Source organism: Manacus vitellinus, unplaced genomic scaffold, assembly GCF_001715985.3.
Source record: "Manacus vitellinus isolate BGI_N305 unplaced genomic scaffold, ASM171598v3 scaffold_19_pilon, whole genome shotgun sequence".
NCBI classification, from domain to species: Eukaryota; Metazoa; Chordata; class Aves; order Passeriformes; family Pipridae; genus Manacus; species Manacus vitellinus.
The window spans coordinates 6,745,646-6,809,964 of NW_021939395.1; the positions used below are offsets into that span (position 1 = coordinate 6,745,646).

The window sequence follows — 64,319 nt, forward strand, 5'->3', positions numbered from 1 at the left end:
CTCAGGTTTGAGCATTTCCAGTCCACTTTGCATAGTTTAACAGCTGCCCCATGAGGATGAAACCACTGTAGTTATTTTGAAGACACCTTGGCATTCTCTGAGAGGCAGCTGTGCTACATTTCTGCTCTTCCTGACCCCCTGTTGTGAGCTCTTTCACTCTCCATAAATTAGAAGCAATTTCCATGCAGTCAAGGCTTGAGTTACAGTTAAGCATGTGCCAGTCTATTTTGCCAGACCAGCCCCAAAACATGCTGCCTGGGGCAGCACTGAGGCTTCTTTGGAGCTGTAGAAGAGCAGGGTACAACTCTTCATGGATTTAGCAGGGTTTGCCCATCTCCTGTTGCTCAGATACTGTGATTTCCGTGTCTGAAACATGGTGTTGTGTAATGCTAGCAAAACCAAAAGCGTGTGCAACTCTCGCTCCCTGGAACTGTGTCCCACCACCTACAGAAGAGCTGTTTCCTTCCAGCCAGCAGCTCTCCCTTGGCTAGAGAGGGAAATACTCCAACAGACCTGGGTATGAGTCCCCACCGTGGGTGCAGAAGAGGGGAGAGTTCCCAGACAGGGACAGTGCCTTTATGTTAAAACTTGACCAAAATAGGTGCAAATCCCTGTGTTGCTCTGCACCAGCATGTGAGCATGGCAGGAGGAGGGAAGATAGAAGTCTTGGAAAGGAATTGGGAAGGGATGTGCAGCAAGCAGGCAATATTCTTTGCTGCCTGCAGATCGGTAAGGAAAACTGGGAAATGTTTTAAGAAAAGGCACTGAGACCTTCACCTAGTTTTACCTCGAAGCAGCATTCAGCTTAGATCCTGTCACATCTTTCAGAAGTACCTGAGGCATTGTTGATGCTGGCAGAGGAGCCAGGGCTGATGGCACGGAACACAAGGGAGAGGCAGAAATGCCTGTGACAGTGTGGGGGTGAATTCAAAGCACCAATATATGTTTGCAGCTGGCTAGATAGCAAAAGGCAGATCTAATTCCCTCAGTGCCAAATGTGCAGAGTGACTGTTGTCCCTCAGCCAGACAATTGGAGAGGACAAATTATCCAAGCGCAGCCAACTGTGGTTTTTCCCCTGCTCCTGGCTTACTTCAGTTTTGCCTGTGAATTTTCACCCATTACTGCATGTCTGTTGATAAAACAATTCTTGAAAACTCCAGTTCATCCTTTCTTGGGGCAACTTTGGCAGATACACACACTACAGGACCAAATAACCGGTAACAACACTCTTTCATGGCCAAAAAAGGATTCGTCGCAAGGTAAAAATGCAGCAGTGCTTACATTTTTCCAGCAAGGAAAATTCAGGCCCGAATGTGAATTTCTCCAGGGACTGAAATCAATCACTGCTTCTGGATTTAGATCAAATCCATGACTTTGCAGAAACACCACCATTTTTCAGCTTCTTGGTTTTCCCACGTGTAGTAGTTGTTGAACTGTAGCTCTGCTCAGGCTCGTGGCCTCAGCTTCATTCCCTCACCCTGTGCTTGCTGATTCCCTACTCCTGGCTGTGTTAGGCTGGCTCTGCTGGGAGGAGCTGAGGGAGATGGGCTCCATTTCTCAGCCCACAGTTCCAGGATCTTTCTGGTGACTGTTTAATGTTGTCAGTATTTGCCAGGAACATGACTGATGGTGGTGCAGATTTTCCTCAGAAGCTGTTGTATCATTTTGCTGTTTCTTGAGGGGTCAGACCAGCTGCTCCTGCCAGTGCCAGTAACAGTGTCCTGTCACTGCATTGTAGCTTTGACCAGTGGTGCAGTGTGAGAAAGCGTAGGGATGGGTGGATGTCCCTGTGCCAAGGCCCTGGGTGTATGGAGGGGAGCTACAACCCTGCCTTCCAAATCTCTGACCTCTTGCTTTTATGTATCTGTCAGACAGTGGGTGTTTGGTTTCAATTGAATCCTTTAATTTGTCACAGTGCTTCTAAACCAATGGGTTAGATGAGGTATTCAGAGAACTTAATGGCAGTGGACGGGACTCTTCAGCCCAACAACCAAGGCCATAGAGAGATCTGTGAGAGAAACTAGACCAAAAGTGGTGGGGATTTTGAACTGAGCTGTAATAAATCAGTGGGGCAGTTACCCAAGGGTGAAATCTTAGAGCCAAGATAAATTGTCTCTTTGAATGACAAGCTCTACAGAGCACAAGCTAAGAGTGCTAAGGCATTGTCTGAATGGCCTTCTCTGCCCGGTGTTCTGCAGGGTAGACAGGGTGGTGGTAATGCTGCTTTCTTGAAGGACAGATGTTCAGACAGCGGTAACTTAACGCTTTGTTGTGGCTCCTTCCTTTGCAGGTCCATCACCAGAGCCTACTACAGGAACTCGGTGGGAGGACTCCTCCTCTTTGACATTACAAACCGCAGGTCCTTCCAGAACGTCCACGAGTGGCTGGAGGAGACCAAGGTGCACGTCCAGCCCTACCAGATTGTCTTTGTTTTGGTGGGCCACAAGTGTGACCTTGACACACAGCGGCAAGTGACCCGGCACGAGGCGGAGAAACTGGCTGCTGCTTATGGTATGAAGTACATTGAGACCTCAGCTCGGGATGCCATTAACGTGGAGAAGGCCTTCACTGACCTGACTCGGGATATATACGAGCTGGTTAAAAGGGGGGACATTTCAATCCAGGAGGGATGGGAAGGGGTAAAGAGCGGGTTTGTCCCAAACGTAGTGCACTCTTCAGAAGAAGTGGTGAAGTCAGATAGGCGGTGCTTGTGCTGAGCTCCTCTAGTGAGGCGAGTGGTGATGAACTCTACTAACCAAACGTACTTTACTAAGCGAACTCGGTGTGACAGAGGGGAGAGCAACACTCCCGTTGGGAACAGCCTCCCACATTGTTTTGGACACCAGAACAGAGCCCGGAAAGAAATGTTCTGTTCCAAATAACCTTTCAGAACTGGGGGCTATAAACCTGAAGCAGAGTGAGTGAGGGTGCATGTAGATGTTGTAAGGAGACAGGAAGCAGAAATGAGGGGCTGCACAAGACAGGAGAGAGTATACAGAGAGCTGAATGGGCTGGCACATGGCAGGGTACTGTACATGTCCTCTTTTAAGTAAATCCATAGCTCCCTGTTGGGTGTTGAAGCCACAGGATGGATACTTTACTAGTATGACAAGTAGGCAGAAAGAGACAAGGCAAGAGGACATCTTTGTTTGTGTCAGCTGTTTATTACCACCAGGAAGGTGTAAAGGCAGATACCATTTCCTCACAAGGTCAGTTCCACAGGCAGAGTTTACTGACATGGTATGCACACATCTGAGTTTCCTTTCTTATGTTCTTGAACCTAGTTCGATAGCAAAGAATATTCTGTGGGATTTAAAAGAGGAAAACAGTAGTTATGTGATTGGTTATTAAAATTTAAATTATCCCCCTCCTCAATAGTGCTTTTCTTGCTGTGCTGAACCAGGAGTCTAAGTGGCAACTCCTGCTGCTGTAGTGATTATTCAATGCATTTTTTTACGCATTTACTGTCTAGGTGAGTACCTTGAAAGTACCCCAGGTTCAGGGCTTTCCAGTAGAATTAAGTGATCAAGAGCATAAAGAGAGAACCATGTCCTCAGGTCTTGAATCTTAAGGCCAGGGTGCTGCAGCCTGGGGTGGGACACACCAGTGTTTCTGTCTCACTAACAGCTCTGTACTGACCAGGTCACAGGGAGGAATGGAAAGGAGGGAGGAAAGAAACAAACCCAACAAAATAAAAAACTTGAAAAGCTTAACTCAGGTGCATCAGACATTCTAAAAGGTGAGATTTGCTTTTAAAGAAGTTAAATAGCATGGAAAGCGACAGCTTCCATCTGCACTTTCTGCTGTTGAGGTGTCTCTTTCTTGGCCTCTGGGGAAGAGAACTGGCACTGGGAAGGTGGAGCACACAGCAGGAGTGTCTGAGCAGGTGGAAAAGAAAGCCACAAACATGCTCAAGAGTAAAATTTGTTTTCCTCCATGTTTTAGTTTGACAAAAGAGGATCCATCTCAGGTTGGCCATCATGGCATGGCAGCCGTGTTACAAAGGCAGGATGAAGGCGGATGTTTTCTGGGAATGCCATTCACCACTTAGAAGCTTTGCTTCTGCCAAGTTTTAACTCAAGCTTTTGAAGTGCAGCAGGGTGACTGTGCTCCTGTAGCAAACTAGGGAAGTTCAGCCTATTTAGCAAACAAACAAAACTAGAGTGACTTTTTTACTCGTGTTTGCAAGCTTTATACACCAAACTGCAGTGGCCAAGAGGAGGGGATTAGGTAAAAACCACAGGAAGCATCTAGTGTTTGATTTTAGGCCTCTGAGTAGAGAAGAATAAAATACTTTTTCCAGCTTTTTAATTTACCCCATCTGTAGAAGTGTGGGTCTTGATTGCTGTTGAGTTCAGACTGTTTCTGCCTTTGAACCTGTTCTCACAGTTTGCAGCAGCACATGGGTGGGTCTGCACTGAGAAAAACACCTGTGGTTTCTGTATTGAAGCTGAAAAAACCCAAACCCAACCCAACAACCCAAACCCTGAACACTTTTATTTTCAGTGTTCTAGGAACAATTTCGGTTCCTGGGCTCTGCAGGGGAGCAGCAACACTGCACCTTCTGGGAGGGCAATAGGGAGCAAATGCAAGGAGGGGAGGGGGCAGCAGTGGCCTGGTGCTTTTCAGTGAGCTTGTCACTGCTTGTATAGGCTGTGAAAGTATCAAACACCTCGTTTGGTACCCACTGAATGCCAGGCACAGTCACTTGTGGTTGAGTTCCTTGAAGATTAAAAAAAAATAATAATAAAAAAAATCCCATTACAAAATCTGTTTGTAGGTGAGCAGAGCTGGAGAGGATGGATACAGGGAGCGCTGCAGGAGCTTGGCTGATGCCCGGGCAGAGTGTGGGGTTTGCTCAGACCAGGTCAGTCAGTTGCATTTTCACAAAGGAAAGGACAGACACCTACCAAAGGGTCATTTTCTTCATGGAAAACCCACCAAGCAGCCACTTTGGCTTTTCAGGAGCCAGCTGGTCATGAGGTGTGTTATGGGGATGCAGCAGCCCCAGGGGCAGAGCGGGTGTGTGACATGAGGGGCAGTAAGGAGCTGGGTAAGTCAGGACTTGGATCAAATGACATTTTAGCAATAGTAAAATTCTGTAATTCCCTGCGCGAGAACCTGGCCAGAGGGGAAAGATCACCTTTCATGAGACAGCCAATATTTTATTTAATGGGTTTTGGATGTTCCCCTTTACTGCTCCCAGGGAGAAATTCCAGAAAGCCTAAGCCAGTAAGTACATTCAGGCCTTCAGAGTAAATCTTCAATTTAAAAACAGAAGTGTCACAATTCTAAAGAGGAACAGTACAGAAGAAAATGTACACAGTCTTAACTACTTAGAGGTAATAAATTGTTATATTAAATGATAGAGAAATCATTATCTACATCTTTTTCTAATTCCTTGCATTTTCTAGACAGCTTATTAAAATATAGGAAGTGTAGATTCATCTGTACAAAATTTGGAATGTTTTTTCTAAGATGAAGAACTTATAGGATATGCTAAGAATTCTTTTCTAACAACTGGTTTTAATGCTTTGACTTAGAGGGACTTCGAGATATCAGAAGGTGACACCTTTCACAGGATAAAGGTCAGGAGCTCTTATACTCTAGGACAAAAAGAGAAAAAAAAAAAGAAAAAGCTAACTTTCTGTGGTCTCTGCCACATGTTAAAAACAATCTGCATGTTAGACTGAACTTGCTCAGAACCTCCAGAATAAAAGCGTACTATCCACTGTCCTCGCTTTGTTATGCACTGTAACGAAATGTGAAAATAACGCTGTATTTAGCTGTCTGTCTGTGACTGAAAACATGCTTGTATTTAGCAAAATGGTTACTACGTGATAATGTGAAATTCAAAACTTGTAAAGAAACTTTGGTGGTTCTTTTTTTTCCTTCCCCCCCTCCCTTCCATTCTCTCTGAGTGAGCTGCTGCTCCCTGTCCCGCTCTGTGCCTCCAACCCAGGCAGTGCCTCACGGCTGCTGTTCACTGTTCTCTGCAGGCCCCTGCTTTGCTCTGCAGAACCAGCCCTCTGCCTTGCTGAGAAAAGACAGCCCAACTGTTCTGAAACAATCCCCAGACACCCCCTGCTCCCTGCAGCTGCAGCAGAACCGGCCTTGGCCCCTCTAGGAGGCCTGGCCAGTAGCAGGCAGGAGTGGGGGCACAGCAGCTCCAGCTCCTGCCTGACCTGCTGCTCCTACACAGAGCAGCAAAGACTCAACAGCACAGGCCAGAGCAGACCTGGAAAAGGGTTGTCATAGGGAACCTTGGGCGGGCTCTCATCTGTGATGTTTGGGGGTTTTTCTTTTACTTCATATCAAACACACAAACCCCAAAACCTGAGTTATGATGGCCAGAGCCATCTCCCATCCCCCTGCAGCCAAGACACCTTTGAACACAGCAGTAATTTCAGCTCCAAGGCTGTCACCCAGTCCCCCCTTACAGGCAGCAGTAGGTCCCTGGCAGTGGCACAGCTGATTTTGCTCACTGCTGCTTTTGCTGTGCAAAAATGCTGAACTGGTCGTTTTGTTGTGCACAACAAAGGCAGGCAATTGCTGCCTTAGGACCAGCCCGAGGCAGGGAACTCGCTTCAGCCTGTTGGGATCTCATTAATCCAAACTGAAAATTGTTAGAGAAATCAGGACGTGTTTGCAGCTGCCTTTCCATCATTGCTGATGCTCAAAAAGAAAAAAAAAAAAAGGGAAAGCAGCAGCCTGACCAGCCCCTCATCCTGCCTGCCATAGCAGATGCCTGTTGGAGAATCCATTAGAACTCCACATTTCTCTGCTGCAGCCACAGATACAGAAACAAACAGCATTGCCTGGGGGAAGGTACAGAGAAGCCCAGCCCAGGTACTTACTGGTGACAGTGCTAAGGGTTTACCTGCTCTCTGCCCTTCTCTGCAGCTCTCTGACAGGAAGAGTGCTGGTAAATCACTTGCTTTCAGTTACCAATTCAGATGTGCTGACTCACAGTCCCCCTTTCATTCACGCCAGGATCCAGCAGCCACACTTTTCACGTCTGCTGCTTACACGGAATTTTTCACCTCCCCCCTGCCCCAATTAAGGGAGGGAAACATTATAAAAGATCACACATCAGATTTATGACTCACACAAAGAAAGATGCACAAAAACAGCTGTTTGCCACAACTGTTTAGTTTTACTATTTTAATATCATGAAATAAAAGTACAAAAAATTTACAGGTATATTGTTTCTTACATGAAGATCGAACAGTTAACATTTGCATTTATTTTGCAGTGAAACCTGTACTCTCAGTCACAGAATGTGAATATTAGCCACTGACATCACCACTGAGCATTTTGTTTTAGAAAGAAACTGCAGAGGTAAAAGGCAACAATCTTGCAAGGCTTCGGAAGGACCAAGAAAATACTCCAAGAGTAACACCAGAGGTCACGTTCCAGTCAGCCCCCCCCATCTAATACAGGCTTCCAGCTGGGAGGCCGAGAGTGCTCAGACATTTGAACTGGACATCTGGGCTAAGGGGTTGGAAATGGGGGCCCTCACAGGCTCTCAGTGTTGGGGTGTCCTTGTTCAACGTGTTTGCCAGAACAAGCAACGTGTGCACAGGTATGAGGAAGAAGGGGGTGAGAGCTCCTGCAGGCTTGACATGGTTTGTGCTGCTCACTCCATTTACCACTGCTGAGGACAAATCACAAACTGCTGTGTGTAAAGTGCTGAGGGCTCAGTAACAGGCAGTTAGCTAACCCATAATTACTACAAACGAGTTTATCCAAAGTGGATATCCAGGAATGCTTTGCAGACTGATGCTGCCCACCAACTGACTGAAACAAAATCCAAGACTCCACTCTATTTGTTCAGTTTCCCAGAACATTACAGCTGCACATCTTCCCAGCCCAAGTCAAAGTTAACTCCATCAGCTGTACACAGAGATGAAAACCCTGCAAAGCCTTAACCCACTAAAATGTCAGGCTCCATTTCACACATGCCCCTCAGCTTTTCAAACAGGCTTTCAGGTAGAAATTTATTTATGACAGACTGGTCTGATCAAAATACGATGTCCTTTGCTGGACTCTGTGGTGCTTTTTCAAATAATTCTTTTCATGAAGCATGCATGAAACCAAATTTTGAGTTTACAAATAAATAAAATGGTGCTCACCATTAGTTTTTATATATTTTACCATTTACTGAAATGCTGAAAGTAAATCAGTCCCGAATGAAGTTTGGGGGTGTTTAAATAAAAAATATTTGGAAATCGATACCACATTTAAAATTGGCAAAACTATGCTTTGTTTTTGGAAGGGTCCTGCTTGTTTCTTCTCTTTACGTCCCAGTTATAAACTCTGGCCATATCTGAGGGTGTGGAATTAAGGAAACAGCTAATGCAATCAGAAAAGAGGAAAAAAAAAAGATTTTTAAAAAAGGGGAAAAGTAGGTTATAGAGCTGGCCACTTATTTGTAATAGTCAGTATAGAAACCACTTAATGAAAGGGCTGACTTGGTGTGAAGCCTCAACGTGCAGGAACACTGGTAACTGTTGGTAACTGCAGCATTTATACCACTACTTAAAGAACCAATATCCAAATATTGCAGAGTTTAGTTTTACTTTGCATTTTTAGTTTTACTTACAGCTACTCTTTGCTGATTTCAGTCAACCTGCCCTTATCAGCTGCATTTGCCTACTTCAGGCATCCAAAACTCCTGCAGCACTAAGACAGCTTAAGTATCAACTTGGAAAAACAAGCAGTTGTGCCTTCATTTACTAGATCTAATGCTTCAGTTGATGGCTACACTCATTAAAAAAAGCTGAGCACAGCCTAAGCCAGCCCCAGACTTGCTACAGCTTGGAGGCAGCTGCACTGGGTGTGATGAGCAACAGCCCAAAGAACAACGTTCACAAGCTCCAGAGAGGAAGAGTCACTTCCTTTGAAATGGCCACTTGGACATCAATCCACAGCACCAATTCACAGTTCTAACTCACCCCAGAGTCAGTCTGGGTTGCAACCACTGCAGGAGGTTTCATGGGGACACAAACACAAGCTTTGCCTCCTCCAACACACTGACCCTCAGCTCAGCCCTGCAAACACAATGTTTCATTGCACTGCTAGAACAGGTTAAGTTCACAGGTGCTACAGAATTTTAAGGGCAGCCAGTCTAGGATAAAAACACATCAGGAAATTGGTTGTTACCTGGATGCTGGCTTTCACATACACCTCCTCCCCCACAAAGGAACAAAAAGGATACTGACTTCTGTAGTGGTGAACTGATCTCTGAGAAAATCCAGGTCTTCCTCTAGAAGATCGAGGTTTCTTGTGGCTGTTGACAAATTCTTCTCTAACAGAGCCTGAGCTTCATCAATATCATATTCAAGCATCACATTGGCCTAAAAAAGAAAGATTCATAAAAGCTCTTACTCTTGCATTTTAAGGACTAAGGCATGCCAAACTTATTTTAGGCTGGTTTTTTATAACTTATAACATTAACAACAGACTGTCCTGATAGGCCAAGACAACAAGGCTCAGGACAGGCAATGCCAGAATCCAAGGCCTCCACCCCTTCAGTGACTGAGTAATAAATTCCCCTAGTGTGACTTAAAGAAGTTCTCTTCCCATAACTAAGCAAGAAGGGATTTCTCTCTGTGTGGATCAGCCTTTCAGGTATGAGCATCTCACCCTCACCATATTTGAAAAGTGAGACACCTCGTGTTTCTCAGCAGCACCTTTCAGGTGCCACAGAACTCTAGAGACAGTTTTTGTGGGACTCAAGATTAACCTCAAGCTCTCTGTGTGGAATACTGACAAACAGCTCACTGGCACTGGAACAAGAGTTACTACAGGTATTTAAGGATAGAACACATATAGAAGTCCTGTCCGACACTGTGGTGGTGCTTTTTAATCCACAAATGGTTATTTCAGTAAGAAGCTACCACAGGAAGAGATAAAAGAGCAATGTCAGGTGAAGATGCACCACTGAAGCTTTGTCCCATTCAAGAACTGTGCCCTGAGCAGAGCTGTGTGCTGGGACTGACAGGATTCCAGGGAAGGCTATGCAGAGCTGCCAGAGCTGGATAAGCCTTTCTTGTCCAAAGTAAGTGGAAGGTAGAGCTGCCCCAGTAACAGTGACAGACACAGCCCAACACAGAGACTGTAAGCATCAGGGAGGAGAAAGGCAGAAGGCCAAGAACACCTATAGAGAGTAACTGCTTGAGACACTTCATTATTGCTTTTCAACGTGAACTGTCAATAGGATGAACTTTCTCTGATGTTATGAAATAAACCTGGGATGCTCCATGAAAGCCAGTGTTTGTGAATTCTGAAGACAGTCTCCTGAAAGGAGGTATCACAAAAATCTCTTTTTATGATAGAAGTGGGACAAGTTGGGAGCAACTGTCCAATTAGTCTGGATGCTTCATGTGTGTAAACAATGTTTCTGTGCTAACCAAGGGATTTGTTTGGCAGCCAACACTAGGATTTAGGAACATCTGTGATTTAAAAGTCTCAAAATAAGCATCAGCAGGTTATCTCCACATATCAGGAAGCCTCTAAATACAAAATACCCCAAAGTGATATTCCTTAAGACCTTAGAAATCTGGGGTGTGAGCACTGATCCCACCCGGCTTTAGCACAAATTCCACTCTAAATGCTGGCAGGTACCTGTGAGCAATGGAAATCCCACCTTTCCCTAAAAAGGTGCATGAAAAGGGAAAGCAAGATGCTAAATAGGAATACTACAGAGAAGATGGGAAGCTACTTGCCAAACTAAGTTATTTTGCTGGGCACATTCCCAGCCCAGGCAATGTGGGATGGTAATTTGAACCAAAAAGTGATGGAAGTGGTAAGGAAAACATAAACAAAGTTTTTGGAAAGAACAATGCAGCAAAATGGCAATTCTCTGAAGTCTTACTGTTCAGGCACTAAATAAAACAGAACATGAAACTTTTACTAACACATTGAAGTTGTCTTGTTAGATGTGCTCTGCTGCCAGGGCACGGCTCTGCCACGCACCCCTGAACAGAATGGTGCCCACAACCACGGGGAGACAGCAACCAAAACTTCCTTTTACAAGCTTTCTAAAAGTTATTTAAGCAGTTTCAGAGAAAGTTCCATTTTACTTACCCCCAACCACAAACAAACTTTATCTGTAGGAGGAACTGAAGCTTTGCAGTAGAGATTATCTGCCAATAAAAATCTGGTTTCCATTGGTTGTGTGGAATCCTTAAGACAAATGATAAAACTTACAGTTGCTATTTTCACTGGAAACTTATGTCAAAGATATAAAAGTTACAGTAAAGAGCACACTTATCTGCTTTTGCCATTGATACAGTATTAACTTGGGTGGAATGCTATATAACTGTAATTCAACATTAAAATTAGCTCCAAGAATAATGCATTTAAAAAAGATATATTTAAAAACAACATAGAAATCTTTATAAAGAATGGAGATGAAGTCAAAGCTTAGCTGCAATCTATACACTATTAAAAGTGAAGTCTCATTACAAACATTAACTTTTTTTGAACTAGCTTTCAAAAAGTACTACATACCTTTAAAAACAATTCTGTTATTTATTAAGGCATATTAAGTGTGCTCTCCAAAACATTTCTTGCAATGTGTTCTGTTAGGGTGGAAAGGTAGTTAGCTTTTCTCATACTCATTAGATATTCAAAATAGTTTACCTTTTTCTTCTGCATGTGTTTTAAAATTTCTAATGTCTGTTTAATTTCAGGAATCTGACTTTTTAGCCTGTGAATTAACAACAGTCATGATTTATTATTTTACAGAGACACAGAGTTTCCTAAACAAGTGATCAGTTTTATTATACAATCCAACCTCCCTTTTAAAACTTGAAAATCTTAACAGGCTTACAAATGCAGGTTTGAATGACATAGCATGGAAAGGCAGCTCAGCTCCAGCTTCACCTGCCTCCCACCACACTGAGGTTTGCTGGCTTCCAAAGCACAGCAACCCATTCACCTTTCAGACTGCAACAACACACAGTAACAGTAACAGACACCTGTTAACTAAAATGGCACATTTTTGCAGATTTGTAATCTCCTCGAAAGAGAGGGAAACCTCAGCAGAAGCAGAGACAGAAACTGCTGTAGGTAAAACAACACAAGTATGTTACTTCTGAGGCTCACAGACTATTCTGACAGGGAGCTGAGAGCCACAGCACTGAGCACTGTCCCAAGCAAAGCCCTCCAGAGCTGAGGGCATCCCCCTCCTGACAGCACCAGCAGAGGCACCGGATCCCACGGCCTTCCCAGCCACCCACGGGCTCCAACAGCAGTGACTGCCAGAGCTGGGCTCCAGGTGAGATCCTGGGGATATCTGTCCAGGAAAGGAGCTTCATCTAAAGAGAATATTACTTAAAGCTTTGATTTTAGCCTTTAAATTACAATTTGTTTCTCACCTAGCTTCAGATCAAGCCTGAAGCTACCGGAGGGAGAGGAGGTTACTTAACCAATAGTTACAGGCTTGGCACAGTAAACACTGGATAAAAACATATTCTCATTTACACCAGGCTGCCAAAACCAAGAGACACAACAGTCCTTTTTGGCCTTAGGGCTAAGGACCTATTCAGCAACACTTAATTCTTTTACATGTAATTTTCAGGAAGAGGGAAGAAAAAAGCTGGGCTTTCCCAAAAGTACTATAAATATTAGCTCTCCTATCATCAATTTTTTATTTCTTGGGATATTGCATAAAAACTAGATTTATTAAAAAAAAAAAACAGAACTGTGCTAAACATTTCCCAATTCTGCAAAAATTATGACTTACCTCCTTTTCTTTTGAGCAAGATTAAGTTCCAAAAATTTATACTTCTGATACTGCTCATCCAACTTCTTAAGAACTACATCTGCTGTCTCATTTCCAGGCTGTTTCATAAAAGAATCTACATCTTCCTTTAAGGGGAGAAAGAAACCCTCAGTGTTAGAAGACTTTTACAGAAATCCTAGACACAGACATGTTATCATCTTACTGCAGCTACATCTAGGGGGGTTTTATATAGACAACTTCTTTTCTGGAGTGGAGTACACAATCATTTAGTTTTCTTTCTTAGCCACCTTTACATTTCCCCCTACCCTCCTTTTTTGGTAGGGAACTAAGGATAATTTCATAACTGTATTTGCTGGTACCTGGTTAGTGGTGCTTTCAGTCCTGGCCAATGTCAAATGACACCTAACAGGGATGGGTATCCTGGGAGCACAGCTAAACCTGGGTTTCCTACCTGTAAGGCAGGATAATGCTTCTCCGTGGCTAATCAGATTACAAGCTATTTAGGATAAAACTGAAGAAGGAAAAGAATCAAGGCCTGATCAAGAATGTTGTGACAGAGAAAGACACAAAGAGGAGAAACTGGGGTATCTGCTCAGGCAGGTGCTGTGACAGTGAACAGCTTGGCTCCAGAAGCTCCCTCTATAGACAGCAGGAAGCCATGGAACAACTCCAGCCAGTCCTACCATCAGCTGGAAAAGCTGCCAGAGAAGACAGGCCTGAGCCTGCCAAGGATGCTGACCTTGGCATGCAGCTCCTTCAGGCTCCCAGGAAGTAGTTCATGTGCCTGGGACAATGTTCCCAGCCTCTGGAAGGTGCATCAGGCCAGAGTGTTTCTGGCCTGCCAACATTCACCCATGTACATTTCAAGATGACCCCACTCACCCACTGCAGTAACTCTGCCCTTATTTGTCTACAGAGCTCAGTAAAACCCCATGGAAGTCCTACCACAGGCCTGTTCAGCTTCTCCTTTTGAACTCATTGTCTCCATTCCAGAAGTTTCACATCAGAAAAAGACTGAAATACCTTACCAAAGCAATACCAGATATGGAGCTGCTTCCCCTCACTAAGACTCCTAAAGTTGGAGTTGGAGTCACTGTTGGCTAAAGAAACTCACTGTGAAATTACTGAGTCTGGTAGAAGTCCTCACCTTCCTTATCATTAAGGAAATCTGCAGCAGAAACACAAACTCCATCACAGACTGCAGCAGACAGCATGGCCCAGGTGGCAGATCTGACCTTGAGAGACCACACCCGTGACTGCCCAAGGAATGCCTCGAGCTACCCCCCCCAACAGCCCAGGAAGCATTCCTGCTCCTGATAAAGCTTGGAGAAAACTTCCAACAAAGAAAGCAAGGGTCACAGAAGTGAGGCCTGAGGATGTGAAATGAAACTCCTTCTCATGGAAGTGACTCTGCTGGTTTGAATCACCCAAGGCAGAAAGCAAAGGCAGGTGGGCTCAGCCCCCTGCCTGGCACCCCCCTCTGCCCCAGCTCAGTCCATGTGCACAGACAGAACCCACATCCCCATGAACAAAGATGCTGGGAAGTGGATCCAGGCCCCCTGCAGACTGGTGATCTCCTCCCACTGCATAATGCCCCATCCAAGGTGGACTCAGATCTACCCCCCAGGTTTTCCAGCTGGGGCTTCCAAGGCTTTGGACCCACCTCCCCCCTGCAAGGCTGAGCCTGGACAGGACAGCTCTGAGGCACAGCTGGGTGTCAATGCCATCAGGCTCCCTGCTTTGTCATGTATCCTGCAGCACCTCAACTGCAGAATCACCTTACAGGTTCTGCAAGGACCTGCCAAAACTCATCTCCATCTTTTTAGGAAGAAAATTCACTGGCAAAACACCATGTTTTGTACTGTAGCTATAACACAATCTTTGCAAATGTCAAGCCAAGGCACAGGAATGCTTTGTGAAAGCCTTGAAGTGCAGCAGGAAGCACATTCCCACTCATGCCTATGGTTATCTTCTGAGGGATGACCCAAATAGAGCACTGCAGGCACTGCCTCTGCAGAGCTGTCAGCACCTGTGGGCATGTGCAGGGAACAGACAAGAGACACGTGTTTGCAGATTTGCATCCTCACCCCTGCTGAAGAAGGCAGAACAAAGGAGGCTTTTTGTTTGGAAACATCTGGGCTACAGCTCAAACCCACCAGAGCTGGAAATTCTATCTGGAGTGTTTCTTAAGACTCCAGTAAAACACTGAGTCAGGGCTTAACGTCACTTGAAACCTGGAGAGGCACAAGAATTCACAGATCAATGGCTCAGACAAGACATCAGCCATAAACTGTTTGAAGAGCCTCTACGGAACCAAGACACTCACAGAAAACACCTCTGAAGACAAGATGCACAGTCAGGCTGCCCATGCAGCGTGTGCTGGGGGAAATGTCAAGCAAATGATCAGAAAGTTTTTATCATCATGACAGGATATAATGTTTTTGAAAAGAAACCTCTGTTCTGAAGAAAAAGAAAAGGAAACAACACGGAACCAAACACAGCAGCTCCAACAACAGCCACCAGCACAGAATGAGGGATGGGACACATGCCCTCAAAGTGTTTGGTTAACTCCTGTTTCCTGCCAGGGTGGCACCTCCACTGCAGAGCCAGCACAGAGCACATGTTCTCCTCTGTCATGATCAGTGAGGTCTCACAGGGCAGCTGAAGACACAGCCCTTCCACTTGTGTCTGTCGGTCCCACAAGGGCTGTAAGGAAGTTTGCTGCAAGCAGTAATTGTTTTACAGCCCAGTAGGATTTGCCAGAGCTCAATGACTGCTGAAAAACCTTAAAGGAAAGGGAGAACCTGGATGCACTGAAACCAAGTGTCCTGTACCCTGTGTCTGGTGAGGCCCCGTGCCTGGGAAGGAAAAGCATTACACCTGGAAAACCAAAATGCAGGTCAAACCCACGTATTTCTATAAAAGCAGTCGGATCTGATCAGTCCAAACAGCTCTGGCAAAGATATAAGAGATCTGAGAACTGCAGATTTTCAAAGTCCAAGAACATCTCAGTAACAAAGCAGCACAATGAACAGACCTCAACACTTCTAGGGCACCAGGGCAGCCAGGGACGGCCACCCTGATCAATACTTATTGATCAGATGAGATAAAGAAGCAATCAGGATGGTGCACCAAGAGCCTACTCGCAGCAGAACACAAACAGCAGACAATTGTGAGATTGTATCACTGCATAAGCCAATGATTCCTCTGATTCCTCCTTTTCAGCCAGTCAAGAGATCAAATGCTTGGTACATCAGTTTTTAGAGTTGGATAAACAAGTTCTGCCTGTTTCCCGAAAGATACACATTTGTTAGTTTTCAAGAAGGACACATGGTCCCTTCTGAAGGATGGATCTGCTCAGCAGTCACACCTGGGACTCTGGGAGGCAGATGCGGGGAAGGTGCCTGGAGCACGCACTGCCCGAGGTGGCACAGGGGGGGCCCGGCGTGCCCGGTGAGGAGGGACCGGGGCATAGTGACAGGGCGGCCCCTCACCGCCCTGAGCCGGGCCGTGCAAACACACGGTAACACCTAACGCGGGGGTCGAGTTTCCTGTAAAGTGCATTAATGCTTAACACCACCAGGCCGGGAGCAAACAGGAAAATGCCCAGGGCTGAGGCCATGAGGGGGCACCGCCCGCCCGCCAGGCCGCGACCCTGCCCGAGGGTGCCGCCTCACGGGCCGGCTGGCCGGCTGTGGTGCTCAGCCCCCGCCCCCGGCCGCCCCGGCTGCCCGTGTGCCCGTCCCCGCTCACCACGAAGGCCGCCTCGGGGATGCCGAGCGGCCGCGCCGCCCGCCCTGCGCCGCCGCCTCGCCGCCTCCGGCGCCGCCATCTTGGGGAACCGACGCTGCGCGCGCGCCCCGCGCCGGCACGCGACGGATCAAACGTCATCACGTCGGCGCCGCACGCGCCGCCGCCCATTGGATGCCGGTCTTGGAGGGGCGCGCGGCGTCAGCGCGCGGGGTGGGCGGGGCCGCGCTCCCCAAAGGTCGGCGCCCATTGGCCAGCTGGGATAGGGGGCGGGGCCGGGGAAGGCGCGGAGAGGGAGCAGGAGGATGAGAGGATGGATCTGGATGAGGGTCTTGCAGTTCAGTGGATTCCGGGCCTTCAGCACTGACACAGAGCTGTCACACAACAGGAATGAACTATTAACGAGCCCAAGCTCCCAACTGAAACCTCTGCAACCTCCAGAAACAAAAATATAACTATTAAAAATACCGGTCTTTAAGGCTGCTGCTTTTTGGTATTGAGACTTCTTACAGGGTAACACACAGAGCTATGAAAACAACCTTTACACTTCCTCTGCTGTCGTGACTTTCAGGGTATGAAATGGTGAGAAAGCCAAACATTTAACTTGGTGGTGGTCAAGGCACCCCAGGGGAGACCCTGAGGTCACCCTGTGCAGGTCCTACTCTTTAGGTGCCTACACTTTCCACTAGTTCCAGGCCCCATCCAACCTGGCCTGGAACACTTCCAGGGATGGGGCATCCACAGCTTCTCTGGGCAACCTGTGCCAAGGCCTCACCATCCTCACATGGAAGAGTTTCTTCCCAATATCTAATCTAACCCTGCTCTCTGTCAGTTTAAAGCCATTCTGCTGTGTCCCATTATTCCAGGACCCTGGCCCAAGTCCCTCTCCAGCTCTCTTGGAGCCCCTGTGGGCAATGGAAGTGGCTCTAAGTTCTCCCTGGAGCCTTCTCTTCTATGTAAATGCAGAGGCATAACGAGGCACTCAAACACCCTAATTCAGCCATTATCAGCATTATAGCCTTAAGCCCTCGAACATATGGAAAAATAATCACATACACACATCTTGCATGTGCCAAAGTTTATTTTTTTCCAAAACTTGTTTCATCAAATAATTGGATATGAGCAGTTTTTAAAAAACAAACAATTTGCGTATTAACAAATTGTGAAGTTCCACAATTAAAATATCAACACAGCCAGTCTTGTGCTTAGGCTTCGTTTTAAAAAAATTATTCATAGAACATAAACCCTCAAAATTTTTTTCCAGTTTGTGGCTAGTATATTCCACACATTCTGTATTCTTATAAAACGAAGGAACTCACATAAAGGAACAGCTGTACAAGAATACATCTGAAAAAAAGCAACCTAAATTATCGCTCCTTTTAAATAAATATCCAATAAAAGGCACAAACCTGTCATGGGGGAAAACATAACATACAAAACAAGACCTATCAAATAAATAAAGTGTGGGTTGGGGTGAGGGAAATCTGTTCCAGCACCGATTGTGTCATTGCTCCAAGATGAAATTCCAGCCAAACATTTGGTAAAGGATTAAACTTAACTACAAGGATACACATTTGAGATATACTGAAAGTTTTGACGTTACAATTCCTGTTGTAACTGTACCAGTTACTACAATCTCCTTAACTAAATGAGCATGAGAATTTGTATAAGGTAGTGATGCAGCGATGTACAGATCAATGACAAGTCAGATACATCTTCAGAGTCATAGCAACAGGTTTTCTCTATTCCTACCTATCAGTAATGTATAAATGATAACATGTACAGTTTCCATTGCTCAAAAATATAATCTTTTAAATGGAAATAGATGACTGATACACAGTGCCTTTAGATGCTGTCCTTACAATACAAACTACCCAAAACAAAAAGTTTTCCTTTTTATGTACAAATTAAGCACCGATCCACAGTGCATTACTATTCTAATTGTAACCCCCCCCCTCCCTGCCACACATCAAAAAACCCAGCTGGGAATACACCCTGTATTCAATCTGGCAGTCAGAAGTTTTGTTGTTGTTACTTTTGTATGTGTGATTTTTGCTGTTTGTTGTTGTCGTTGGTTTTTCTAAACCGAAAGTCCATTTGTTATTTTTACCTACAAATATTCCACCACTGGGCACAGAACTGAGATTTCTCTAGTACACATGTCCAAAATTATTATTTTTCATAAAAAAAAAATCAGTAACTTCTTGGAGGCAAAGTCAAACTATATCTAGAGAACAATAGAAAACCCCAGTTATTTAAAAGGAGATACACGTTCAAGTCCAACAGGCCTCACACAATCCACCTTTCCCAATTGCCCCAGAAGTTACCCTATGTTGTATCCCATGATGGACAGCCTGCCTGTAGCAGCACCAACTCCCACCAGTGTGGCTCAAATGACCCACTACAGCACAATAATGCAAAGCCCCCGGAGTACTTTGAGTCTTCCTCCTTGTTCAGGCAGACACGGAGAGACATCTTAGTTACCTGCTTTCTGAAGTGTTCACAATGTGATTCTGACCAAACAAACTGGAAGAAAAGTCACATTTCTATACATCTCTCTTCATTGTTTTACTCATCATAACTTCTATTTGCAGCTCCTTGGCCTGTTACAGTCACCCTTCAAGAACAACCTTGGTCTTCAAAGTGTTGGGTGTTTTTTTCTGAACCATAAAAGCCTTGACAGCATCCCAAGTCCTTGGTTTTTCACTTCTTATGTATGAATTATGTTATTGAAACACACACTCTGCCATTTTATGCATTCCAATACGTGCCCGAGGAAGAGGTTGGCAAAACCCAGTCCTGTGCACTGGTGTGCAGAGAGAAGCAACCTTTGCTTCACAGGGATCAAAGTGAATGCTGTGTTTCAAAGTATCAAACATTGTGAAGGAGACTAAAAAGAAGGTAGGTTATAAAGTTTTCAGAATGTACTTTGTGGCTGTTTCTCCTTTTTTAATACTAAATAAACTGGTATCAGACAGCTTTGCTACAAGAAAGCTAACCAAAGAACCATTAAAAAGATCCAGAGCAAATCAGAAGTAGTGCAAACTATTACCTAGTACTAAATCCATTTCTGAGCCAAGTACATTCCAGATATTCAGAATGCTCTGCAATAAAGTTATAACAAATATATACTGCTTGCCAGGCATTTATTTGTATATTTTATTAAAATAATTAATTATTACTTATACAACTCAGTATGAGAAGGAGACCTAACAGCTTACAGTGCATGGAACTGCCTGCTTGTAGCGCTCTCACCTCTGTCACTAATGCCCAGACATTTATAACTACAGGTACTGGTCTAATCTGAACACAAGACTTTGCATTGCTGAATAAATCAATGGAATTCAACTACTTCTTAAATGAACAGTCCCCTCAACACAATGACTTACTCTAAATGGCATCTATTCCCTCGTCATGTGGAGGGCAACTATAGGCACTGAAGAACTCATTGGCTTAAAATGGTACAGTTGTTCAACCCAGCAAAGGTGGTTTAAAGCTTGAAGCCCTTTGTAATTCAAACTTGAACATTAAATTGCCATAAACTGGTCCAAATTCTTTTAAAATCAAGGAACTCTGAGTTTTAAATTTCTGCAAGGTTACATTTCCCAAGAAATCAGCAGTTACAGATTCCAAGGGTCGGGGAGTGGAGTTTTATTTTGCTTCTTTTATGTTACTTCATTTGGCAAAAATATTTCCATAGGGTTAAGAGATACTGCTTTTGCACTCTTTGGACAGAATTAAGCATTGGGAAAAAGAGAAGGCATGTTCCCACTTTGAGGAATATGCTGTAATTTAGAAGTTCTCTACCAGAGAGTTTGACAAGATTCTCAGGCCTACCTGCATTTGTGGTCAGAGTCAGAGGCATTTCTGCAATTACAGACTCTCCAAAAGATAAAAGACTTACTACTCTGGAGGTCTATTTACTGTAACAACAGAAAACTACTCATTTTTTGAAAACTCAGCTTTAATATTAATCATTAGAAGTAATTTTATGGGAGAGCTTTTCATTGTGTTCTGCCATGAAACTTCTGGAGGAAAGGTTGTTCCCAGTTCCATCTACTTATTATAACTACTGGGTTTTTTTTAATGCTATCGCTTTTTATCAGACAGTGAAAAATACAAGATAAGGCATTTTCATAGCCAATTTCAGTTCTGGAGGAAGATTCTTAAATACAAAAGATGTGCCAGAAGTCTGTACACATCTGACCCATTGTGAACAGCAATACCTCATAAATTAGTTGATTTAAAAGATTTTCCTCTCAAAAAGAGTCTGGATTTCTTAACGTAGCATTTGAACCTTGAAATTACTACAGAAGAAAAAGATTACTGCAGCATCAAAGAAACGATTATCTAAAAGTTTGCACATATTTACACATTTAAAAATAATTACTTTTATATGGTTTACAACTAGGTTCTTATTTCAAAAAAGCAGCACAAGCTATTTTCTACAGTCGGGTAATTTCCATATAGTTGCCAGTTCACAAGTGTCAGCATGACTGCAAGGTTTGAGTCTTTTAACCTAATGGACTTTAAAAAGAAGAACTGGATCTCTTGTCTCGACTGCAGTTGGCAACAGGATTTTGAGATTGCTCCCGTGTGCTGAGGCTGGGGACACCTACAGGCACTGGCTCCCAAAGCTACTCTTCCTTGAAGGATTAAAGATGCCACCTGCAGAGAAGGTACCTGGTGGAAGTGCAGCTCCTGTCACCTGTTGCAGGCTGCACGTGCTGTTCTGTCACACACTTGTCCCCTCCTCCATCACAGACTTGCAGCCCACATCAGAGCCCGGCTCTTTTAACTCCCCCTGTAACACTGATATACCAATGGAGCAATTTGTTATTTTTACTATATATATATATATATGTAATAAGTATGTGTCTTGTTGATTCACAGCATTTCAAACTCACATTATAAAGTTTGCAAATTACTATAAGCTATTCTAATGTGAAAAAGCTGTCTGATCTCACACAACATTGGCCTTATGATAATGCAAGCATTGCTCTGTCGGAGTATTTATTAGAGCACATAAAAATTTTATTGCTCAACTTGATTTGTGTTGTGTCTTGGTTACAACAGCCACAGAATTTATGGAGAAAATAAATAGCTTTGACATCCTCAGTCAATTCCCAAGGTCATCCACTGATGATTAAGGTTGTAGAGCAATCATGTAACCTTCTCTTCGGCTTTGAAGATGATAATCCAGCTTGCACCTTCTGAGTCAATCTCAAAAATACAGTTTTCTGTTGAGCAGTTTAAAAAAAAAATAATAAAAACCAGGGAACAAACATGACTTCACACTGCAGTGACTGTTATAAACAAGAATCTCTAAAGCATTGCAATTCAAAATAATATTGTATTATACAGGGAAAAAACAGTTGCCCTGTTCAGGAATACATCATGGAAAGATTGAAATTCAGTCTTTTCATTTTTTTACCAGTATTTGGTTGTTCTCACATCTTGTTGCTTTGGTGGCTCTACATAAACTGTATCTGTGAAGCAGAGATAACATATTAATGCCACTTAAATAACACAGGGTTTCTCTGTTTCAGAATTATGAATCTATTTGACTGCCTCGTTACTTACAAGTTAAGTCTGTAGGCTTTGGCACTTTAAAACACCCCCAAGAGACATTAAGACTAACATATTTGGATGACAGGAGTACACAGTTTCTCCAGCTTCAATGACCTCTGTCCAAGCCTTTTTCACTCCCCCATCCCTTGATCCTTCAGGAAGCTTTCAACACTGCTCTAGTCAGTATGACTAAACCAAGTATCCAGCTACTGTCACAGGAAGTCTGAAACCTACATATCTTCACCACTCCCAATTTCTTAATACTGACACAGTGAGAGATATACCACTAAATTTCTCATTTTTAATTTCTTCCTTGCTTCCTGCAATTATATGATGTCATATCTGAATTTGTCTCCTGACCATCAAAAGCTGCTGAGGAACCCCTCACTTTCACAGAATTACCCCAGCAGCTCTTCATGAAGCATTTGGTTGCTTTTACCAAGACTAAAGTTTCAAAGTCATCACAAGGTTAAAGAACACCATTCACCTGAGTTTCAGAAACAGGTGCAAAAGGATTTGTTGGCCTTAGACCAGGCTGTGTATACATCATTGACTGGGGTGCCATCAAAGGAGCAGCTCCAACCTGAGGAGGTACCTGTTAGAAAAACAAACCCCCCACAACACAAGTATATAAAATTCAAACTAATTCCACAAGATACTTCTTTTTTTTTGCATTTAATTATAGTAGAAAATAAGCATATAGACACACACACACACAGTAAAGTCAAAGCTTTTAAAAAACCTGCTATATAAAATTTAGAGTAATCTCTTTCAATGCAAGGTTTCAAACAGTATTGTCAATATAATGAAGTTACAGAATGGTTTGTACATAATAATGCATGCCATGGAACTCACTAGAGAAGAAAACAGTTTTCAGGAATATAAAACAATCACATTTCTTACCATTCCATATACAGGCACTTGAGGTGTGGTCAATGGGTATGTGATAGGAGCAGGTACCTTCAATCAAGAAAATGTTGATATATTTTAGAGAAGCTCATGCATACTAGCACTATATATAAAACTTTGAAAAAGACATTTTTCAGTACTTGAAATAACCAACATATTTACAAGAAATCGACTTACATATCCAGGATAGTGTACTCCATTCTGGCACAGCAAAAGGATAAGACAGAAAATTATTTAATAGGTATTCAAACTGAAAATTCTAACCAAGGGATGGATTCAAGTCCAGTACCATAACAGTCTGTAGCTATGCTCAACTCACGTATTAAAACAATCAAAGTGGGAGGAAAAAAAGTGCAAGAGCAGTAACATCAGCAACTATGCTTAGAAAGCTATCACTAATATGACTTACAGAAAAATTAGAAGTTTTACTACACCTAGCCAGATGTGAGTATATTCCTTGCACAAGCACGTGTGTGAGAAGGTTTTAGAGGACACAGCATGAAACATTCCTTCTTCCTCCCACTATGTGTGAGAAGGGCATAGTAAAAACACAAGGAAGGCAGTGACCATTTCACTTAAAAAGCAAATAGCAACAGATGTTTAGTCATGTGAATGTTGCTCCATACCAAGATCTCATGTCTGCAACATATCAAAATATGGAAGAAGAAAAATGAGGAGCATCTTAAGCCTTGTATCAGGTTATGTCTGCAGGCACAGCGATGCATGCTCTTCATATTGCCACACTTTGTTAAACAGTGCTAATTATGCTGGAAATTGAGTGCTAAACAAAACACTGGGCTATGGAATAGTAAGCAGGTGATACGTGAATTGGAGGGTTAGTACCCTGAATGCCACAGGCCAAGCCATGACAGGGAGAGCTTTTCAGTACTGGGACACAGATTCTAAAGGTGCTCATAGCTGGGCTAGACCTGTGCACCATCAATTGCTGGAGTTCCATGTAAATGCCTGAGCAGACATCTGGCACAAAACACTCAAATGCTTAGACCAGAAAGTAATAGACATGAACACATGAAATAAAACCACAAATCCCAAATCCACAGTGCATCAGCACTCTAACAACATGTTCTAGAGCATCAAGAGGGGTTAAAGAGATGGTGTGGTCTCAAAAAATCTCACATGAAAGTGCCATACAATTGAGACACCCTCTCATCTACATTTTCTAGTCTCATTTTTGAGTCCAAAACTGGATGTAATATTCTACTCAACTTTGCTAATTCTGAATGAGCATAGTCATGTAAGACAAGGAAAACAGGGATTAGAGGTTAGCTATTCTTATTGCAAAATGCAGTCAGACAGCAGTCCAAAATTCATAGCAAATGTAGTAATTACCCTAAGTTGTACATATAACTGAGATGAACATTCTACTTCCCTCTAAGGCAGCTATATTTCATAAATTTGTATTTGTATGAATACAAGATACTCGAAAAATCTCTTCTAAAAGCACAAGAAAAGTCAGCTGCCTACAAGTATCCCTCTAAGAAATGAAAACTCTTCATTTAAATAACTGTAAAGGATCCACTTAGCATTTTGTACTGTGTTAAAAATACAAAGCTGCTCTTGAGCATTATCAAAAGTCCAAAGTGCTGTTTGACCTGAGGATTAAGGTGCCTTACAGGGGTTGCAGCAGTATTTCATGTGATAAAACTGAAAAAGGAGCAAAAACTGGAAGGAACAGCAGTTTTCCCCTAAAACACATTCTTAGGATGTGTATTTGTGCACATGTGCCTGGGAAGGGGAGCGGGAGCATCTCAAACATGCACATCAGGAGTTTTCTGGATTGGGATAATTTTTTTCAATCCAAAAAGAACTTATGAACTGAGACAGGTAATCAGCCTTTCACTTGAGACATAAATCTTTAATGGACAAGTTTTACAATGAAGGGAAATAAAGCATACTAAAATCCCTATGTCATTCTGCATGATTCCATGATCCTACCAGCATTTTCCCCCCTGCTACCAGTCTTGTCCCAAATGCCTTGGCTGTTCTTTTTAAGTTATTTCGAGCAGAGAAGCAACATTTGCTAGAATGAAGTGTGATTTCATAGTACAGAAATTACCATGTGTGGAATGGTGGGTAAGGGAGTCGGGTTCCATGTGGTCGATGTGCTTGTTTTTGCTTGCCAGTTAGTTCCACCAGTAAGTTTTTTCTCTGTAGGCTGGGACCACTGCATGTCTGACCTAAAAATGAAATTGTGGTATTAGTTTTTACAGGGGGGCAACAGCAAGAGTAACAACAACAACAGCAAGAGTAACAATAACATAACAGGAAAACAAAACATGCTTAAATACATGTACATGGCTGAATCTATGGGTGGGAGAAACACTCAGGACTTCAGTAACTACTTATGTATCTCTGCTCCAGTAAGTGTGAAGTCTGGGGGGTTCTGATTGTGTTAAAAGTAAACTATCATTACTGCACTGTACAGCACAATGGTTAACTGGAGTTTGATGCAACTGCAAGATCTTTCACGATGCTTCAGTAAAAATACAACAATTGCAAAACTGAAGTGAACTACTTCAAAAGTTGAGGTTGACTGTGTTATTGTGACTGACTACAAACGTACTGTTTCAATGTGGTTCTTGATTATTTCAGATTATTTCAAGAGCTGAGACTCTTCCCATGTTAGTGCTGGTCAACTGTGCCAGAGACTACCAAACAGTCATGTGAGAACACTCTAAAAACATATATGCCCTTACTTTTTGGATGGAGTTCCTCCAAAGCCAAGATCTGTGGGGGAAAAGAAACAGACAAAATCCTTAAGCATTTTTAATTCTGGAGGGGAAAAGCTTGTTTTGCTTTCAGTAACAAATAAGAAAGTTAATTTTAAAAGATTCACACTTACTTCCTACTAGATTAGCAAGTGAAGAATCGAGGTCATTTGCCAAAATTTTTCCACTTTGCTGGCTGGCTACATTGGCTCTTTGATTTTGTGGTGGTACTGTGGGTTGCAACACATCATCTAGAAAGGTAAAAGCTAAACCAAGAGCACAAAAGCAACTGTTAACAAAATGGTTACACTGCATTTAAAAAAAGACATCCATAATCCAGGGAGATATTTTCTTTACAGAACACTAAGTAATTTGAGTAGTTTTATGTGGAGGTTCAACATGCTGGAAGTGTCTAAGACTTGGATGGAAGCAGAATTTAACTTCTTAGTTTTTTATGAAATACTATATTGTAGCTACTAATCCAGTAAAATCTTTAATTGTACTTCAACAGACACTAATGTCATTTTCAAAATAAGATGAATCTCTTCTAAAACTGCAGAAGAAGTGGGGTTGTTAATGTTAGTTTCAATACAGTGGTACTTTCATGATCCTGCCAGTATCCTGAATGTACACAAGAGCTCCTTTACTATACAGAAGACCAGGACTGTAACTCAGATATTCTTCAAGCAACACACACACACCCCCCCCTAGTTTTGCATTTCTGCAAGTACAATGCCTCTCAATGGAGTCTGAGGGAACTCATTATCATGTAGCAAGAGAAAACAGTGAAGTCCTAAGCACTGAAAACAAATGAACACCAGCTTACCCGTTAAGGGAGATCCAGTGGGCCACGTTCAAAGTTCGCTCCCCCAGAAAGAGAGGAAACCATTATTACACAATGGATGAAATTAGTCAGAGCTATTTTAAAGCAAGTAACTACAACTGAACTGATTGCCTCTTATCAGGCCCATAATCACCTTGCAAATATATTAAGTTATTAAATTTTGAACTGCAAGAGCAATTATGCTAAATTGTTAAGCAACTGTTGCCTGTAGGGTATAAATTAGTCATAAGCCAGTTTTTACCACTTGCAGTCCTGTACTCTGGTGCTGAAGATTTTCCTCCAAAAACAGCATCAAAGTCCACATTAATTGCTGAAGAGGTGGTACTTGGAGGAGCTGAATGAAGAGGGAAACCTGAAAAAAAAGAGTTGAGTAATGAAATATACCCCTGAAGTAATACCACTAAATACAGAGAAACCAGAAAGTTTTTAAAAAAACCCAAAAAGTGAAATTACCATCAACAGTCAGAGGATGATACACAGAAGTATATGTAGGTTTATGACCACTAAAGTCATCTTTGTAAAAAGAGAGAAGAAAATAAGATCAGTTTTAAAGAGAAAAAGGAAGAGGAGATGCAAGAACTAATTCTGCACTTAAAAATTAAAAATCTTAAATATTATGAAAAGATTTTTTTATTTTACAGATTTGAAGAGCCAAGTAACTCCTGCATTCCCCATTACGAAAGAGAAAGGTGGTTGCAGTTTGAAAGAAATCCGCAAAAATTCCAGCAACACTGCAAGTCTGAGGATATCTATGCTGGGTAAACTGAACAAAATAATAATTTATTTCAACTATAGAAATAAAAGTTTAAGGAAACATATAATTTACTACACCTAGAATTAAGGCACCATTTTCACTTCTTAATCAAAAGTGAAAATTGGCCCAAACCACAAAAAAATTACATGGCCCACTTTTATCAGCATTATTATTATCTCCAGTTGCAAATAAATTACATGGGGTTTGTTTGGTTTTTTACCACTAAACGGTTCCACCGTTTGTTTGGAGGAAAAAGAAGAATTGATGAAAGGGGTGGCAGATTTTACAGCTTCTTCAACTGGCTTCATGTCAAAGATGTCCAGATGAGGTGGAGAACCAACACAACCATTTGAAGACGAGAAAGGACCTTTCAGATGCAGAAGTGAAGGAAAGAATACAGAGTACAAATAATGGAAAAGAAAAACAGACTGAAATGATTGAATATGAGAATTTCTAAATAAAGCCAAATTGTAAATATCCACCTTGTGATCAGCTCATTTAGATACAAATTCTTAGTTTCAGATAAAAATCCTAATAGCTCTCTCTATCTAGGGAAAATAATTCTAGTATTATCATTGGATGGGAAGGGGAGAATGACAGAACATGTATCAATCAAAGAAGTTAGATACTACATTTTTGGCTTCAATAATCTATCTTTTAAATAGCACATAAGGGTATCAAGTCCACCTATTAAAATACCAACATTTACCATGGTGTTAACATTGCCTTCTTTAGGCATTTGAGCCATTTCTTTGACATCTGATCATTCTTTGGAAGGATGGGTGAGGGTACAGAGAATGCTGTGCCCAAGAAACTAGGATACACAGCTTTATTATGAGAACTTTGAAGTTAGCAGTACCTTTTAAATGAAAAGTATATTAAATTTTGCTTAATGAAATGGAAATACTAGTCCAGCATCTTTTCAGTTACATTTGCTTAGTTTATATTTCCCAGCATTTTTAAATTTTGACTTTCAGTTACACTTCTTCTACCCTTTATTGAAGGGCTCCTTCATTCCATCTACTGGACATCAACACTACTGCTACATGTTAAAGAAAGTCTGCCAGAGCTTTCAGATTATTTATTTTATATTTTGTCAAGAACAGAAATGTTTGGATGCAAAGTAATTAACGCTGAAGATGCGGATTCAATTAAGTATTGAACCTGTATTTTCTTCCTGTATTCTAAGAAGTCACTAATCACTAAGACAGTCAAATTAAGGTATGAGCTCACCTCCCCAAGCACTGCTTGCTGATGTTGATATAGCTGGAGTACTCTGCACAGTTGGAACAAATGCAGGCTGAAGATCAAAAAGATCACTAGAAAGGTTGGGCATGCTGAATAAGAAATGAGAGAGAGAGAGAGATATGAAGATACATAACAGGCATTGTATTCTTGTGTTATATGAACACTCACACCAATCTCATTTTCTCTTATTCACTAATAGCCCATCAATAACAGTGGTACAAAACCTCATAATTTAGCATTTAACATACCAAAAGAAAGCATCAGCAAAATGTGAAGTAACTAGGATTGGTGCTTTACAGCCATTGTGGAGCTACAGGGCACTGCAGTAATTTCTGCTTCCTTCAGAAAGCAAAGTATCTCTCACCTATTTGTTGTGGGTGCTGGTGCAGCAAAGAGGTCAACAGCTACAGTGGTATTCACACTTTTTCCTGATAAAGTGCTTGGGGATGCTGATGTGGAAGTGGAATTTGATACTACAGAAATCTCTCTTAATCGCTGTTCCTGAAAGATGAGATAGACAGTTGGAATTTTAGTCTTATTAATTTATTAATCATTCAGTCCTAAACATCTTTTCCAAGAAGTTTTAATTATGGCCTTAATAAATAAAAGCTATTCTTTTGTAAAGTTATTCTTCTGAAAACAGAAGAGTAATTGAAATCAGAGAAAAAAGAGTATTTGTAATTTAAAATCAAGGTGAGACTTGATGTTTTAAATAATTATTTTTTAAGCTATCCACAACTACCTAGAAGTAAACCACTTCTAGTCAAGGTGCAGTCTAGATACCCTCCAGAGCCACTCAGAGAAACAGGTCAGTGGACCTTTGCTCAGGAAGATGCATCTCCCTACTTTATGGATCTTCATAGTTCAATTCAGATGTTCAGAAATCAGTGAAAATGTACATCCCACTAATATCCAGGTGGTGCTGCTCTTAAGCTGGCAACAGAATAATCTTGTTTACATCCCTAGTTACTCTAGATATGTCCACTGCATTGATATAGCACAGGTCAAAGCACAGTTGTATGTTATACACAGCTGATGTTCCTCTCTGAGTGACCTTGTAAGCTTCCCCACCTCTCTTATGTTAACCTGTATTCAAAAACAAAAAAATCTTGGAAAACAGAACTTGTTAAAAACATCATACCTTCAGTGCCTGCAGTCTAACTTGTTCCTCCTCCAATGCCTGCTGCTTTTCTTTCTCATCCATCCTGCTGAATGACATTCCTGTATTGGCAAGTGAGGAAACAGCACTGGATAGGGCACTAGCTCTAAAAAAGGTAATAATTAAAAAAAATTTAGTTATTAAAAACACTAAATCAGGTATACATTACTTACAGTTTAATGATCAAATGCCTTATCTAGTCGTGTGCCATTCTCCCCCCCAGTCACTTCTTCCTTTACTCTCTGGTACAAAAAAGCCCAACAACAGGGTTTGGTGACAAAGCAGCACGAGTACACAAAATCAATCATCAGGTTTCAGTGTGTAGGAACTGGAAAATGTGGAACATACCAGTCATCTTTTTTCTTTAAAGTCATCTAGACTAGACTGGAATGTTACTCAAATGGCAGAGGCACAGGAAGCTTGTTTGTACATTATATAACAGCAATCAAAGCACAAGAGTTATTCCCTATTTAGTACATACTTGAGCAGAATCCTGTGGAAGCAAATCCTCAAATTTTTGAGCAAAAAAAAAAAAAATCTGAGGAGAATGCAACTCAGGAATGTAACTCACACTGATACATTTATCAATATTTACCAAGTTTCTGTGTGGGAATGTCTGTGCCAAAAGAGATCTCTCACTCTTCAGTCAGAAGTACTGTTCACACAATACCGATACCATTCTTGACAGAAAGAATAACAATTTCTGTCAGCACAGAACATCTAAGCTAATTTGGCTGTTCTGAGAAGGGAGTGAAGAGCTTTTATGAGCAGGTTAACATAAATTCATGGTCTGCAAGGTAGACACTTGACAATAAAGATAAATACCATCTGATTGGGTAAGAAGGGTATCAAAATTCAAATACCTTAGAAATCTTACAAATCAAAGGACTTCAAACAAGTAAAAGCTAAAAGGAATAATATACAAGGTCTCAGCTCAGTGGTTTGTTACAGCATAATCAGGCTGTAGTGACATGCAGTCATGCCTAGATTTCAAACATGGCTAAGCTATCAGACTAATACCCACTAGATGCTTCATTTATATTTCTAGGAAGAGATATTCAGAAGTGAATAAAATTCAAGAATACTAAGTGACTGAATCCTGAAAATTCTTAGAATAACACTGACAAATGTTAAGTACTGGCACTGTTGTAATTCATTGGGTGCTCACCTGCTGGCAGCAGAGACTTCTTTTGTTTTCTTTCCCTCCACAGAAGCCAAATGCTGTTCCAGTGCCTCAAGCAAGCTACTGGGTGCCTAAAATTAAAAGTATTTATAAAACATTGCTTCTAATCAACACCTCATTGTTTAGCACACAGATGAGTTTTCTCACCAACGAAAAACAAACAAAAACTCACACATGAATAATTGTGCCTTTGGGTTTTGCTGCCACCCTGCACACCCAGACCCCATCCACTCAGTAGTGGTTCTTTAAAAGGAGTGGGACACAGAGACAGGAAGGAAGGATTCCCCCAGAACGGGTTTGCTCCTGCACATGCAAGTTGCATCTTTGGTTTTGGCAACAGTATTTGCTATGTTAAGATTAACTGAATAATCAGAGCTGATTAAGCAGTACTCCCCTGAACTCACAGAAGTCCCAAAACAAAGACTTGGTATTTTTGATCTCCTTTCTCATGTAACAACAAAAAGCCAGCCATTCTTCACTCGAGTATTTACAGTCAAAGGCTTATAGCAGAAACACTTGACTACAGCAGGATGTTGGGTTGGATAAAATAGGGAGTGAAATTCAACCTGATCCCAACAATACTACTGCAGACTGAGTAGCTGTTCAACATGTAACTATACAATAAGCCAACTCAATTACTCCAAGTGAAATAAATCCTACTGCATATTCAGATGAAAGGAATGGACCTCTCAAGTTTTAATCTACTTGCCAGCTCAGTCCTCCTCACCTGGCAGGGTTTCAGAGACATTAAAGCCTCTCTTACCACTTGCCAACTTTCAATAGCTAAAACAGATATGACAGGCATTGTTTGGAGGAAAAACAAGCTTGCCCTTGTATAGCCCTTCTGTACCAAAAGTTAGATCAAGTAATTTCCTGGAAAGAGGAAAAATATTATTTACACAAGGCTTTGGCAAGCTCCCCTTTGAAATACTGAGCACAATTCTAGAGTCCCACATTCAGTGAAGGCCAATTCAAGCTAGATGAATCGAGAGATGGAGGGGGGAAAAAAAGTACTTAGAAGAATCCTATAAAACTTCTTGTCTTAAAATTAAGGTCTGAGCTTGTATTTAAGTAGAGCTAGGTAAGCTAAGACATAAGACAGTGTAGCTACTTCAACAACAGGTCATGAATAAATTTGGTGTTTGACCTAGACAGTTAAACCCCAAGGGGGACATTTTGAAATACCGTTCTGGAAAGGTATCAGGGACCAAAAAAACCCAACAAAACAAACAAACAAAATCACCCCTCCACACTTTTACCTTTTAGGAGGCACAATAGTTTGCAAAAGGCATGGCATGGCACAACTACATTGATAATAACAGAAGCCTATGCCCTAATTCCAGAAATCTTTTTTTTCTCCCAAGGCCACTCTAAAACTTATTTGTATGGAAAAGCATATTCTATACTTACTATTTCTAAAACCCTCTAAACGACCCCCTCAACCACAAGAACTAAACCCAACAAACCTCCTCTGAACTTTCTTATTGCTGCATACATCCAACAAAACATCACATTTTGAGTGAACAGAGTAGTTTTATGTCAGAAAAGGCGCCCAGGCTAACACAGGCATTATGACATGAGAAATGCTGTATTTTATGATTCAGCCTCCCCCCCATAGAAAGACATCTGACAGACTAACACTCATACAGAGGGAAATGATCCAGTTACATTCATGAAATACAGTAACAGCTATAAACAGAACGCAAGCAACATCACTGTGAAACAGGGCATCTACAAAGAAAAACATTTTCTTTATAGGAGCAGGCAAAATGGCACTATTAAGAGATTCTAGTGAATCCTTTTAATGTGGCACTAAATGGATGTACAATTACTCAACTCATGTTAAATGCCATGAAATTTTCTATGTAAGTGGAAGGTTTAACAGTGGAACTGAAATTGCCAAAATACACAGGATGCTGATGTCTACCACCAGTTCAAAGTTGCCTTTGTCACTTACATAGTGCACTTACAACAAAACAGCTGAGGTATTAGAAATGTTAAGTGAAATCCCCCTATTCTCAGTAAATAAAGAAACCCTACCTGCTTTCAAGAGCCTTATAATGACCCAATTAAGTGGACAAGTGCACACAAACCCAGTGAGGTATAAATAACTTCAGACTTGAGTATAATGTGATTAGCATAATACAGACCAGCTGAATACTGCACTACTAATCAACAGACAAAGTAAGATGCTAAGATCAAACACCAACAGAAAACATGAAACTACTGTTTTTACTCATTACCTGCTCTTACCCTGATGGTTACAGTCATATTTCTTTCCTACCAAAAAGGCCTAGAAGTTCTTGATGGGATTAATATAAATTGCTAGGAGCAAACATTAGAGATTTGTACTTTGAAGCATGTATGGTTTCAGATGGAAATCATATGTAGGCAGTAATGAATACCACTAACAATGGAAGCTTGTGGTTTAGATTTGATTTCCACATTAAAAAGACACTGACGTTTAGGCAAATCTTCACACTACATACATTTTTACATGATTAACCCACAAAATTTAATTTCATGAAGGTGGTGCAGGATTAGCCGTGACTGTTCAAAGCTTACACATTAAATTTTTACTGTTTCTCAGTGACTCCACTTAAACAGCTCGAGTACTCTAGAGCTCTAAGACACTCCAGTTTATTGCCCCAGTGTCCTGACAGGTGGCTCTTCATTCCATCAGGTTACCCTGCACTGCAGAAATAATGACAAACCTCTGTGCTGTTGGGTTGGCCCTACGTGAGAAATACACCATCCCTGCGAGCTGAGGGAGCTCACAAAGAACACCTTTGTTCATTGCTGTGGACTGTCACTGTTTCCTTTCACCAGGTCACACCATCTTTTTCACCTCCCTTCTGCCCCTCAGTTTATCCTCCCTGGAAGGTGTTTCCCTGCACTCCACCTTTCAGGGTAAGTTTTCCAGCACACAACCTGCACCGTGCATGTCCCTCATACACTGAGTAACAGTGAAGCTGGAATTGAGTGCTGATATAGAAACATCCAATTTATTCAGACCTCAGGGGACAGAAAAAATTCTTGACTGAACTAACTGTAATCTTTGAGTGTGTTGGAAGACATTAAGTTACAGTGAAATGGAAGGTTTTCCTCTAGGCATGGCAAGATGTTTGTGGCTTACCTTGCCAGGGATCCTCTGTGAAAAAAAAAATAGAAGTTCTTGAAAAATATTTTCTGTGAGTTTTATTGCTTTAAACAATCAAAAAAAAATTTATTAAGAGTTTCAAAGTTTGAGTACATTTAATGCATGGTAAAAGTTACCAAACACATTTCCCATATATAAATACATAGAAGGGAATATAGTCTCAAGAAGAATCATTACTATGACACGCACCAACCTTTTAAAAACACAGAGAACAAAACAGTTGGGTTAATCAATATACTGTGTACACTGACCTGAGTAAGATCTGGAATGTCACCCTGATCAATTCCAACTTGCTGGGTTTACAAAAAATGAAGAAAAAACCAGTACATTAATATATGCAGTGGCAATGAAAATAAAACACAGCAATATCTGAATGTTACATAGAAACTAACATTTAAAGAGGGATATTCACAACTTTCTGAACTGGTACAAGTTCCACTAGGAACACATCTCAGTAATCACAAGTGTGTACATCTCAAGGCAAACCCAACTTTTCATCCTGCCTGACTTTCATGCAGAAAAGTCTACTGGGATCATTAGAAACACCCACATTGCTTACTGCAACTAGATTTTTTTAGCAGTTACATTAAAGGAGGGCACTGTAAATAGACTGTAACATTAAGTTAAGTAACAGTTTATACATTTTGGATCATTCATAAAATTTGTATCAACACTTCAGAAAATTTACTATGTTCTACTCTGTTTAATAAAAAAAAGGATACCCAAGAATCTCATCCCATGTTAATGAGTGTATACAATCTTTAAAATATCTAATACTTCACTGTACAGCAATCTTTGTGAAGTTGTTTTTATGAATATTGATACTGTACCAGTACAGACAGCTAAATTAGATCCTTTCCATAAATGTAGATTTATTTACCTCTGCTACTTTGAGGAATTCTGACAATTTGGTCATTCTGGCTAGAAATTTTTTGTAAATATCCAAGCCTTCTTTGCACTGGTTCTTCTTCATATCAAAATATCTTTCTGAGGATGCAAATAAAACTCTTGTAAGATAATACCCTCCCCAACAAAAGGCTGACACAGTATTATAAAAGTTACTTCAAGACAAACTTCAGGGAGAGAATAGACAGGAGTAACTCAAAGCTATCTGGATTTTAAAGTTTACCTTAATACCTGACACCTTTTGTGATAAGTCAGTCAACACAAAACCACTGATTTTTCTGTTTCAGAGTATTAGACTATAATGCAAAGCTTTATTGAGCATGGATTTGAATCACTGCAAATTGTTAAATTAGGTATTATGGTGAATATTTTCAAAAAGCTTATTAGCTGGAAATGAGGCAAATTATTTTAGCATTTGAAAATATTCCTGGTACATATTTATATTTTTAGATGCTGTATCAATACATTTTGATATCTCTAGATGGGCTTAAAATCCAAAAGGCATTAGAATGGCTACTGAAGTGAGTAAATATCCTGAACTGACCTGCCAAAAGGAGTATCAAACACATCCTTGGATTAACAGATCAGAAACTGATCAGAAATTTGATTAAATAGTAATTAAAAGGCTTTGTTCAAAGCTTATCACTCTTTTACAAGAAACCCTACTTGTCACCTAATTGGCTCACGTAGATTCAGGTACCAGTTAAAAGGTGAACAGTCAAGCTATAAAGAAGGTACAGGAAAACAGAAGTCAGTCATATTGTGACTATTTTAAATACTCAAAATACCAGATATCTCATTATACTTTTACAGTCTGACTGCAAAGGTTATCCACTGCATATTTATGGTATCCTTGTTTCATTCTCACCAGTCACTGTCTCATCTCTGTTTCTGTTTCAACATCTGTTCTTCCAGGTAGAAGTGCATGCTGCTTAAGCCTATGCTACCTGCCACTAAAACTAAGACAGGCTTAATTTAACAGTAATAGAGCAGAGAATTTATCAGGAAACTGCAGTCAGAAATTGTCTATATTCCTTAATTTTCTCAATACCTTCACAAGTTCAAAAGCTAAAAAAATTCTCACATACCTAAAAGATTAATAATCCCTTCATTGTATGCTGCAAAAAGTCTAATGGAATCTTTAAAGAGGAGCATAAAGGCAGCATTTATAACACCATTTGTTAGTTCATTTGGATTTGCCTGTGTAGAAAGCAATGAGAAAGTAAATTAGTATTTAACAAAATAACGAAACTCTCACTTCAAAATGAGAGAGTTTTACTTAACACTGAGTACTTAAAGTACTTAAAGTACTTGCATCAAAATCAAGGAGTGCATCAAGCTGGTTCTGTATGATTGGAAGAGTTTTCAGAAGCTTTTCAGGATTCATAGTTCTCATCACTCCATCTATCCTACAGAGGAAAAGACACAGATTTACAAGTTACAAAGAGACCTCAGCACATTATGCTCTTTCAGCAATAAGATATTGCTTCAAAGAGTAAAAAGAACACCTTTCTATGACAAGCTCAAGAACAACCGGCTTCCAGCCCCTGCAATAGGAAAGATCTAACAAAAGAAGTAACAGTCTTACCCTCTTTTCATTTTGGTGAAGTCAACTGCTACAAGTCTATATGAAAGTGCTTTTTCATTCAAGTATCTGCTGTATCGCCTAATGAAGGTAGACATATCATAGCCTAAAAGTTAAGCATTTGTAAGTTAGACATTTTAAAGAGGTACAGTTCATTTTAAGTTCTTTTCAAGAACTATCCTCCTACTAGCTCATTTTACATCAACTTGCTTAAAAAGCCCTTCATAGGCACTTTCTAGAGTCTCAAGATCGACTGCTCTTCACCTTGAGATGTGATGTCACAGTTTCTTCCCAACTTGCTAAGGAAAGCATTTGTTGCAATTATGAGAATAAACACCTAAACACATTAAAATATTAGACAAGAACCAAGCAGAAAATATCAGTAAAGAACCCAGCAGTTCTTGTTGAGATGTTCTTGAAATTAACTAAAAATGTATTCTTAGTAAAATGCTGAAGAGCTTGGTAACATAACTTACTATAAAAATGGGGTTTTTGCCATTAGCAAGTACTTAAAGGACTTAGAGATTTGGAGTTCTCACTATTTATACAACACATCCTGGTTACCATTCCATGCACCTTAACAGTAAACATTTACTCCTGAAGCATTAAAATGCAATGGCAAAAGTTATTATTGTGCTGATAATTCATCAGGTTTATTCTAATGAGCCTTAAGAGTTCACCTTTTGAAGTTCATAGCTGTGTGTGCAATGCTACATACATTACAGAAAATTTCTAGCACTCACCTAGGTAACTCATGCACGGTGTCTCATGCAATACAAATCATAATACCCTTCAATTTAAATGTCATTTGTCTCCTGGAGTGCACCTACACATGCACTATCACAGAGAAAAAAAGCAGTGATTTCCTTCAGTGAAAGATCCTTACCCTGCATGGCACTTTTGTCCAGGTAGTTATTTAAGTTGAACAAAGTATTTCGGGATGCAAGATACTGGATAAAGCGCTGTTGGTGAAAAAAAGTTGGGAATGTAATTGCTGTGACAGTCAAAACACTTGAGCAAGAAAACTATACTTACCTTGTAACTTCTATCAACAATAGAATTTGGTTAAAAGGGAAAAATTTAGATGAAAACATGAAAACACTCACTAACAAAGCCTCTGAAGTCCGAAACTCTATTTGGCAAAAGTACAGATTTAAATTAATAAAGACATCACTGCCTGTGAATAAAATATTAAATAATCCTAGAGGAAGCTGCTTCATTAACTTTGTAGTTTAGAACAGACAAGCTGGAAAATACAAAACAAAAATACCACTTGCATTATCCAAGCTCCCAAAATTTGCACGACTCTACTGTTGCCTTAGAAGAGGAAGACAGGCTTGATTACACAGTTTAAAAGCAGTGAATAAGAATAATGGTTCTGAACTGAGGTGAGCAGCACCACTGGGGTGATAACCATATACTTTTTATATATAATGCAGTGATCTGACTAAACAACATTTAAGTTTTGACAAATAATAGCTGGCCAATAACACAAGAGTAAGAGACAAACACATCCAGGTAGCAAGGTAGTTTGAAAAGTTTCTCTGCCACTGTCACACACAGATCTCCCAAGATTCTCATTTCTTGACTTTCTTGCTTGTTTGTATGTGTTTTAGTGCATAAAAGAGAATTATGATAAATATGGCTTAAGGGACTTGCTTTGATGTGAAATGCTCTGCTGCCACAGAATGCAGGGCCTGTTCCTTCACTCTCCACGGTGGAAATCCACCCTCCTGCCAGGCTGGGACTGTTGTACTCTGTAAACCAGCATGTGTTCAGTGAGGCTCAGGAGCACCTGCTCCTGGGAACTGTAACAGAGGGCTTAGCACAGTAACGAGAAAATCCTTCTCACTGGTACTATTTAAACTGAAATCAAACCAACTGAGGAAAAAACAAAGATCCTGGGAAACTGAAATACATATCTAATGCCTTACAGATTGAGACAATGTTTTAAAAGCCATAAAGGAGACCTTAACAGAACTAATCATGTCTTACCTCGTTTCCATACATCATGAGGTGGTGTGTTGTAATTAGAGCTTTGAACACTACAACCCAGCTACTGTTTGCAGTTCTCTCAAAGAGTGTGTCTGCCAACTGTGGAATATTCACATTCATTTCATTTGTGCACTGTATTAGATCTAAATTAAAGGGGGAAAAAAGCATAATAATGAGTTACATGCTCAAAGAGGATCAACACGTTATTTTGTGTTTTTACATTGAGAATTCTTACTGGAAGCATGAACTTCAGTTCTTTGTAAAAGACCACAATTATTTCTTAAAGAGTCCTTCCTCAAATTCACTACATTTTACTGAAGGACTCCAAGTATGAACTTCAAAGGCATTTCAGTAGTTTTATGGAGTCCCAATACTTCATCAACAAATAACTTGTTCCATTAGAAACCCAACAGAGCCCAAATTAGTGTTTGAAAGCCAGTGTAGACTTTCTGGGTGCTCAATGTCTGAGGCCACTCAATGTAACCAAAAAAAATGAAAATCCAAGAAGCAAGGAAAAGCTGAGACATCCATACCTCATGGGATCAACAGGCAGTAAGTACTTTGCCACTCCAACCTAAGCCTGAGTATTGACACACATGACAGCAAATGAGATGCTACAAACCTGTAAAATAAGGCTCCTTTCTCTAAGAATTAAGAGAAAGAACTTGCATCTACACATCTTTCCACTTAGCTAAAAAAACCTAATCACCAGCCTACTGACTATTTTGTGGTGAATCATGGCAGGTGTCAGGCTTTCGTATAAAAAAGCTCTTTGTGTCCAAGACTGATAATAAACTCAACAGTAGAACATTAACTTGGGAGGTCAGAGACAGAGCTTCAAGCCTCTGCCAGAATATTGGTACAAAACCAGACCATGCTCCAGCAGACACATGGGAAAGCACCTGCCTGAGAAGGCTGGAGAAGGTACTTGCTGAGAAGGGAGCAAAGAACTGAATCCAGGACTGCTCTAAACCCCTCAAGACATGCACATCAGACATTTGTTCTCTCTCTGTACTAAATCTGGCTCAGGTGTGATCAAAGTACACCCTAAGGACTGGGCAAGGCCAGTAAAACAAACATCTGGTTTGAAAAGCTTCCTTTGTGGCCTCTCCTTTAAGCCAAGCCTGTGAGCAGACTGTTGGTAGCAGAGCCCATTGCTGTTTGTGTGGCTTGTCTGGATGAGGACCTGAGGAAGGGTAGGAGCTTGGGAAGCTGGGAAACAACTGAATTCCGAGGTGTTGGCACCACCAAAACTGCTCTGTTGTATAAGCAGCATGTAGAGAACAGGCTACATTATCATAAGCAATTTAAACGTGAACTTAGAGCTCATACATTGATAGTTTAGGACAAAATACCTCATAGAAATATTACACTGAGAATTTATATATGTTCTAATGCACAGAATATATTATAGATGTATCTTAATTAAAGATCAGTTTATTAGGAACAAAAAGTCCTTTGATTAAGGATCACTGTTTAAATAATTTAATAACCAGAGTAATTTTAACAGGGTAAAGAATTTTAGATATTATCTTGTTCAGGTAGAAAGCTATAAAATGGAAATTAGAGCAAGTTACTAATTTCACTCTGATGTCAAAGGTTTCCAACTATATACAAAACATGCAGCTGGGATGAAAACTGTCACCCTTATTAGTAACATGCAAAAATGCTGACATAACTGCACAAAAACAAAAGCCCTGAAGTTTTAAGCAAGCTATACATCAAAATCTTATTGCTGAGTAGTGTTAAAATAGTTCAATATTTACAAAGGTGAAGTTTCTCAAAAAACAAGTCATTTGGTAGACACTGCTCATGGTTGTATCATCATCAGATGCTCTGTCATATTAAAAAGTACTTTAACCTAGAAGTCCAAACAGTCCACAGGCAATTACTGCCCTACAGAATGAAGAAAGTTCCAATTCCATAATTTATACTTAGAAAAATCTTAAATATTAATTCCACAGCATCATCACTGAATGAGAACTTTGTTATGACATTTCTAAGTAGTTGTCTCAAAACACCTTAAGGCAAGTTTGTCTTCCTAAACCCAATCAGTTTATAAGCAAGCATAACAGACAGACATGGAAATACCAAGCAAGCATCAATACCTGAAGTGTCTGTAACCAGCACAGAAATGTTACAGGACTGTTACAAGTCCTACTCTCAGTTTAGAAAAACCAACCAAACAAAAAAACAACCAACAAGAATCCCCCAAACTCTATAAAGAGCAATACCTATAACACCACTAGGTAACAGTTAAAGAAATTCCATTGATCTGCTCAGGTCAAAGACCACATGAATAGCCTATGGAAAATATTATTTCTGCACAAAGTCCTTTTCCTTCACACAACCACTAAGTCAGATTGTTGAACACCTGGGGGATCCCTTGCACATTTGTGTATCTAGGACTGCTACTGAGTGTCCTTACAGTGCTGTTCAGGCACAATGTGACAGGAATCCTACTGTTCACACCTGTACCTAATGCTGTAGCTGATGACCTCTCCTTAAGCCCCACATCCATAAAAAAAGCTTTGGCTTATCTTGCCAGCACAAGTTTACTTCCATAAGAAGCTATGTCAACACAAACCCTGATCTTTCATTCCAAAATCTCCCTCAACACACAAACACATAAGCCACAGTTGCCAATATTGAAGAACACATGTTTAGACAAAGAGAACATCTCTAAAATACTAAACTAAGAAAAAAATCTCTTATAGGTCAAAACTGGACTTTCTTAAGAGTGTGTTGCAAAAGCACAAGTTTAAAAAGACTCTTTAATAAGCCTACTCAGGGTAATTTTTTTAATTAATATTTTACAACTAGTAATAAAAAAAAAGCTGGCATCACATTTCAATTCTACCAATTGAGATCCATAAAAAGAAAAGCAATTTTCTAATATGATTCTTCTAAGCCTGCAACAGGAATATCTACAATGTAGAGAACAGGCTACATTATCATAAGCAATTTAAACGTGAACTTAGAGCTCATACATTGATAGTTTAGGACAAAATACCTCATAGAAATATTACACTGAGAATTTATATATGTTCTAATGCACAGAATATATTATAGATGTATCTTAATTAAAGATCAGTTTATTAGGAACAAAAAGTCCTTTGATTAAGGATCACTGTTTAAATAATTTAATAACCAGAGTAATTTTAACAGGGTAAAGAATTTTAGATATTATCTTGTTCAGGTAGAAAGCTATAAAATGGAAATTAGAGCAAGTTACTAATTTCACTCTGATGTCAAAGGTTTCCAACTATATACAAAACATGCAGCTGGGATGAAAACTGTCACCCTTATTAGTAACATGCAAAAATGCTGACATAACTGCACAAAAACAAAAGCCCTGAAGTTTTAAGCAAGCTATACATCAAAATCTTATTGCTGAGTAGTGTTAAAATAGTTCAATATTTACAAAGGTGAAGTTTCTCAAAAAACAAGTCATTTGGTAGACACTGCTCATGGTTGTATCATCATCAGATGCTCTGTCATATTAAAAAGTACTTTAACCTAGAAGTCCAAACAGTCCACAGGCAATTACTGCCCTACAGAATGAAGAAAGTTCCAATTCCATAATTTATACTTAGAAAAATCTTAAATATTAATTCCACAGCATCATCACTGAATGAGAACTTTGTTATGACATTTCTAAGTAGTTGTCTCAAAACACCTTAAGGCAAGTTTGTCTTCCTAAACCCAATCAGTTTATAAGCAAGCATAACAGACAGACATGGAAATACCAAGCAAGCATCAATACCTGAAGTGTCTGTAACCAGCACAGAAATGTTACAGGACTGTTACAAGTCCTACTCTCAGTTTAGAAAAACCAACCAAACAAAAAAACAACCAACAAGAATCCCCCAAACTCTATAAAGAGCAATACCTATGACACCACTAGGTAACAGTTAAAGAAATTCCATTGATCTGCTCAGGTCAAAGACCACATGAATAGCCTATGGAAAATATTATTTCTGCACAAAGTCCTTTTCCTTCACACAACCACTAAGTCAGATTGTTGAACACCTGGGGGATCCCTTGCACATTTGTGTATCTAGGACTGCTACTGAGTGTCCTTACAGTGCTGTTCAGGCACAATGTGACAGGAATCCTACTGTTCACACCTGTACCTAATGCTGTAGCTGATGACCTCTCCTTAAGCCCCACATCCATAAAAAAAGCTTTGGCTTATCTTGCCAGCACAAGTTTACTTCCATAAGAAGCTATGTCAACACAAACCCTGATCTTTCATTCCAAAATCTCCCTCAACACACAAACACATAAGCCACAGTTGCCAATATTGAAGAACACATGTTTAGACAAAGAGAACATCTCTAAAATACTAAACTAAGAAAAAAATCTCTTATAGGTCAAAACTGGACTTTCTTAAGAGTGTGTTGCAAAAGCACAAGTTTAAAAAGACTCTTTAATAAGCCTACTCAGGGTAATTTTTTTAATTAATATTTTACAACTAGTAATAAAAAAAAAGTTGGCATCACATTTCAATTCTACCAATTGAGATCCATAAAAAGAAAAGCAATTTTCTAATATGATTCTTCTAAGCCTGCAACAGGAATATCTACACAGAAACAACTGTATGGATCTGTTACAGCTGGTGGCACAGGAGGAAAAGGCTATTAAATCCATACATCTGGGAGTATAAGAGAACACATGCACCTGAGAGACTGACAGCTGGGCAACTGTAATATGGATGTTGGCAGCAAAAACTGGAATGAAATGCATAGGGTGAGTGAGGCTCATTTTCTTATCGCACTACTTATATAAACACTTCACAACTCAAAGCATTTTGCCAATTACCCAAAGGAATCATTTCAACTGCAAGTGAAGCTGTGGTGCTATTTCTAGAATGGAATTTAGAAACATGTTAACATCACATAGGGAAAAAGAAAAAAAAAAAGAAAAAAGAAGAAAAAAAAAAATCAAACAGCTTTAAACCAGAAGAGCACCATAGGGGTTTTCAAGCAGCCTGGAAGAGCTGTGGAAATCTTACTGCCTAGAAGAGTACTGAGGATTTCTCTTCCACAGCTCATCTGAAATACTGGCACATCATCTGTGAAACTATACAGCTCTTCGGAGAGCAGCATGCAAAAATCCAGATATAAAAAAGAAACCCAACCCAAAACATACATATAACAGGTTTTTGGAAAATTCTCAGTCAGGCATTAACAAAAACTGACATACTATTCAACTTTCAAGAAAGTCATAACTTTCTTGAGTCAGGAATCTCCCTCAAGAGAACTGTAAATATATAGCTTAAAGGCAACCATAATGGTTTAATATTCACGTATTTCTTCCATTTTGTCACAGGACAGAAACTGCTCTAAGACAGATGTAACAATGAAGACCACTTTCTTCCATCACACAGTCTTGGAAAAAAAATACATTTCCTTTTTGAAAGTTGCACCATAGATGACACATTACCAAAAGATAAAACATCAGAGCCACTTCAGCAAACTTTCTCAATGTAGCCAAGGAGTGCAACAATTCTTGCTGGAAGACTTAAACATAGCACCTGACTGATAAAAATATTTTTATGCCCATGTGCTCTTTTAATAAACAATTGAGATCAATCTTTAAGTTTCAGTTATGTAATAACAGCTAAATCTGAACTTCCAGTTACTTTACCAGAAGAAAGCAATTCAGCTATTCTGTCCCACTCCCCCACTAAACAAGGATACAGGACAGACAGCCCATAAAGTTTCTTTAAAAAGCTAAACATAAACCCTATTGATAGATCCCAACAATATTAACCCTTTTTTTTGTTCAAGTTAAATTTCCTCAATTATTGTACTGAAAAGCTTCAATGATTACTAAAGAACTTCAAATTAAACACGGCTACCCATCTGTGTAAAGAGTTCAAGAAAATGTCTTTGTTCTGTATCACAACTTACACATCTCTGCAAGAACCACACTGCCTCAGCATTTACCCGACTGTCAAGAGCTCTGGCGGCCAAAAGGGAAAAGAGGCAGGTACAAAATCAACCCCAAACTGTGACAGTCATAACGTGATATTATTGGCAAAACATATAGTTTGTGATGGTTTGGTGGAGACTTCCCCTTTCTCCTAAAACAACAGGCTTAATAGACTAATTCTGTTAAATAATACAATTGTATACCTGAATTGCCACTTCTAACAAGATTTCCAAAGCTTGTGTATGTATAGGAGTTTTAAGTTTTAATGAGTAACATTAACTACTTTCCCCTTCCCTGCTGTTCTTAAGTGGGCTCTATACAAGTTAAGCAGGAGTTGCTTTTTCCATTATTACTGTGTTCATTTAAAAGTTTAAGATGCAATTGATTTAGGGGGTTATATTTTTCTAAATTTCAGTCTACACACAAGTCTACTCTGCCAGTTACCAACTTGGCTACAGCTTTAATTTATCCTTTTTTTATTATGACTCTTCAGTAGTTAGACAAGAAGAGGTTTGTCTCCAAAAGCATAACAGCCCCATTCCACTGCAAACCAGACTCAGGAGGCTGAGGGCAGTGAGAGAATCCACACTGGGAAAGATGAGACAAGACCTTCAGGTGCTCCACTAAGTGGAAAGATCAGCCTCTATATGACATTTTGTATTATCCGAAAATATTACAAAATACTACAGAAATAGATCTGCTGACTTATTTAGGACACCGTGACCTACTTTAAAAGGTAAATCCCCAAGTATTCCCATTGACATTGCTTAGGTTTTGGGGATGGGTTTTTTGTGGGTGTTTTTTCACTCTTCAAGAAAAATATGACTATACTACTCAGCAATTAGTAGTCAGACAAACCCCAAGACTCTTAAATACTAGTTCACACACTGCATATATAACATTTGCCTGTAAAAACCTATGTTGTCATATGACAGTTTTTCTTGCTGAGAAAACTTGGCAATAAGGGGATTTTCAGAATTAATCTGAACAGAGTGCACAAACTGATACCCCTCCACAATCCCTGATACAACTATAGCAACTCTCAAAAAAATGTTCTTGTTAAAGCTTTTTCCTGAGTAGCAATTACAAATAGTACCAGATGGTGTATCATTTTGAATGACACACACATGTAGTGACCAGGGTACAACTACCAGTATTTTACATTAAATCCAAGCTATATTTTTGTCCATAATTTACTTAAATTGGGAAGTACTTGCACTGTATCTTGGAAAACATATACTCTGTGATTTTTCCAGAGATGACAGTATTTAGTATTTACCTGCTCACATTTAATAAAAGGAAGTCTTGTGTACAAGTGAAAAATTAAGAAGTGCCACTCAAAGGGTTGCAGATGTTTGAAAAGCAGTGCCTGGATATGCTCAGTGAAGATTGGAGCATGTTCATTGGGATTTTTTTGAACCCCTTTACAGACATATTTGAGGTACCATATTTCACATCTTTTTTCCCTACCCCACCAAAGTATTCCTGTATTTCAGACACTAGTCACAAGAAGAAGATTTTTGTTTGTCTTAGACCAAAGTCTGAGCAAGTAAATTACACCAGAACATAGAACTCATCACAGAAGGGGACCTTCAGGAGAGACTGAGTGACAGCTCTAAACAGGCTTAGATCAAAACACATTCAGAGGAACTTGTTAGTCAAAAAGCAATCTCAGTTTATGTTATTCTCAGGAATTTTTCCATGTTTCCATTTTCTTATTTTTTGGGGGTGACTTCTGGTAGATGACATTATTTTAAGGATATTTTCAAACCACACACTACCTCTTTTAAGATTCAAAAGCTTTCAAACTATTGAGCAAACTGTCACCACTTTCTGGCTTCCTGTTATGTTGCCATTTCTGGACTCAAGGGTTACCTCATTAACTTGTTCTACCACAGATACAACACAAGACAATATAAAATAAAGTAATGCAAAAAGGTGTCTTTAAAAAAGAAATTGTCAGTTACCCACTTTTAAAGCTTTTAATTTCAACACAGTAGCTGCACTATTCATTACTGTAGCTGGATCCCACCCATTCAGATCAGTAACAAATGAAATATATATTTGGTTATTTTTAACTGTTTGATCCACATCGAATGGTCTCGCACAAGTCTGTATGAACAGACGAGTGCCACAGCATCACACAGCCAAACTACCCTCAAACCACATAAAACCTACAGTGTTTCTTCAGAGAGCCTCAACAGCAGGTTCCCTTTAGTACCTTCGATTTGCACGAGGGTTGCAAAACTAGAAACGGGCAAAAGGCTTTACGCCTTTATCCCTCTCCCTAATGGAAACACACACTTATTTCACTTTTACTAGTTGGGGAACAGGTGTGCTGTGCAACGAGCAAGGTTTGAAGCATTCACTGCCCTTCTGAGCAAACTGCAACTGCGATTGATATCCCGTTATTAAAACCTGAAGCGAAGCGACACCACTGATACTGTTGTAGACTTCAAGGGTAACTTTCTACACCTTTTGGTACACAGAGGGGAGTTTTAACATATTAAATATATCAGCGGCAACATACTCTTATCGAGGAGAAATCCACTGGTCCACCTACGCCCTTCCCTTTACCTCGCTCCTAATCTTTTTACCTCGTTTCACGAGCCGCAAGACAAAACGCTGTGATATTTCGGGAGATGACAGAAATATTTAACCGGCTGCAGTCCAGCGGATGCACAGAAGGACAGAACAGTGCTTAAAAAAATTGCATTCTGGCTCACAGCAGTAAACCCACCTTTTCCCCAGGTGCCGGATTAACAAGCACCACGATAGCCAGAGCACACGAGCTAAGAAGGTCTCACCGGGAAGAGCTCGCGAGGTTGGAATATTTTTGCTTCCCGGGCGCCACAGGGCGTTACAAACCTCACTCCCTCCACGTGGAAAATAAGTTCTGGAGCTCACGGCACTCAGGTCCACCCAGATTTACACGACACCCCCCCCAAGTGCGAGCGGCCGGCTCTTGCCTCCCGCCCGCCCGCAGCCCCAGAGCAGCAAAGCCGCCCCGGAGCTCCAAGCCCGGCCCCGCCGCCAGGTCCTACTCACAGTCCAGGTGCTTCTTCTTGGGGCCCATCACCTCGTGGGTCGTCGCCTTGCACACAGGCCTTGGCCACCGCGCTGAGCGTTACGCTGTGCTGCGCCGACCGTGATGCGGTCGGTGATCCGACTGCCCCGACCATCATCGGCACGCCGCGGCCCTCGCGGCGCTCCCCGCGGTCCCTCCCGCGAGGGGGGCGCGGCTTCCCCGCAAGGCGCGGGGCGAGCGCGCAACGCCCCGGCGCAGGGCCGCCGCGCGCTCCCTCGGCGGCGAGCCGTGCCGGGCTCCGCCTCAGCGGGCTTTCTCCGCGCCGCCGCCGCCGCACGGCGGGCTCTTCCGCTGCGTCCGCGCTGCCGCGGCGGTGCCTCAGCTCAGCGGTGGCGATCCGGCTCCGGGCAGCGGTGCTCCCGGGCTCCGGCTCCGGCGCCGCTCGGCGCTCGCCGCTGCTCCTCCCGCGGGTGCGCTTCCTCGGCTTTCCCTTTCACATTTGCGCTCAACACACAAAATGGCGGCGCGCCAGCGGCCGTCCAGGTGACCGCGCGCCGACCGCCCCGCTCCGCGCCCCGCCGCCCTGAGCGCGGGCCGGAGCCCGGCGGAATGGGGCTGGAGAGGGCGGAGGGGCAGGAGAGGGGCAGGAATCCCCTCGTCGGGAGCTGGGCCGGAGCCCCTCCCGCCGCGCCTCAGGTGTCCCGCCCCAGGTATAGCTCGGGTGCTCCGTGACCCGCCGCCCCCAGAATCACGGAATCAATTAGGTTGGAAAAGGCCTCTGAGATCGTCGAGTCCGACCTATGACCGAACACCACCGTGTCAACCGGACCATGACACTGAGCGCCATGTCCGGTCTTTCCTTACATTCCTCCAGGGACGGTGACTCCACTGCCTCCCTGGGCAGCCCATTTCAATGTCCAATCACCCTTCCTGTGAAGGAATTCCTCCTAATGCCCAGCCTAAACCTCCACTGGCACAGCTTGAGACTATGTCCTCTTGGCCTGTCCTTGGTTGCCGACCCTCTCCTGGCAACAGCCTCCTGTTGGAGTTGCCTGACAGCTCTTTGTTCTATGCGTGGGTGTGACATTAAAAATAAAACCTGCCTGGTCATCACGGCGTGTCCAGCATTGAGAGAAGCACCAGCAGCAGAGCCTGGGGTTGGGCTGTCGAGGGGTGGCAGAGAGAATGATTGAACGGGGCTTGAAATCAGATTTTCATCACAGACTTAAAGAACGGCCTGGGTTGGAAGGGACCTTGGAGACCACCTAGTTCCACGCCCCTGCCATGGGCAGGCACACCCTCCGGTAGACCAGGTTCTACTAGATTTTGGTGGGATGAATGTTCCTGTGGAGCCCAGCACGGCAGCATCGGTCTGCAGGGAGGCAGAGGTGTGGAAGGACCTCATGGAGGGAAACTCCCTCGCAGGTTGAGGAGAAAGAATAAAAGCTCCTCAGAAAACTTTTCTCTTGCAGACTTTGATTGCAGAAGTAACATTTAGAAAAAAAGAGCCCAACATCCTCTGCTGAACCTGTTTCATGGGACTAGAGAATCATTTAGGTTGGAAAAGACCCCTAAGCTCATAGAGTCCCACCATCAACCTGGCACTGCCAAGCCCAACTGTGTCTCCAAGTGCCAGATCTATATGTCTTTTAAATCTCTCCAGGGATGGTGACTCCACCACTGCCCTGTGGAGCCTGGTCGTGGGCTTGACAACCCTTTTGGTGAAGAACTTTTTTCTTGATATGCAATCTAAACCTCCCCTGGCACAACTTGAGGCCATTTCTTCTTGTGCTATCACTTTTTACTTGGGAGGAGAGACTGCCCCCCAGCCTGCTACCAAACTGTAGCCAAACCAGTGGTGGGTTCTCAACACCTTTGCAGCTACTGATATCCAGCACAGCCCTATGGGGGCTACCATGGGGAAAACTAAATCCATCCCAGCCAAACCCTATACAGTGAGGAAAAAATTGCAGCATCACTGCTACTTAATCAGAACACTCTTCCCAGGCTATTCCACGGAAGAGTATTTTCTTAACTTCTGCATTTATAGTACATTAATGTAAGTGTGAACACTCATACACATAAATGATGGAACACAGCAATAGTTATTTTAGGTTACAACTTTGAAGTAAAACCACAAAAAGTAAGACTAATAAGGAGGCTGTTGAATACGAGTGTAATAAACAAGACTCTAGCAGCTTCTGACAGTCAAGTCATATTTTAGGGTACTGATTCAAGCTCTATTGCTTACATTATCCCTAAAGTGAGATGCTCCACAAATATGTGGGCTAGACACACACCCAACCATCTGCTATTGCAATACACGTATAAAAGCAGGAAAGCAGGAAACATTCCCTAGGTGTACTATGGGTACCTTTTCTCCTTCCACAGTATATAGGGGTTTTGTTTGGGCAGGAGCAGGAGGTTTGGCCAATCTGGTGTTAACCAGCCAAGTGGCTTCTGCTAAATTTATATCCCACTGCTTCCATGCCCCACTGTCCAACACTGTCAACAGTCTTTAACAGTCCATCATATCTCTCAATCTTTCAGTATGATTATGGGTGATAGGGGATGTGATATACCCACTCAATGATGTGTTTCTTAGCCCAGGAGTTCATGAGATTATTTTGGAAATTAGTCCCATTGTCAGATTCAATTCTTACTGGGGTACCATGTCACCACAAAATGTACCTGTCAAGGCCTAGGATGGTGTTTCAGGGTTTACATGGCTTACAGGGTGTATTTCTATGAGGGCAGTTATGGGGAAAATTAACTCCATTCCAGTCTGCCCCGATATATGTATAAAGAAAGCAACAAAGGCAAGCAGGGTCTCTTTCAATATCATTGAAAAGCACAATGACACTGAACAAGTATTAGTGGTCCTATGAAGGGGGGTGGGTAATGTTGTGAATGAAGGATTTCTATAGCCCTAAGGGCATAAATGCATTAAAACATGGTCACTGCTATTAAAATATTGAACATTTCCTGTGCTGGAAAAAGTTACAAACTCTTTAGTCTGGCTGGCAGCAGGCAGTTTCCAGCTGCCTTATTTTTGTTTTAAGGCTTGTAGTTTCTGGGAAATAAAGATCTTGAATCTTCAAAGCCTGAGGAAACATCAAAACAGTAAGAAAAGAAGAGATGGAAAGATTAAATACACATTACATATGTCTACATCTCTTAGGGCCTGTCTAAACAGGGAAGCTGTTTTGCAATAAAGGAGAGTATGAGCTGAAGCACAGTGGCTATTCTGTGCTACCTCCTCCCCCAGTAGCGACTCACTTATTTTATTCCATATTAGGAAGCCTAAATTTCACATAAAATGAGTTGAGTTTTTCCCATTACCATTGCTCTGTCTTTACTTGATGTGGTAGTCAGGCCCAAATATGAGTTCAAATGTCCCTCTTCAGTCAGTGCATTGACTTGCTCTGGGTTCAAACCATCCTGTGCACAGCATGGATGGCTGCAGGTAGAGTCACAGAATCATTTAGGTTGGAAAGACCTTTAAGATCATTAAGTCCAACCACTAAGCCAGCACTGCCAAGTTCAGCACTAAACCATGTCCCTAAGTGCCACTCTACATATCTTTTAAATACCTTAAGGGATAGTGACTTCACCACTGCCCTGGGCAGCATGTTCCAATGCTTGACAACCCTTTTGGTGAAGAAATTTTTCCTGATATCCAGTCTAAATCTTGCCTGACACAACTTGAGGCTATTTCCTCTTGTCCTGTCCCTTGTTACTTAGTAGGAGAGACTGCCCTTCAGTCTAATGGAACAAGTCTTGCTCTTGGCCACTTTCCTGCACCTATGTTTTAGTTCCTTTTTGTAAAGATGAAAGCTGGAAATTATGTGTGCAATTTACCTCTCATTCATTTTGCTGCCCTCTGTTTACTGTAGGGCAGGTAATGAGGGAATTGCAGTCCAGGCATGGATGCACATAAATAGTGCTTGGGGGGTTGTGTTAGTGGAGGGAACGGATGTTTCTGGGCTTCTGCCATGACTGAATGACACAGATGGTTTTCCAGGGAAATGAGTATTTTAGTAATGAGTAGTGAATATGCTTTGGGCTGACTGCACCTACAGCCCTGGGAATGCAAACAGTTCAGCAGCAGGTTTGTCAATAAATACCATCTGCTCAACAGCACTGAGTCCAAAATATTGCAGAACCTACCTTACTGGTGGCTGTTGTTTTGCTGATAGAGTTGAGATAAAAATCTTTGCTTTTTTTTTTTTTTTTTTAAATACTGTGATTGTGATCTATAATTGTAAAACTAAATTTAATCAGACTTGTTCAATCCCAATTTAAATTCAGGAGAGTTCAACTGTTGTCATTAGCATTTTTCCTGGTGGCCAGTAAGACATCTGAATGGAAGGGTGAGCTGTAAGCAAAGCTGCTTCTCTCACAGTTTAGGCCACTGAGGTGTCTGAGGAACACCTTGATTCCACAGTAGCCTGCAAGGAAAGGAAACACAGCTCCCAAGCAGCTGTGGCAGTGGAAGAGACGGAGTTCCTAGAGGCTGCAATGTGGGCTCAATGCTGATTTTCTGACCCAGCACTCCAGTCTCCAATGAGTGAATCCCTGCCACAGCCTTTCTTCCTGCAGGGGTGCCGAGAGTCTCTTCTGCTTGGCTCCCTGTTTTCCATGAGTCTTGCCGAAGCGGAGTGGATTTGGGATCTTTATTGCTGTCAGGAGTGGTTGAAGTTGGCTACTGGATGTGGAGGTTTCTGGGAGAGAAACAAGTCGTCAGCATCATCTAAAAAGCCAGAGTGAGTTTCAGTGTTAGTTAATTCTCTTCTAACAGAGACACAAGAGAAAAAAGCTCCACATATTGTTGAACAACTTGGATTTTTGGGCACCATATTCTGACAGTTTCCTTTAAAGATCTTTATTCTCTCTGAGGTATAAGATGTTGATAAGAAGTTGAGCTTCAGAACTGGATCTCTCTACAGCTGAATTCATCCAAACCTTGCATAACTGCAAAATATGAGAACATGAGCCCCTTCCTCCAGGACCTCAACTCAGTAGGTGCTGTATTGTGATCAGGTTTGCTTCAGGGCTGGCTTTGGAGCCCACAAGATGCAAAAGTTGGACACAATCCCTGTGGCCTTTAAGCCCCTTTTCCAAGAGCCCTGCAGACATGAAATTTGTGCTAAACAGCGTAGGACTGCTAAAAGCCACATGCTGTTTTTCTCCTCTCCTGTCACAAAGGGGTAGGTCACACTTCCTTTGCCCCTTCCTTCCATCCAGCCCCCGCTGGGGAGCAGTGGCCTGGGCAGGGCTTGGTACCGGGAGCCCTCCCTCCAGCTCTCAGCCATCTCCAACTTCTGCCTCTCAAACCTCACTGCTGGTGAAGTTTGAACTTTTGAATTGCTGACTTGGCATAGAGAAGGCAGAAAAGAAAGAGGACAAGAAAGAAGAGGAAGGAAAAACTAATCTGGAGTTACGCCACAATTACAAAAGTGCTGGGAGGCAGAAAGGCAGGAGTCCTGTGGCTCCCACTGCAGCAGCTGGCTGCCATTCCTGCCCCTAGGCTCATTGTGTTCCCTGCAGGTGTACGGCTGTCAATAACAACATATTTGAGAAGATTTCTGCTTTATTTCTAAAGTACTTCCCTGTGAAAGTGTTTCTGTTTGGTGAAGAAGCTGTTCTGGTTCTTACTGAGCATTCAGCCAAAGGTCATGGAAGTCCCCTTTCTCTGACTTCCCTGCTTGACATTACGATTTGGTATTGTTTTTTAAAGAGAAAGAAAAATAAATACTACAATATGATGTAATTGGTGTAATATAATTACTTCAACCTGTCCTGGTTTGGTCTGTTACTTTCTAAGGAGGTTTATGAGAAGGGTTTTTAAAAGCAGGAGCTGAGTGAGGGATCTCATAAAAATTCAGGATCCAAAGTTTAGTCTTAGAAGATTAGTCTTGGTTTATGGGAGGAGGGCTCTGTTCTGGTTTTGGGACTGTCCCAGGACAAGTCTTGTTTATTTTACAGAATCCTGTTTGTGTATGTGTGTATCTACATATGAGCAGTTTTGATATGGACAGTCACTGCTGTTTGTTAGCAAACACCTAATGAAACGTGATTGTCACCTGAGGAAATGGCATTGCTAGCCCTGCTCCAAACATTTCAGAGGGTATGGGTTGACAGCAGACCATTGTTTCCATCACCTTGGAATTAATTTCAGGGGCCTTTCTGTGAGGCTAAGATGTCAGAATGCTAAGACAAGGTGTGATGCAGGTGCTGCAGCCATATGCCTGAGGCTGTAACCGGAGATGTTTTGGAAACACCAGAGGTTGCTGCTTGGAGGACCCTAGGTCAGGAGCAGGAGAGGCATTCCCTGCTCTAACACTGATCATTTTAACCTCAGACTCAATAAACAGTGGAGAAGCAAGAAAGCTAAAATCATCAACCTAATAAAATTATACAAATTGTGGTCCAAACTGGACCTGCAATGTTTCTATCCCTGCCAAGGAAAAGGAGCATACCTGACTTGGGGAAGAAGGATTTGGGGGGGCTAGGGGATGCTGATGGGGCTGCACCATGGCAACGGAGGAAGGAGACAGCACAGCCTCCAAAAAAATGTAACACTGCCAATAGAAAACAATCTTGTGTTAAAATCAATTAAAAGCATTCCTGGAAATTGTGGCCCAATGGGCGTTAGTTTCATACCAAATAAATAAATGGGAACAAAAAATGACAATAAACATGGGACATGTGGCTAAACAGAAATAAATAGGGACAAAGGTGCAGATGTTTATAAAGGAAAACCTTCCATCTCAAAACATAAAATTCCTTGAGTGTGTCAGTGAAATGGAAGATAAGGGCAAACCAGCACATACATTTTATCTAGAAAAAAAAGGCACGGACAAAGAAGTTAAGGCACTTGTGAGATGCCCTCAAGGCATCTCGCTGTATTACTAAGTGTTCACAAACCTCTGAAAAGCTGATCCTGACAGGGAGAAATAGAATTAGATGCAAACAGTAGAGTTTCAAGTGTTTTGAAACTGAAATGCTTATTCTCATTACCTGTCCTTGCTGATGGAACGAGCACCAAGTCAATGCCATTGAAACACAGTGGTTTCAAAATCATCCAGGGGACGGATTTTTTTATTTTTATTTTTTTATGTAGGAATAAATTCTTTTATACAAATTAAAATAAACCAAATCAAGATAATCGAATTTAGCACGTAGCACAAGCACTAAGAATTTAACCAAAACTGGGGCATTTATGGAGATAGCTGAGAACCTCTAGAGACAGATGAAGGGCTGGTCAGAGTGGGGGAAGGAGCCTGAGCTGGTGCTGCAGCAGGTAATGTTGGGTGGGATGGGGTAAGATGTCTTCCACCATGCAAAACCTGCCTTTCCCACTTGTCCTTTTGTCTGTTTTTATGGGGAAACACTGGATGTAACAAGCAGTCCCATGTGCCACAGAACTAATAAATAAACTAGTAAACGATTTTCTGTGGGTTTATGCCTGGGGACTGACTGCATTCTCCAAGGCTGCAGCACAACTCTGCTGCTTAAAAGACATCAGAGAAGCCACACATTGTGAATGTTCCAACCACAGGAAAAGCTTTAACGGGAGTTCACGCTTTATTAAACACCAGCAAATCCACATGAGAGAGAAACCTTGACTAAAGAGTGGATTTTCTGGTGTCTAATAAGCCACCGACTCCCATTAAAGTTCTTTCCCAGGGTTTAATTCATTCTCTTGCCTCTTTTTTTTTTCTCAGTCTGATTACCTGCTCTCACAAAATTTGCAAGACCTTAATATTTTCCAGACATTCACTCCTTTGAGAGTAAGATGGGCAGTGGGCTCAAGGATTGCTGGAGAGGGGTTGGATGGAGTGTGATCTTACAGGAAAACATGTTGAAAATAAGATCCCATCAGCCTGGCAGGGACAGGAGAAGCTGCCGTGCTGACCATGCAGATGACAGAGCTGAACATGGTATTTTTAGAAAGTCAGCCAAGCAGACAGTGCCATGTCCCTTTCTGCACTCTTCCCTTCTTTTTACACAAGCCATCATCATCCCAGAGGTGACAACGGGTGTACAAAATATCCGCTGTAAAATAGCTGGTTCTCCAACTACACCATCATGTCTATTCAACATCATCCCTTTTCCCTTGTGTCTCACCATCCCTATGCCCTTAAATGGCACAGCACAACTGCAATCCTGTTTTTGCAAGAGTTCCCCTTCCATGTATAAAATTAATCAGCAAAAATGGAAAGAGAATACTGGCAAATGGTAATAAATCCCCACTTCTGACAGCTTTTTTCTCTGCTGAATGCAAGTGTGGGATTTACTATGCAAGCACACACACTTTGTTAGTGATGGATGAGGCTTCCATTCCTCACACAGCAGTGGGGTTGGTGTTACAGGGTGATGCATTCAGAGGCACTGGAGGGAGCTGGGCTCTGCAGTGTCATGAAAAAGCGGTCTTTGTCTGAAGGTGTCCCTGTGCCCAGCAGAAGATGTGCTAGAGAAGATGACGGTGGTTTCTGTGTCCCCTCTTGCATCCTTGGGAAAGCCACAGTGTCCCTGCAAGGGGGGAGCAGCAAAACCCCACTCAAGAGCAGCCAGCGTGAGCATGGCCACGGCAGGGCTACCTGTGAATTGAGCTCATGAAGGAAAAGGCATCACTTTCTCCTCCAGGAGAAGCTGAGAAGGCCATGGGGCTGTGGGAGGGCTGCAGAGGCTGCCAGGCAGCTGGAGTGCCATCAGCTGAGCCCACCTTCACAGCAGTGCCTCCTGCCACCAGACCAGGGTGGGTGCAGAGCTGGTGTCCAACGGGCAGCGGGTTGTGGGTTTGGACTGGGGGCAACCGACTAACCCCAGACCAAGATTAGCTGTGAGGGGCACTGTGTTCCCCTCCACAGATGGGTGTCACTGTATCTGGTGCCTGGGAACACCACCCTCCTCGGGGTGTGTGGGGAACTGTCCAGTGAGTGCAGAAGCCCCTGTGCCACAGGGTGAAAACAACTGCATTAACATGGACAGCTGTCTGCCTGCCTCAGAAGGTAAAACATGGTAAAATAACGAGAATGGGGACTGCAAAGCTTCTTGCATGCAAAACTGATAGTGCTGAGAAGCAGAGTCATGGAGCAGATGGTCGTGGTGTGGCTTGGGGCCCTTCCACCTTAAAGTGTCTGGGTGTTGCCAGGTTCCCACCCTGTGGCTGGAGCATCCGAGCTCAGAGCAGCCCCGTGCCTGGGCACGGCTAGATAATGCTGGTTATCTCCCTGTGACACAGAACCCAAGGCACTGGAGGAGAGATATTTATACCAAGGCATTTCCAGCTCATTCAGTGCTCACACCTCTGTCTTGCTGTGTCCCAGAATGCTGCAACAGCAGGACTGGCACTGCTGGTGGTGAGGAGCTGCAGGGTCTGTGTCACCAACCCCATCTCAGTGCAGCAGGAGTGGCTGGTATGTGGGTACCCACTTCTGGCAAACCAAACCCCATGGCCAATATTGCAATAAATCCCACAGGCAACACATCTGCCACCAGGCAGCCCTGTATGGGAGGAGATGACAGGGAAAACAGGCATTTTCCTCTCCCCTTCCCAGCCTGTTGTTTCAGTCAGCACAGCGAGCTGCTGGGGGGGGGCACAGACTCCCAGGGTTTGGTGTGCTCAGGCACAGCAGGGTAGGCACTGGACAGCCAGGCAGACACAGAAATGGGAACTCTGATATTCCTGAAGGAATGGTGCAGCTCCAGGCCAGCCCCCACATGCCTCTGTGTCCTGTGTGAGAGACAGATGTCTTCTGCTTCTTGAGAATACATACATATATGAGTCCTCAAGCTATGAGTATATGCATTATAGAGATAAAAATCTTTTATACAGGTAGAGGTGTCTTTGTTTTTCATACTATTTCACTGGCAGCTCCTCAGGGCTGGGATTTTCTCAGGTGGGTTGTGAAGTGAAGAATGAGCACATGGGGAAGGTGTCTGACAGCATCAGGCATGGGGAGGAGAAGGTGAGCCCTGCATGCCAGCTGTCCCTGAGCCTCTCCTGTGTGTCTAACTTGGTGTTACAGAAGAGCAACCCACACTAGAAATCCTGTCTTACTTTGGTAAATCCAAGAGTCAGGTTGCTTGGTGTTGGCAGCAGCAGACTGGATCTCATGGATCTTGGCAGTGGGCACTGCAGGGCTAGGAACAGGCAATGACTGGCAGTGACTTCTACAGTCAATTTAGCATCAGCCAAAACAGCACGTGGACTGATTTCATTGCCAACCAGTTGATGACAAATGCTCTTTTGTGAAAAGAAATCCAGGTGAATTTCTTAAACTTGAGGGCGTAAGTCCTGGATTTCCCCTCCATTTTGCACAAGGCTCCACAAGTTGCTGCTGGACTTGCTTCCCTCTGCCATGGGCACGCATAGGGGAGCAGAGAGCAAGAGTAATACAGCTGAACTTCATCAACTTTAGTACCATCCTGAACAAAATGTGGCCTATGGGAACAGCATTTTGTTTATTTTTCTAAAAAACACCGTCTTCAGCACTGAGGCGTGACATCTATTTGGAGACTTCCATGAAAATGACTCCAAACAACAGCTTGAGATCAACCACTTCCCTCTGAAAGGTTTCACAAGATGAGATGGAAGATCAGTCTTTAAGGCAGCAGCAGCAACTGTTCCTCTTCTCTGCCTTGACAGCAGCAGAGGTTGATTTTGGGGTTACTTGCGGCCCCAGGGCTTGGCACTGTCTCTCTCTCCCCTATAGCTTTGCCTTGTGATGCTTCCTGAAGCTGGTGTTGCAGTTGGGGCGACACCCTTCACTTGTAAGAGAGAAGTAGCAATATATTTATTGAGATAAACCAGTGATTTAACCAAGTTTGATAGTAAATGCAACATGGTTTGATAAGATTCAATGGCAAGGTATGCTTGATTATTAGCTGCATGAAGGACAGATCAGCCAAAAGTGTCAGGGAGAGCCTCCCAGTGAGACGTGAGGTTTAGGTAGGACTACCTTGTGTTCTAGACTCCTTTCTCAGAGGAGTTTGGGTGCACTGGGATGCAGACTTAGTCCCAGGTTTGGTCAATGGTTTATGTCTAAAGGACTATATGTACACAACCAACCCTTCACATCACTTAGGTAAGATTTCAAAGTTTCAGCACACTTATTCCCAATTCACTTACCAATTATCTGATGTGATAAGGATTCTCTCAGCTTTGAGGAATAACCTTGAGAGGTGTCCCCACTCAAGGGCAGCTCGTGTCCTGCAGCCCACTGCTGTGAAGGAGAGCTCAACAGGCCCTGGGCTGCCCACTATTTATGGAGTAAGATGATTGACTTATGCTCATATTTACATACCAGCTGTATTTTGGTTGGCACATGCTCAATTAGCCCTCAGCTGTTGAGCAAGACTTATGACCTTTAGCTATTGCGTTGTTATCTGTCCTCCTGGAGTCCAAAACCATCACAACCACCACCAGTGGCTATTGCTTAAGCAGAAAGGGGGGAGCACACAACCATGGCTGGTTATTCAAAAAAGGCAACCACAGCACCAAGTAGATCCCGTGGCAACTGAAAGCCTTTATGGGGGCCATTTGCTAGCACCAAACACCTTCTTTCACCAAAAGAGTTTCCCTTTTGTCTCCCCTTCCCTGTTTGGGGTGAACATCAGATAAGGGTTGTCTCTAGACCTTTTGAAGGACAGCTATTTGCAAGCTTTCCAAGCCAAAATAAAAGGTAATGTTTTTGGATGTGGAAGTTGTATTCCCCCGAGCTCCCACCCACTCAGCCACAGATGTCCTTGGACACCTTGTGCCCATCCTAAAACTGCCGCCAACCTCCCACCAAAGTGAGATTGAATTTACTGGAGGCTCCTGGGCTGTAATTTCACTGTGGAAGCAGCAGGCAGGCATTGGGCACAGCAGGGCAGGGTTTGCTTTTTGCCCAGCGCTGTCTCACTCTGTGCCTTGTAGCTTTCCTTGCTGGGTTTGTCCCCGCCTGCCCTGCCCTTGGCCCTTTGTACCGGGAGGGCTGGTGTGGAGGGGAAGCAAGCACCTCCCTGGGGAAGCAGCCAGCTTGCATTTTGACAAACAGGTTGCTCAACCCTGGGTTGGAGTTACTGATCCCATCTCATGCTGACCCGCTGCTCAGCAGCACCAGGAAACCTTTGAGTCAACATTTTCCAGGCAGAGGACTCCACTTGGCTGCAGTGCAAGTGTCAGAGCTATCAGAGAAATCTGATTTTTAAGTATTTTCTAGCCATTCAGAATTCAAAGGATACTGTGAAAGCACATCCCAACAGCTGCTAAGATACAATACTTGTAGGCAAGGCTTCCAGCGGAAAGTGATTTTAGTTCCTCTTCCTGACACTGCACGTTTCCCTCTCCCAGGTACAAGGCTGGGAATTTCACTTGGGTGCAGGCAGCTGAGTGTATTTTCCTCATGATCCACATAGCAAAAGGAGCTTGCTCAGGGCTTCCAAGCAAAAGCAACAGCTTACAGATTTGTCAAACAAAGCCAACGCCCTCATACTGGACCTGGTGGGCACACACTGAGCCTTTCCTCAGCAGAAGGACCTCAGGGGTTTCCTTGTGCCACAGAGCTCCTTGAACATGCTGCTTCCTCAGGAAGCAGGATCATAGGCACCCATAGCAAAAATAATACTGATAAACACAAGATGCAATTCAGAGCCCTTTTTTCTTTCTGATGGCAGACTTTGGATACAGGCTGGGACACACCTGCTTCTTTGCCTGTAGAGGTTGTTTTCCTTATGTGTCTTGGAGCAGTTTGGGGACCTGGCAGTATGGGTTGGGCTCTGCTCTCTGGGACAACAAAAAGGTCCTGAGGGTGAGCCTGGCAGTGTCTGCCTCCCCTAGGGAAGCACAAGTCAGAGAGTTAAAGAGTGATGAAAGATTTAAGGCACGATGCTTCGCTGCCTTACGTGCCACACTCACTGCTATAGACTAATGCAGTACAGGTGCAGTGCTGAATAGGAACATCTCTTTCTATAAAAGGTACAGACTTTGTACTGGTCTGTATACTTGAGGTTTAGGGCTGTTCACCTACTTGAGCTTTTCTGTGCAGTGTCTCATCTGCAGGATTGAAACAAACCTCGTGGATACAGCTGCTCTTCTCTTTGCTTCAAACTCCTGCACATCTGTTTCTCACCTCCTCCCAATACAAACCAGCCACTATACATGCTCCTTCCTCTGTTTTCAGTGAACTGTGGTCAGAAGACTTAGCAAGAGCTCCTTAGGAGGATTAACATTATGGTGCCAATGGAAAAGAATGGTGCTTTTGCTTAGATGTCTGTGTTTTTGCAGCCACAAATGCACAGGCAACCAACCGTACCTGATGGAATAACACCAAAACACCCCTTTCTCCCAGCTTGATCCAGAGAGGCTGGAGGTAAATAGCAACATTCAAGAACTTTTTGAGCCAGTCCAGCAGTGGATTGTGGAGGGAGTAACAGTGTGGGTACTGGTGAGAGAAGCACAGAGCAAGTCTGCAGTCAAAATAAAGCTATTTGGTGAGTTTCGTGTATCATTTGACAGTCAGAGCTGTTTAGAGAAAATCAAAGTCTGAAGAGGTGTATGGTTGTTAAAAATGTGCACTTTTTTTGCTATATATAAGCATGGGAAAAAGAATTACTGACATTTCTGGAGTTATTCCAAATTTTAATTTGGTGCAAAAGTCAGATTCTGGGTGTGCTGATTGAGGAAATCCATCTTTATTTTGTCTCCCTGTCATTTTGTCTTTACACATCATGCAAGTTTGCTCTTGAGCTGTCTCTGCTGCACTGCTCAGCTCTGCCTGGGAAGAGCCAGGGCCCCCCCTCACCGTCCTCCTCTGCGTGAGCACATTCCTTGTGCTGACCAGGCAGAACAGGACGGATTTCCTTCGGTGCCATTTCCTGATGATTTCTGACTAACTGTGGAGGAAGTTAAACCAAAGAAATGATGAATCTTCTGGTTTTTTTATTTTAAAAACACTTTTAAAAAGACATCTTTTATTTTTGAACTCTAAACAGCCTGCCTGCTGTTCTGCCACCTGCCTTTTCTTCATGGATAAAATATACACCAAGGGCCAGATACATTTTCTGCTGGGAAGCCCTTACCCTTTTGGGAGAGCTCCATTTGCCACTGTCAGTATATTGGGCTTGCTCAGTGCTTTGAATGAACATACCCTAAGATGTGACTGACAAAGGGCTACCTGCTCCTATGGCCAAGGGCATATCTCTCAGCCTCTGGATTTTCGGGACCCCAAGGTGCCTGGGCACAGCTCTGTGAGTGTCAGGCTGCTTGACAGGAGAAGCAGCAGAAGAAGGAGGTGGGAGACAGTTGATCTGTCCCTCCAGCCCTCCTGGGACTGCCTGTAGTAGGTCAATTGCCATTCCAACTAGCCATAGTTGTCACTATTCCAACTAGCCATGTTGGAATAGTGTAGTCCATGGTCAGGTATCTTGTAAGGCCATTCAGTTTTGAAGAGGAACAGCTCAGTGTGTCTGAAACTCCTGCTGTCCACAGGGATCTCAGCTGAATGCCCCAGCAGTGGTGGCACCCAACCCCCACTAGGGCTCCTTTTGGAAACTTTTTCCCTTTGCCTGGTAAGCCTGGCTGCTTCCCAAAAGGTACATTAATAGTAAACAGAGAGACCATAGAGTTATGGAGACCTCAGGGATTTTGTGAATCTCCGTATTGCTCAATCCTCCAGCTCTCTCTGTAGAGGAATTTTCTCTCTCAGGCTGTACAAAAGGTTGCACTTAAAGCTTGTCCTGTACTTTGATCTGGAAACCTAAAGGCAAAAGCTGTATTTGCCTTCTAGCATCTCAAGCATTTGTAGACTCCTGCTAGTGTTACCTCCATTTGATGTCCTGCCTTTTCCACTGTTGGAAATGCTCTGTGCCTTCCCAGAGAAAACCAAGGTGCTGGCAGAGCAATATTCTCCTGGAGTACGTGTCAGAATGAATGCTTTATGGGAGGGATCTGCAGTTTTTCCCTTGTGGGGAAAAATACAGAGCAGGTCTCCCCCCCTCTATGTTCTGCTCATGTGGGGAAGGACTCTAAGAAATGACAACTGCAGTAGCAAAACCAAGCATCTGAAGGTAACAACATAGTCAGAGGCACTTCCAAGGAACTGAGTTCCTGGACAAAAAACTGGGCATTTTTTAATGAAGAAACAAACTGAACTGCAAGAACCTCCACAAACACATGCAAGGAAAGCACTCCAAAACTGCACTAAGCTTGAAAGACCTCAATGAGAGCCCACCAGAGAGCAAGGGCTTTTCAGGCTCTTACACAGTGATGGATTTACCAATGCTGAGATCCCCAAGCTGTCAGAGCAGCAGTGTTGGGGCTGTATAACAATGAGCTTATGCTAAAATCAGATGTGAAAGGAAAATCAAATATCAAAGTAGAACAAAACAGGACAGTGAATGAAAGGTTGGGTCACTCCCTGCTTGGTCCTGCATTACAACAGGGCCTGAGATCAGCTCCCCAGGTGGGGAGGGGCTGAGCCTCTGCCAGCTGCATCCTTTGTTTGCGCTGGATGTGGTACCCTGGCACCCAGTGTGCTCCCATAAATATGTATGACCACAGAGCCAAGTCCCTCTACGGTCTCTGCCCTAAACAGCTGGAAGAGGAGCTTTAGAAGCTGTTTGATGGGGAAATGCAGATCTTTAGACCTGTCAAAACACAGCATGCAGCCTGCATTAGTTGCTGGCAAAAGCTCAGGACTAAGACCTCACAAACTCAGTGTTGTCTCTGCTGCTGCCACTGGCCTGGGGGGAGTCACTGTCCTGCAAAGCCCACATGAAAAATCAGAAATAAAATATGACTCCTTTGCCAAAGCTCTTGGAGAGCTCTTGGAGGTAAATGAGATGTCACCACTGTGGCCCAAGACCTGTATCTTTGAGTTGATAAAGTCCCCAGTGTAGGCAGGATTACACAGGAATGCTCATTTTTAAGGCGATGCTCTATTGAGCATCTCTGGCTTAAAAACACTAAAGCAATGGCACTCTTAGCCAAAAGAGCTGAAGAAACAAAAAGCACTGGGGCAATAGGTTGGATATTAGGAAAAGGTTCTTCACCTGGAGGGTGATTGGGCACTGGAACAGGCTCCCCAGGGAAGTGGTCATGACACCAAGCCTGCCAGAGTTCAGGAAGTGTTTGGACAACACTCTCAGGCACATGGTGGGATTCTCAGGGCTTGTGGGTCTCTTCTGACTCAGGGTATATTGTATGCTTCTACAACAGGGAATTACTGCCGTTTTGGACAGGTTTGTTTCACACCCCATGAAGATAATCTGTTTTGGGGACCTGGCTGGCTGCTTTGTGGCTTTTTGCTTCAGGGAAGTATTTGATGTGGTTTGAAACTGCAGATGTGATTAGAGGGGCCAAATCCTACCAAGTGCCTACACAGCCAGACTTTTTTCTGTCATTTTTTTCACCTTATTATTGTTGTTGTCCAATCACCAAAGTACTTTGCATGGAGGTGTGAGAAGTCTCAGTGCTTCCTGGCTCACTGCATGGTGGCAGGAGTGATGGTGGGTTTGGCATGTTTGGTTCCCTCAGAGGCTCTGGGAGCTGGTGCAGCAGAGGGAGGCTGCTTTTCTGGGGAGTGCTCCCTGATGAAAGGGCCATTCCCATCTCTGCTGGGCAGAGGACATGGACACAGCTGTGAATCAGCAGTCAGACTTTATCTGACCTTTTATCTGTCTGACCTGCCCTCCCTACAAGATTGAACACAAAATGTCACACAGTTCCCTTCTATCAAGCCCACAGCCAAAGGTTTATCTAAATTACACGTGTCTGTGTGTCTTTAGTCATGCAGCCAATTTTCCATCAGT

The 64,319-nt window shown here is 42.4% G+C and overlaps 2 protein-coding genes across 7 annotated transcripts; one reads left to right on the forward strand and one right to left on the reverse strand.

The window, feature by feature from the left end:
* The first annotated feature begins 1,234 nt into the window (after positions 1-1,234).
* Positions 1,235-5,871, forward strand: RAB39B (RAB39B, member RAS oncogene family). The gene is made up of 2 exons (XM_008933774.2): positions 1,235-1,260; positions 2,292-5,871. Exons 1-2 carry the CDS (start codon positions 1,235-1,237, stop codon positions 2,716-2,718), a joined length of 453 nt encoding a protein of 150 aa, XP_008932022.1. The 3' UTR covers positions 2,719-5,871.
* Positions 5,872-7,135: 1,264 nt separating this feature from the next.
* On the reverse strand, positions 7,136-47,601 carry LOC103766553 (prefoldin subunit 3). 6 transcript variants are annotated; one of them, XM_029959139.1, is made up of 25 exons: positions 47,537-47,601; positions 38,549-38,691; positions 37,440-37,515; positions 36,557-36,659; positions 36,284-36,377; positions 36,057-36,168; positions 34,943-35,049; positions 34,314-34,355; positions 30,888-30,973; positions 29,702-29,825; positions 28,925-29,061; positions 28,546-28,649; positions 27,533-27,679; positions 27,012-27,071; positions 26,800-26,910; positions 25,849-25,965; positions 25,703-25,733; positions 25,063-25,183; positions 22,980-23,036; positions 22,564-22,671; positions 12,756-12,880; positions 11,651-11,717; positions 11,093-11,191; positions 9,222-9,360; positions 7,136-8,330 (listed from the first exon to the last, which is right to left on the reverse strand). In XM_029959139.1, the coding sequence occupies exons 1-25, from the start codon at positions 47,562-47,564 to the stop codon at positions 8,260-8,262; spliced, it is 2,409 nt and encodes an 802-aa protein (XP_029814999.1). In that variant the 5' UTR covers positions 47,565-47,601; the 3' UTR covers positions 7,136-8,259. The 6 variants fall into 6 exon arrangements, with proteins under 6 accessions (XP_029814999.1, XP_017926163.1, XP_029814998.1 ...); XM_029959138.1 differs by lacking the exons at positions 7,136-8,330; positions 9,222-9,360; positions 11,093-11,191; positions 11,651-11,717; positions 12,756-12,880 and adding exons at positions 17,569-21,317; positions 21,940-21,994; XM_029959137.1 differs by lacking the exons at positions 7,136-8,330; positions 9,222-9,360; positions 11,093-11,191; positions 11,651-11,717; positions 12,756-12,880 and adding exons at positions 17,569-21,745; positions 21,940-21,994.
* Positions 47,602-64,319: the final 16,718 nt, after the last annotated feature.

What these genes read in the sequence shown, in the direction of transcription:
- RAB39B (XM_008933774.2), top strand. Translation starts at nt 1,235, where the DNA reads ATGGCCAAAAAAGGATTCGTCGCAAG. An exon ending in AAAAAAGGATTCGTCGCAAG is followed by an intron (nt 1,261 to 2,291) that starts GTAAAAATGCAG and finishes CTTCCTTTGCAG; the next exon opens with GTCCATCACCAGAGCCTACT.
- LOC103766553 (XM_029959139.1), bottom strand. Translation starts at nt 47,564, where the DNA reads ATGGGCCCCAAGAAGAAGCACCTGGACT. An exon ending in ACTTGCTAATCTAGTAGGAA is followed by an intron (nt 25,734 to 25,848) that starts GTAAGTGTGAAT and finishes TTTCCCCCACAG; the next exon opens with ATCTTGGCTTTGGAGGAACT. An exon ending in CTTGCTCAAAAGAAAAGGAG is followed by an intron (nt 11,718 to 12,755) that starts GTAAGTCATAAT and finishes GTTAATTCACAG; the next exon opens with GCTAAAAAGTCAGATTCCTG.